We start from the raw sequence: 69,833 nt of genomic DNA, 5'->3' as shown, positions 1-69,833 counted from the left end.
GATGTTTCCAGGATGATCCTTCGCAGAGCCATTACTTGGATGAGGGGAGCTCCACAAATCCACTCTTGGCCTCATCTCAGCTCCGCAGCTCCCAGTCCATCCCTCTCCGAAATTACAGTGTGGATTTGACCAGAATGAACTTCGGCTCGCCGGGCTCCTCTCAGTCCAAGTCTCAGTCCAAGTCTCAATCCTACTCTCAGTCCCAGAGTTCACAGGGTCGACTGTCACAGGCATCGCAACCAAAGAAGAAGTCTCGAATGGGATTTTGAAATGTTTACTCAGTCTGGGAATGTATTGTTTGGGATTTTGGGATTACGCTTCCTGGATTTGCTACACTGGAATGAAATGAAAAAACTTGGACACTGGATCTAAGCTAATCAAGGAGGATCACCTGTGTGACGTCTGGAGGAGTCACTGCAGACTGTTTGGTAGGACTGAATGGAATTTATTACCTCAGTTGTGTATGTGTGTGTCTGTGCGTGTGTGTGCGTGCACGCAACTGACTGAGCTCATGTTCCTGTTTTATTTATGACTTTTTGTGATAAAAGCTGAGGGTCAACATGCAGGATTATTAAAACTGTAGAGAGTAATGGTGATAATTAACTTGAGATCAGCAAGGGCTGGTCCCTGAATTATGCTAGGGTCTGTTATAACTATAAAGTCTAGATAAAGCTAAAGAGCCTTTAACGTATCAATAATTTCCATAAAAATGATTAAAAAGATACCAGAAGTTGGTTTACCCAAACGCATTTCAGAAGATGATACTGTGAAGGCTATATTACTGTACCAAACAGCTGTCATCCAACTTTCACATATAATACCAAAACCATTCCTGAAGGGCATAATGAACACGCCCACAAACAGCCGCCTCTCATCAACTGTCTGTGTGGTTAAATGTACATTATTTAAAAAGCTTCTTGTCTATGACGTATATCTTTTCTTATATGTTTCTGTTTCACTCATTTTGCCAAATTTATGTTTCTGAGACTTTTCTACATCTAAGCAGAATTTAACTTATTTTCTCAATAAAACCACAACTAACATGAACAAAAATCTCAACTTCTCCTTTAAAGGGAAACAAGGGCAGAAACTTAAAAGACCAACCACACCTGCCACGTTCGTGGGGTTTTTATTTCTAAGTTCAGCTGTGGGTTTAAATTCAGCAGGTTGTGGCGTTCAATGGAAACGCTGCTAATGTTTAGATGCGCTGCACTACTTATCAATCATTCTTGATTATTTGTCAGATGATTCATCTCCTTCCATGAAGGACGACCCAGTGTATCTTCTATGAAAGGAGGTAGTAAAGGAAGCACGGAGGCACCTTTCTTTTATTTAGAGAGAGCTTCTGTTGTGGCTGTCGGGCAGAAACTTCCAGGTCTTGTTAGTCAGTTGGGAAATTTTCTAAGAAAACTGTCTTTTGGTGGCGAAAGACTGTTGAAGAGTTTGTGCCTTGTATACAGTCTCAAAAAGCAGTTTGTCCAGCTCAGAGTTGTTTTGATGAACATTTGGTTGTAAATTGGGTGGCCAAGTTAAAAGCTGGAGAAAGGTGTCGTTTGTTTGTTTGGGTTTTTCTTTTTTTTGGGGGGGGGGGGTCTAGCTTTACTGGAGTCAATGCACCCAAGTTGCACATGTGGCTCTTAAATGTGTTTTAAATTCTTGGATATGCACGAGTGCTGTGCCTGTAGAGAAATGAGCTGCACTCCGGTTCAGGTTTGATGGAGTTGTTTTTGCTTGCAGACATGATTTAAAGGGGAAAAAAAGAAACAGACGAGATGTTTAAAAATAATATTTTTATAAGATTATTCTTTTCTTCTTTTTTTTTCTTTTCTTTTTTAAGTACAGGTGACAAAAAAAAAAGAATAAATAACTTAATATCTACAAAAAATTAAACTTTTTTTTTGTACAGCATTTACACTTTTACATATTTTTGTATGAACATTTTTGACATTTTTCAACTTTTTTTTGACACTTGGTCACTATTATTTAGTTTCATACAACAATCTCTGAACAGTTTCAAACACCACAGACGACATTCCTTTTGTTTTTAAGCTACATCCTAACATTGGCAACTTCAAATTTAAATCAGAGTCATACTTTCAAACACATCCATAAACACACGATCGTTAAATGTTTTTCCAACCTCCACTTCCATTTAACACTTGAAATTACATTTAAAAATAATAATAATAATAAAACTGTGCAAATTAAACTGAAACAGGAGACCGGAGCAGCTGCAGTCAGAAAGTTTCCAGTTTGATCTGGAGAACACGCCACTGATACATCTTTAGGTTGCTCTCATTTACTTTAAAGTCCTGATTTATCACATGAGATTCGACTAAAAGAAAAATTGCAACCACTGCTGCTTTCGGCCTCTGTATGCCAGAGAAACGCCTCCTACTCCTTAAAACAGTCTTGGATTAATAACAGTCAAAAGACATACTCAAAAACAAACGCCACGTTTTGGCAAATTACTCTTCCAGCCTGATCTGACATTTTAGCAACCATCATGTGTCTGCTAGCTCAGCACCTTGAAGACCAGGCTGCCCAGAGTTTATCTGCAAAACATCACTTATATCCTTACAAAAAGAAAAAGAAAAAAAAAACTTGCATCCTGGAATGTGACATCTCAACATGCACCGATACATCTACAAACTAAGTCTATCAAATCTACCTGGAGGATGTCTAACCGCTCAGCTGCCAGTTGTGCTATTCTCCACCAGCACCAGAGCTTATTGAACAATAAATTAAAAAACGGCAGGAGAACACGGGGTGGCGGGGGGTGGAAACGGCGAGGCACGGGCGGCAGAGGCTTCAGGCATAGAGGTATTGGCGTTGATTTTGGCGACGGAGGTGAGGAGGGAAGAAGGAACCTTCGGCATCGCTGCCCAGAGAACTGCTGAGAGACTCTTCACCCGAGCTCATCATATCCTCACACGAGTCCTCGCTGTAGACACACAGAGGGAGGTATGAGGTCAGTACAGTCATATGTAGAGGCTTTGGCAAGTTCATACGACCATGGTAGTAACTTCCTGAGTCACATTAATAGTGGTAGCATCTGACATGTAACACTGTTAGTATCTTGCTAAGCTCTCCTGCTTTGGCGTGTTTTTGAGGTGAATTTGGACTGTTAGTATCTCGTCAATTTCAAGGTGAACAATTAGTAGTGCGTGTGGAGTGGTTGTACCTTGCACAGGTATGTTTGGAATGAGAGTATCTTAATTGGGGTTGTTTTGAAGTCTTTGTGTCTGGTTTGGGTGTATTTTTGTATCAGCAGTAGTCTCTGTGGGCTCTTAATGAGTAAATCTGTTTCATCATTCTCATCACCCTCTAAAAATAGAAAATTAATCTGATGCATTGGGGTATTTTCACCGAAAAGCTAAATCATAACATTTTTCAAAATTATTTTAAATCAATTAATCAACCACCATTCATTCTTAATTTAATTGGAGTTTCTTGGCAGTAGAACCAACTGAAGCCAGTTGGAAGCTGCACTAAACCAAACAAACAAACAAAAAAAAGCATTAAGTGATAGAAACTGATCTCTTCTAAATCTATTTGGTCATTTCTGATCTTGCTGAGAGGCACTGGGATGGAGATGGGCTGAGCAATGAAAGCAAAACAAACCAAGTCAGCTGTTTCAAACTTCCGCATATCACTTAAGACTATCAGCTGATCTCATGTTGTCTGACTCAGCTGACTGAACTGTTAAGGTGTGTAAAGATGTTTGTTGATCGGGAGCTTTGTGTACTCAGCTTGTGCTTAAATACCCGCCCACTGGAACCATGTCTGTTCCTCTTTTCGCTTTCAACACACTGACGTAGAAATAAAAAGGAGCTGTCCTTGATACATAAAGGCGAGGCCACTCTGGCTTCATGTGACGTCATGGAAACAGTTGTGTCAGTGGGATGTGACTGGCTGGGAGATATGAGAGGCCCTGACAAGCTCAGACAGTTTCAACACAGGAGAAACTTCAGTGTTGCCGCTTGTTGCCACAGGAAAGTGTTTACTGCAAATAAAATAAAAGAAACGCAGAGCTCTCTCCACTGATTTAAACTTCATTTCATAGATTTTTCTGACTTTATCAGCACCAGAAACAGTAAGTGTCCTCCTTCACTGCTGTTACACTTGCTCTAGATTACCTGACAGAAACTTTTCAGGGCGTTTCTCTGTGCTGCGTCACTGCAAAGGCTGAAATATTTGGGGTATGTGATGACACAAAGGGTGTGTTTGGTTCCTTTTTCATTTAGCCTCTGTTTTTGTAGTTGTTGATGGTGGTAGGAGTGTTTGAAAGAAGTGATCAAATCAGAGTGAAACTGAAGCCAGTACAGTCAGTCTGATTGGTTTCTATAGCTTGAAACAAGTCACTAAGACCAAGAAATTCAGGATCGGTTGTGTTTTTGGAGGTGTGACGGCAGTGTTGCTTGGGTGTATTTGGGGTCCTCACCTCTCGCTCTCATCCCAGCAGCCCTCTGGGATGGTGGGCAGTTCGGGGACACTACGGTAGCTGTGCAGGCTCTGGGCGGTCCGCCGTGACACGATCCACTGCAGCTTCCTGTGGTCGGGTTTGCTGCACTCGGGGGACGCGTAGTCTGACAGGCACTGGGCCACGCATTTGCTCCACAGCACCAGGTCAGCATCAGCAATCTGAAAACAAATAGGGGAGCAGATCAGTCTAACTGTCTGCGCTTCGCACTGACAAGACGACGGTGTGTTTAAAACTATCCGGTTACTTAACAATTAAACAGAAACCTAGTGGTGTTGGTGATTTGCAAGTGTGAGAAAGACGAAAGGGCTAAAGATCAATGACATCAGCTCCTTTTTAACATGGAGCCATCACAACATGCCAGGTTACATAACTACAGACATCAACATAAAGAAAATATTCTGGACCAGAGCTGGGCTAAGAATAAACACTCTCACGATACACGGCTGCTGCTATTCATAACTCGAGTGCTCACTTCTTCTATTTAAAAACTGGAGTCTCATCTTGAAGCTGCAAGTCCGCAGGCTGTAAGGATAGTTAATAAAGTTGTTCACATTTGCCAAGTAAAAGTCTGCACATGTATTAAAAATGCCTCCTGTGTGCGGCTGATCCAGGAAAATGCCCACACTAATTCTCTTTTAATGGAGTCATGAGACATCTGCTAATTTAAACTTCTCATTTCCTCTGAAATCCACCTGCTCTGTGTTGTTGACTTTGGTGTAGAAAATCTATTTCTCAGTTTTTTTTCCATGTTTTGTACACCTTCCCCTCCCCGGATGAGTTGTTGTGTAATGAAGTCATGCACTGTTTGGCAACAGCCTACCTTGAGGTGTCTCTGGATGTGAGAGGCTATTTCCAACATGTCCTCGGACTGAACGGCTTCAATCTCCTGCCTCAGCAGTGCCAACGCAAGGATGGACGGCTGGAAGGAAAAGAAAAGAAAACAGTTAAACAGGATCAGTGTTGTGTCAAGAATAAAATGCATTTGTCAGTTTTTAACCAGGACAGACATGGAATTGTTACCTTTGCTTTGGAGAAGGAGATCCGGCACAGACAGGCTTTGAGCTGAGCCTCCAGCTTCTCCAGGCTGAGCGTAGTCTTCCTGTTAGGACAAACACAAACATGCAATCAGGTTCGGGTCTTTAACAATTCTCGAACACACGCAATCATCAGTTTTGTCCACATTGCTATTATTATTAATAGCAATAAACTGAGAATCGAAAAGGTGGCTCAACATTATCTTTGTCAGTCACAAGTGGTCAGCCAATTAGTGTTCAGTTTCACAACCAGATGGCAGTGGTAAACACACTTAGCAGGACTGGGCAACTTAAAACGCTGATGTCAAATATGAGGACAGTTAAATTCTGTGCAACTCTTCAATTAACTTAATTTGCTCTAAACAAAACAAACTGGTGTAAACTCTGATGTGGCATTTTGACCCAAGCTGAGCTGGTTAAAAACAACACGGCAGGGTTACATAAGAGCAAAGTTTTGTTGCCAACAGCAGAAAACAGGTGTTATCAGTGCACTTCAGTCAGACACTGCCTGCTGCCCCACATATCAAGACTTTTTGCCAATCGAATGTCGTCCAGACTTTTGAACCCAATCCGGAATCATCAAGCTTCCAAACATCAACTGTAACGGATCATCTATTTGCAGACACAAATCTGAATACGTAACCTCGTGTTCGTAAGGGCCTCACCTATCGGTGCAGTGCGATAGCGCGATCTGGTGGTACAGGTGCAGAAAGGTTAAGGCGGTTATGGCTTTGGACTTGAAGTTGAGCTTCTCGGTGATGATCTTCTCCATCCGTGCGAGGTCGGACACAGTGAACCGGCATTGTCCGATGCGGATGAGCTCGTCGGTGGGCGTCAGGTTGCACTCCTCCTCTGTCACTTTGGCTGCTATATGGAGGCAGCTGAGGCTGATGCAGGACAGGTGCTTGGGCTGGATCTGATGGGAGGAGAGACAACAATTAAGTAAAGAAACCTCTGAAGCTAAAGTGTGCAGTGTCTGCTCCTAGCAGGTGTGAACGTCTCATACCTTCATCATGGCGAGGAATCTATCCAGCAGGTTAACAGCCAGGACGAACGTCTGCGTGCTGTAACCGAAGAAGCTGGTCAGACTCCACAGATCCTCTACTTTGGCATCTCTGCACTTGGCTGAGATCCGACTGTCACCCTGGAGAATAAAGACACACTGTTGATTAATTTCACAGTTATTAAGAAGCCTGTTAGCGATGCTTAGATCTACAGGTGCCCACCGGCGCTGTGGATTCAATGGCGCTGAGTCCTGTTACTTTGGGGAGGTAATGCACTTCCTGCTCACAATTCACCCTCAGCTCCTTCATCAGCTTGAAGGCATCCATGTCTCAGCTGGCACTGCAGGAAGTGATCTTTCTTTTTTAAAAACACAGTACCGACACTGCAAGGAAAGAAAAGTCACAAAGTTTAGTTTTTATGCTGTAACCTAAGAAAAGGCCGACTTACAGCCTTTGCTGTGAGCTTGTGCTCCTCGGCAGCTACAAGACTGTCATAGTTCAAATAGTTGCAAATCGTAACTGAAACTAAAAGCATTTTTGTAATACACATACATAACAGGATTTCTGCAAACTCTCCGTCACAATGAAGAGCAGAGCAGAAGTTTGGAGTTTCCCCTGAGGTGAGTTTGTTATGACATTTTACATGTTATGAAATTCACTTCTAACCAGAATTTTCTGATTTCTTCCTAAATCTGCTTTTCTCCATTTTGTTTGTTTAAAAAATAAAAAGTGACTTTTAATCACACTTATGTCTCTAACTATTGAATGATACAAATCTAGATTATATTTTTAAATCCTGTTTGCATCCTGGCAGCTGCCTGATTTACCTGCTGCCTTATCTGGCAGGTTATTCAAAGTCACCAGATGCACAAACTTCTTTCCACAAGGACGTTTGGACTCAGCTCAAACAAGCAAAATCAACAGAGCCTCTGGGCAGTTTAACATTCTACAGCATTCTACTCATGCAACAATTAGCTCTTTTCTGTACCTGTAGCTCACGACTTCTTCATGATTCGTTTTTTTGCACATTCGTTTGCATTTTAGTTTTGTTCCATAGTTAACATTTTACTTAACTTTTCATTATATTTTCGAGATTTTTGCCATTTAGCAGGGGGTTTATTTACTGCATTCAAACATCTGTAGGTTACCCACCCAAAGAGGGTTTGGCCTTTCCTGACAAAAAAAAAAGGTCTCTGTGATCATAAGAAAATATTTTGAACCTTTTTGCTGCGTGAATAGACTTGTCGTGAGTATGGCAACAAACTCACTGCCTCAACTATAGAGGGAGGAGAGCTGCTAATGAACACATCCCCACCAAGAAAACCATGTTAAGCTACTAAATTCTATTTAATTTCTATTTGAGGAATTATGTGGCACATTGTTTTACTTATTATCCTCTATTAATCTTTTGTTTTATCGTATTATTTGCTCCGTTTTATCAACTTTTTGGGAAAAATAAAATCCAGTTTTACTGTATTTCACACAGAGCAGAAACAAACGCTTTCTAGTCTGTTTTATTGTAGACGCCTGAGTATATCATGAGAATAATGTGAATGAAGAGGACACATTTGAGGTGAAGTCTTTGGAATCGTGTCAGATAATCTGTATCCAGGTTGAGGATCTAAGTTAATCACTCGGTCGTTGCTAAACTGCTACACTGTTACCGTGTTGTCACATGACTTCACATTTTCGGGTACATTGTTGCTAAACTGTTACGTGACTGCCGTGCACTCTCAGTCTGGGGGTCAGAGCCCAGGGCCCGGCCCACTTCCCTCAGCTGGGCTTCGGTGTCAGATTTCCGCTTGTCTACGTCTTCTCGATCCCCTGACCGAAAAACAAGTACCCCTTTTTCCTGTTATGGCTGTAAATTAACGACCTAAAATACAAATTAAGTTGCCCCACACGTCTAAAAACACTGTTTTTGTCTTTTGGTTTTGTTTTTTGAATTTTTGTAGTTGATGTGGACGGTTAGCCTCCGCTAGCTAATGGTTTAAATCCTCTGTAGTCGGAGCGGGGGGAGGGGCTTCTGTTTAAAAATGATGAAATATCTTAACTATTTTACTACGGAAACACGATTACCCACACAGATATTTAATAATTGAGAACTAGAGCAGAGAGTTGACTTAATAAACCGATTATATGTCATTGCAGTGGTTTGTAAAAGTGAGTTTAACCGAGCTTAGAAAAAAGGAAAACGGGTCCAGATGACACCAGCTACAACAGCGAAGAGAAGCCTCTATGCTGTACGTGCAAACTGAAGCAAATATATCAATTTTAAGGAAAAACACACATTAAATGCTTTTAATCTAATGTCAGAACTATAAAATTCACCTATTTGCTATTTTTAAGCGCTTCTGGACGAGTTCCTGTCAACAGTAATGAAAAACCTTCAAAAACAAAAAACGACACTTTACTCGCTCAAGTGAACGCTCTAAGTAAAATAAATGCAACTGTAATGTATTTTAATGGTTTACTCTACCTGTTTCTGTGAGTTAGATCCACATATTTGTCCTCCTGTGGCTTATTTTTCTTCTGCTCTTCTTTCGTCTTTCTCTTTTTCTGTCCTTTGTTGATGTTGAGTGAGCTCACGCCTACTTCTCGACGTCACCGGGCCACAACCAATCAGACCCATCGCTTTACGAACAGCTGTCCCCTTTTTAGGGTGTTAAAGGCACAAATTGCAGCTCGATTCTGGTGTTTTTGTACCACCGTATTAGCATTTTCACCATATTTACACTGGAGATAGATAACCCAGCTTCAATCCACAGATACAGCTCGGAGAAACGGAAACACAGCGTTTGGATCGCGAGAAACAAGCCCACCTTGAGTAACATTACCGTGAGCCAATCAGCAAACCGAAGTTTGCTGCGTTCAAATAGTCCGCCCAAAATGTAATGTTTTGATTGGATCGTGCCTACACAGAGACCTGACGCAATCATAGCATTACGTAGTGCCTTTTTTGGACAGTTTTTTTTATTCATTGTCTGTGTCAGATGTGAAACAATATGTCTGTAAATGGTTAAACCTCAATTCCACCTTAAACAAGCATACCAGTATTTTTATATACTCTAAGATCTTTCAGATGTAATGAAGATGTTTATATTAAATAACAATTCAACACAAAAGTGATTAAATTCAAAGATACTGTGGCAAGCCCAATAACGTTTATAAAAACAAGCGGAATGGGAGATTCTACACCTGGGTTCATGTAACGTCACAATGAACCAGAATGAGAATATCTTCTGATGTATTGTCAGGAGTTATTTGGTAAGTTATTTTAAGACCCCAGTCTAAATTAATGGGTATATAGCTAAAAGTCCAATTTAACATGAAAACATCATGTATAGAGTCAGATCTGATAACACTAAAGTAAGGCTTTATAAGCTTTAAGTCTCCCATATGTTTTTAGCTATGGTTTTATTGAATTATAAGTTATAATTCAATAACAACTGCGAAGGTTATAAATTATAACCTTCGCAATGAAACACAGTAGTACTTCAAGAATAAAAATATCAAATATGAAAGTTCATGATTTTACTTTTATGCAACCTTGGTGGCGAAACCAACCAGGGTTTGCTTGAAAGGTGTGACTGCTGAATCCATTGATATGCAAATATCAGTGGGTACTATATAAGGGATATCTAAATATGCACTAACTTACATACATTTCCATTAGATAATGCGTAAATGAACGTTTAAATGTCTATTTTAGACCACTTTTTAGGAGCTTTTCTTTCCTCTTGCCCGAGAGAAGACAGCTTAAGCAAAGAAAGAAAAATATATTTGTTAAAAACCCTCAGAAGCCAAAAAAAGTAGTTTGTTTCCAGTTTCCTGCTGGAAAGTTGCATTAAAATTTCATTTATGATAAGATTGTTAGTCAGACCACTAATGATATCAGTACTTCTGTCTGGCTGTCTGTGTCAATGATAAAGTGCATGGTCATCTTGAAAGGCAGAAGTCAACCCTTACGTCAGCATTTACTTTGGAGCTGCTTTTGAGGAACCACCACTTCCCACACGCTGGTAGGAAACACACCATAAATCCCTGCCATACATCAGACTCAGAGTCACAGAAAAGTCCACGATGAACTTCGCATTCAGCACACTGATCAGTACGGTTTGGTTACCCTGGCCCACAGAAGATTACCAGAGAAAGACCCAGCCTTTTTCTTTTGTTTTTAACCACATAATGGATTCTTTCCTGGGACAAATGCTTGTAAACTCCCACAGAAACATCCAGAAAGAAGCTTTGTGTTGATTCTGTTCTCTTAAACACAATCTGTGACGAGCTAAGATTTGACACAACTCTGTTTTTACTTAACTGTTATCCTTTCTAGCCCTTTCAGTCGGGTTTCGGTCCTTTCACAAACAATATTGTAATTGGTGCTGGTGGTTGCTCTGCTTTTTTTCTGCTGGACTTGAAAGCTGCTTTTCATACTGTAGGAGTCAAAGGTTTGCCTCTTAACTAATTTCAGTTTTACATCTAGAGTTATACAAGGGTCTGTCTTGGGGCCTGTTCTTTTTTCTTTGTACATGCTCTCTCTACCTCCAGTTATTTGTCAACATAACCTCTCGAGTCATTGCCATGCAGATCATTTACAGTTGCATTTAGCTGTGAATCTTAGAAATCACTGTTTTGTAAGAAAGTGCATATTCGATATATATTTTAAAAAACAAGAAAACAACGTTTTTTGCAGGTGATATTGTTTGTCCCTTGACTATTTACTGAGGGGTTAACAGATAAAGTGGACTCTTTAACTACTTTTGTTACAACACATACTAAAATCTTTTTGTTAAATTTAATTTTATTATTATTTATTTAATAGAAAAGAGTTATGTTTACTTTTGTTCCTTTAATGCACTGTACACTAGAGTTAATCAATCATCTATTGCTAGTCTATTAATAGTGCAAAATGCTGCAGCCTGATTACTACTTGGACAAAAAAGAGAGATGACATTTCTCCAGTGTCAGCAGCCTTGCACTGGCTCCCTATGCAGTATAAAGTGGTGCTGTTTGTGTTTTTAAACAGGGTTGCATCTACATATGTAGAAGCTATGCTGAATCCATCTCACAGGTGATCTTAGATGGTCTTGAGTACACTAGGTTCACTGTAAACTGTTAAACAAACTCCCCCTGAAGGTACATCTATCATTAGTATGACCGTGACCCTCTGTTGAAGGTTTGTTTTGCATTCCCGTTCGGCGTGGAGGTGGGCGGAGACTTTGTGTTTCGCTCTTCCCCCCCGAGTCCCCTCCTCGGAAGTAGACGTATCAGTCTATATTCCGTTCTTTTATTTTTATATATTTTATATACAACAACCCCCTTTTATCCCGAATCACGATGGACGACTAAAGTGAAGTGCGGGTACCCGTTTTCACCCTTTTCTCTCGTCCTTGAACCGAGTGGACCGGATGAAACCCAACTGCGGTCTTCTCCGCTTCGCAGGGGAGGTAAGGCTCCAGGCTCCGGCTACTTGCTGGATCTGACTCAGCCATTTAAATGTCTCTGCTGTGTTGTTAACGCAGTCTGGAGACTCTTTTACGCACCGCAGCTGTTTTTGTTTCACAACAGTGGAGAGTAGCGAGCAACATTTTCAACTATGTTTGTGTTTTTATACAAGAGCGAATATATAAGTAATAGCATGTTACGTCAGCTAGCGAACAGCTAGCCACGTCAGATTAGCTCAGCTCCAGAAGATAGCCAGATCCTTGATTATATCATAAGGAAATGGTCGGTAATACACCTGCTCCTGAAGCCTAGGTGCTTCCCGAAGTGAAAGGGACTTCCCGGTTGGATATTCACGGTAGTTTCCCGATAAAATGAGAAATTGTTTGATTTCAGTTTGTCATAGATTAGACGGTGACTGATGTGATTACGGTTAGCTAGGTTCAAAGCTAACGTTTCAGATCGATAAGGTCAAAGTTTAAGCATCTCCAGGAGCTTCAGTACCCCCCAAAAACACCCACGGCCCTGAATTTGATCCACAGCCTTATAGGAAATGTAGGGTAAGAACGTTTATATTTTCGGACGGTTAAACAATGCATTTAGATAAAAATTGTTCTCCATTTTTGAGAGATTAAAATGGTAAATTTACAGGAACTTGGTATGTTTTCTGAGGGTAAAAAATGTTCATAGATTAAAGCAGTAAATTTGCAGGAAAAAACGGATATAAAATTAATAAAATGACAAAAACAATTACGTGTAGTTTGAAATTATATTAGTAATAGTACAGGTGGAAAACGGAACCTTTTTAGAGATTGAATGCTAAAGTTATAGATTTGTTTTTTAACCCAGAGATTAAAGTGAGCCATAATAAAGAGATTGTGTATATTTTCAGAGATTAAAATGGTACATTTACAGAAAACAATAATCTTGATAAATTGCAGAAAAAATTAAAATCTTTAGAAATTACAGTGGCAAAAGCACAGGAACAATAATGCATTTTAGAGATTCCCGTGGTAAATTTACAGTATATTTTCTGAGATTAGTCAAATAACAGGGGGGAAATGTCTAATTTCTTTAGAGTTTAAAGTGATAAAATTACACATACAAAATTAAAGCATTTGAAAAAAAAATTAATTATATGGATGTAACCAACAATTAAGTCGCCCATGGGCATGTGACATCAGCTGTTTTGAGGTCCATATTTGAAAAGCTCAAAATGACAAGAGCAATGGTGTAATTTGCAAATAATTTTTTTTTTGTTTTTAATTTATTGTTATGACCATTAATAATTAATAATCTCTTTCTGAATCCATTAAAAATGATGTACACATATAAAAGGGACATTTAGGACAGCTGCAGGGAACAAGATACATTTAGTAAGAAATGGGTGACGTAAGACAGAAGTGGAATATAATCATCAGCTCCTCAGGGTTCAATTTATTCAATTTTGAAGAAGCCAGAAGCCTAGACGGCGGACTCATGACTGTGTTTGCCACCTTCAGTAAATGTTGTCACTTCTTTGTTTTTAATCCCTCACTGAAAAATAAAGACGTATGCTTTGGAAAATCACATTTTGTGGTCCTTAAAAATTATATCTTAAAGGTGGTTTTGTGAGTATAAAAGCACCGGTGCAGTCCCTCTTGGTGGCAATGTTCTGATATCCTGCCCCTCCAATTGTACAGGTAGCTGTATCCAGTGGGGAGGTAGGCTCAGCCCAGGGAGGACACAATGAAGTTCACCCAACCCTGGGGACGCCAGAGGCTGTCTTTTCTTTTGGAAAAGGCCGCCTCTAGGGAAGCCAAGATGTGGAAGGTCTACGTGCCAAAGAAGCCTTCATCACAGGTGAGATGCTTCCTCAAGTCACCCTTGTTTATTTAACTGATGTATTCACATAGCTAACTATTATGATTTGACATGGAAAAACCAGTACGGGAATTGCACTACAGCAAATTTATATTTAATAGCATGTTTTCCATTAGAGCTGGTGCTGTTGGTAGTTAAAGCAGAATAATGAGGGTTATTGTTGGCTCGTCTATCCGATGGTTTTTAGCTTGGGATTCGTGAACTATTTTCAGTTTATACATCAGAAAATTCAATAAACTACATTTTTCTCACATAGTTATGAGAGGTATTTGTAGACAGTGAAGCTGAGATAATAAACATTGGAAATACTGGAAAAATTGGTTGTTTGCATCATTGCTTGGCTGGGATTCTCGGTTCTTGGCTTGCCTTTCCCAGCTTCTCCCATTCTGTGCAACAAATATATTGTTAGCACCATGCATCAAGAGAAGACCGTGAGTGAGTGGGGCTCACAGATATAGAGAGTGGAACAGTATCCACAAATCTGTGCACACGAAGGCAAACGTGTATAGCTACATCTCAGCTGTTTAAAACGAAAAAATGTGTTTCTTCTTTAAAAGACAGATTACTTCGAAATAGTGTGAAGCGCAAGCTTTGGTCCACTGGAATGTGTTTTTTTTACATACGCTGACAACATTGTTTTAATCTTCAGTCAGTTTTAATATGAACAACCACCACTGGAACGGAGATATATGGCAAAAATAATCAAAGTAAATATTCAACTGCCTCCAAGAACTGTGTTTGTAATCTGTTGCCTTTTTATCTCACTAACCCACCTGATTAGCACATTTTCCTTATTCTGGGACCTCCTCATTCACAAATGCAGTGTGAAATGACACAACTTTCCCACATGCAGCAGGAGAACTGTAAGTGAGGCGTGCAGATAGAGAGGGAGAAGCTTAAGGATGCAGGTAAATGACAAAGAGAAACTAGTATATGTATTTGTAAATCCATCCATCCTAAAGGAAACAAAGAGGTGAATGTTTTACAGGCTGCCTAAAAGGTTCTTTAGTGAGCTTTACTGCCACTAGGCCTCAGCCCTCACTGGCCATCTTATGTAATCTTTCGCACAGGCTTGGGTTTCCATCTACACACTGAAATATAGAGCCAAGAATTTAAGACGAGGCTACTGAAAAGAGCTGGCACCAGTTCAATTTATAGAGGCGCAGGCCAAGGGGTCGGCACTGAAAGGTCTTTAAATATCAGCACTGAAATATTGGACAAATAATACCGGACAGGTTTAATGTGTTAGGCGACTCAAAGTTCACATTTTCAGAGACAACACAGGTCCAACAAAACTGACTTGATTTCTGTTGATTATGTAATGATTGTCATTCTTTTTATGGCTCTCGAATGGTGCCATATCAGCATGTTGATAATGGAGTTGCAGAGAGTAGTCTGCTCCCAGACATTATCATAGACAGACACTGTGTAATCACAAAGCAGCAGGGCAGAAGAAACATGGCGTTGAGTCACTGAACAGTCACTCGGCCCAGCTGGTCTCGCCCCGTTTACTGGGAACGTCTCGACATGTCGTTATTTGACGTCACAGAGGTGTTGTTTCATCACACCCTCAGGTGGTCTCGCCCAGTGTATGTGCATGTTCTCACATGATGTCACTTACCTAGGATATTGCACAGTTCTGTTTATCAGATGGTCAAAAATAAGAAAATGTTTAGAAAATGGAGATTTATTTTAGTCAAGAATAACCCTCCTACATGCCTTTATAACATGAGCTGTACCTAGTTTAGTTCAATTTAGATATATTCTGTTTTTTTTGTATTTCCTCTCTACTTTAAGCCCAATCTAAGTTTAGCATTAGTGTCAGCTTAGTCTTATTTAGCTAAATATTAGGCATATGTCTCTAGCAACTAGTTCAGGTATGTTCTTCAAAAACACGTTATCTAGTTAGTGAAATAGGATTGGTTATTCAAACAAGCAGCATGAACCTTGTGCTGGGTTGACAGGTTCAGGTGACCTTTTTCCTCTCTCGGGTCATGACCTGGGTCAATAATCCCCGTGTGGTGCTGTGGTGGATTTTGATTCCTTACTAACATATTTTTCAGTTCAGTTCAGTCCTGTCACGTGTCTCGGTTGTTGTGTTTTCCAGCTGGTGGAGGTTTTTGTTGTTGTTGAAGGTGGAGGTGTTCTCTCAGGTATCACCCTGTTTGGTAAATACAGAAGGTTTTGTCTTTTTTGTCTGCTGAGTGCTGATACCATTGTCCAAATACACCCAGAGAGCAATGCAGCGGTAGTCATGATAACATACATAACATCACCTGCATTAGGTGACTCAGGTGTTTTTATGGTCCCATGGTTACGTGCGCTGGAGCAGGCACACGTCATGGCCAGAAGTATTCAGATTAGAGCTAAAGTACCTATTTATTTATCTAGCATATTGAAAAACAGTAGCTGAGTTGAGATGATTTAACAGTCCATGTATACGAGAATACAAAGACTAGGTTATATGAGAGAAGCACAGAACACAATAAACATGAAACATCCTTTTTATCGTTTAGTTTGTAGCAAAGAAAAGGATAAAATAGAACTTTTCTACTGAAAGTTTGCAGTTCAGATTCACCTACTGCTGCATCAACAAGGAGTTCAAGGGAGCTAACAGGAACCATCAGAAGCTATCTGGAGATAGCAAGATGTTTTGGGAGCTAAATCCTGGGAGCTAGGGTTAGACAACAACTAACTGGGGCTATATTTAGAGAAACATCTGGCTGAGTCTTATTTTAAATGCGGAAGAAGGTCAAGAATTAGTGTGTCAACCACTGTCTCTGTGTGGAAAAGCTAGAAACATGTGTTGAAAGGTCATTTTATACTGCAGGGATTTTAGTTTGGAAGGGTAAAAGGGAGAAAGTCACCTCTAGAGCTACCCCTCCCAATTTGGGTTGGGAGGGGTAGCTCTCCCCTGTCTGCATCAGGCATCCAGAAGGCGAAATAAATGCAGATGAAGAAGTGGGGCTCAAACAGACATTTATCATGTGAAAAGTGAAAGTTGAATAGAAAAAAATTCTGACTGAGAGCGGCCGTGACTTCCGGTTGACAAAAACCTTCATTTTGACATCTGCCAAGCTCATTTGTAGTACTGAGCTGATAACACAGAGGCCAATAAACTCCAGCAAATGATGAACAGATAGTTATGATGTTTATCAGTGCCTTTAGCCCAGTTTGCAGGTGTGGAGCCCAGTGTTAGAGGTCAAGGAGGCAGTCGGTCTAATCAGGGTGTAAAAACAAGAGGGGTGCTCAAACACTACAGTCACAGCGAGCAAAAGTCACTAAGCAAAAAGTCAATGAAACATCTGGGACTAAATCTGGGACTCTCCACCGTTTGACCCTGGAAGTGAAGAAGCTTCTTGGATGAGAGGTGAAATGTCTTCAAGCAACTTAAAGAAGTCCAGACGCTTTTCTTTCCAAGCTCCTTAGACTACGATGACCTGGATGACTGAGAACCTTCACAGATGCCTTTTGGAGATCTTTAGTCATTTCGGATAAAAGTAAATCCAGACTTGATGGTGAATTTCTGGGCTAACAGTCTTGTGTTGTGTAGCTTTTTGGCATTTGTAATTTTTTGTAAAAAGCATTTTTAGATTGGAAAATTTGATGAGTTTCTTAACTTGACTGGCACACCCTGCAGGAAGTTACAGGAAGCCTTGACCATCCCTCTGATAATAATGATAAGGGATGGCTGGCCAAAGTTACCCTGAAGACACTGCAGAGACTATGTAGCCAGTGAATTGTTAGAGAGAGATGAAAGAAGTTAATTTAATCTGGTGTCTGGGTTACTTCCCTTAGCCTCTGACTGAGCTTGTCTTCTGTGTCCAGCCAGTACAAACAAGCTGGAAGTAGGCCAGTTGTTTTTAGTTTGGACAGTCAAGAGCTGAGAGGCCAGATGGTGTCACGTTGCAGATTAATTGGCCGGTGCATTCAGCTGTGCTTTGACCTTTGGCCTCTCCTGCAAGTCCAGTGTTGGAAACTGTAAGCCACTTACTTACAGAAGCTATGTGACGAATCAGAAATGTTTACGTTTTGTTATAGGATTTCATTTAAACACGGAAACATCAAAATAAAAATAAAATATCTTAAATTCTGGTTCATTCTGAAAATTGACCATTTAATGGCCAGTCCAGTACATTCACCAGCGGGTTTAAAGTGGACCTATTGTGCTCTGTCCTTTATTTTCATATACATATAGATCAGGGGTGCCCAATCCCGGTCGTCGAGAGCTACCGTCCTGCAGCTTTTAGATGCATCCTTGTTCCCACACACCCAAATCAAATGAATGGCTTGTTATCAGGCCTTTGCCAAACACGATGGCATGCTGAAGAGGTAATCAAACCATTTGATTCAGCTGTGTTGGAGTAGGGATGCATCTAAAAGCTGCAGGATAGTAGCTCTCGAGGACTGGGATTGGGCAGCCCTGATATAGATTATAGTTCCAGAAGTGAACATCAGTATATCTATAAGTGATCCCTGTGAGACAAAACCTCAGGCTTCAGATTGCTGTGAACGCTTGGTTTGAAAGTTTTTTCTACTCTTGGCTTTCTGTGATATCATAGAGGCTCAGAAGCCCCTCCCACTTGCTGTTTTTGATGACGAGGGTAGCCAGTTAAAATGGTTCGTTTTAGATAGAAGATGAACTAAAGTACTCTAGCGGTAAGCGAGACTAAAGTTATTTTGAACTACTCCACTTTAGTAGAGTACAGGAATATATAAAAATGTCCCCTTTAGGTTAGTGTCAGTTTTAGCACATAACTGACTATTACATGTAGTTACAGTGTCTGGTAATTTGGAGCTAATGGCAGCTTTGAAATGTAATTACCACCTTTGTCAAACCATTTTCACACACAAATGAACTTTTGGCTCATGCCTGATGCATAGATGCCTGACTGTAATGAGTCCTGCTGATGTTTGGGTGTTAACAGGGTCATTGTTTTTGTAGAAACTTGCTGCTGTTGAGGTTTTTAGTGCCGTTTGATGGTTTAAGCACTGTAGCAATCTCAAAACCTTTAGTAAAACTAAATCTTTGTGCGATAGGAGTAAAAAGCTCTGAACTATAAACTAAAATTATATTGTGCTTTGTAATCTGTGTTTTGTCACCAAAGAGGAAAGGTTAGATCAAATGTGTCCAATTCTCTTTTATGAACCAATGTAACTTTTAGTCCATCAGAGTGATTAAACTTTCAGGTGTCAAAATGCCTGTTTAGGGGTTAAGACTCTGTTTTAGAGTTTTTAAATGGTCAGAATTTGTGTTAGGGTTCGGCCCTGTAGAGTGATAGTTAAAAGGTTTGGTAATACATATTAATAATTGTCCACACACAGAAAGCCAAGGGGACAAGCTGGTAACACTGAATATGAAACAACATTGAGGCAGCTGATGCTCAGCAACACAAGAGGATGAACAGTTGACAAGTGTAGCAAAGAATAGATGGATGGGTGGGAAAAAAAAAATCTCTACTTGTTAATGATAGTATAGGGCAGGGGTAGGGAACTCCAGGCCTTGAGGGCCAATGTCCTGCAGGTTTTAGATGCTACCCTGGGCCAACACACCTGAATCAAATGATTAGTCCATTACCAGGCCTCTGGAGAACTACAAGACATGTTGAGGAGGTAACTTAGCCATTTAAATCCGCTGTGTTGGACCTGCAGGACACCAGCTTTCGAGGCCTGGAGTTGCCCACCTCTGGTATAGGGTGACCAATCGTCCTCTTTTTTTTTTTTTTGCACTTGATGACTTGTAAAAGCCTATATGACATTTTTTTTTATTTCCCCATTCATTAACCACACAGAGAAGGCATCGTTTAAATATGTAAAAGTTTTTTTAAGCAAACACTATTATTAAAGTTCTTCATGACTGCGCCAAGTGTCCTCTTTTTTGGAAATCAAAATATGGTCACCGTATGATAGTAGGATTTGGCTAAAAAAAAAATCCATCTTTTGAAACATTATTTCTCTTTTATCTTCATTTAAAGCAGTTTTTCACCTGGTTTTATATGTCAGACCTGCAGTTGTCACATTGTCTACTCGTTTATAATAAGGATGCGCTTTGTTTTTCCCAAAAGTCGTTACATTTCTTTGTTACAGCAACAAAAACTTTAATAGCTTAAATAAAGTCAAGGAGCTCCATAAAATGAAATATGACAACACGGAATTGCAGGAAAGACTAAATTAAACCACTGTAGCCAAATATAATACAATAAAGGGGCTGAAAAAGCAGCAAATTAGTCCAGTAAATTCATTGTACTGCAGAATAATAAAACAATGAGATGGCTTGTTAAAGCACAGCAAAGGTCGAATAAGTGGCTCAGTAGACATATATATTGTACAGTTTATTATTGTGCACATGGGTTTTGCAGTGTGTCGTCATGCTTTAACAGATTTTGTTGCAGGGTTATTTTCATTCTGCAGTAATTATATCATAAATGCCGTTAAATGGTTGAATGTTGAACCATTCAGCCAACTAACAAATTAAAAATCCAGTGGAGTTTCCAAACAGAAAGCCTGTGCACGGCATATAAACCCATTTTATCTTAGTGTTACAAACTTGTGAGAAGGGTGCGTCAGCTGGTGAATTCTTTCAGTTCTCAGATGCTTTACAGAAGGAATTCTTGGAATGTTTTTGAGGCAGATCTGCTGGCAAGTCTAATCCGCCTGCCAAGCTGATTTAGGATCCTGTTTGGCCCTTTAGTGGAAGTGTGTCAGTCGCAGAAGCCTCAAGTTTGTCCTGAAATACCTGAAATCAGATTCCAGTTTGCTGTCTAACCCCATTTTGCCCTGTCGAGGAACTCTTTGAGGAAAAAAAGGCTCTGCAAGATTTCCAGTTTCTTTGTTTGTTTTTTCCAACTTTGTTCCACAAATAGTTCAGTGTTGGGTATAACGCTGGGCTTAAACCTCAGTGTTTCTGCAGGACTGCGTTGTAGAAATGGTAATGGAAGATGACTACTAATAGTTATTATTAAATGCAACACATTTAAGTAGCTTTCAAAACATAAAATAAACAAGTTTTAAAAAATTCTAAATAATATGAAAATATATAAATAAAAATTGCACAGTGTCATACTTTGTTGTAGGGAATAATGAATGACATCGAACCCTTGAGTCAGTCTTAATGTTTTGGTTTTTTTGTTGTCTGCAGGATACAGACATCTCCCCGGCCCAGCGGGACGAGGCGGTGCGCTGGCTGACGGAGGTCCATGGCAGGCTGCAGCTGTACCCAGAGACGCTGGTGTTAGCTGTCAGCATCCTGGATCGCTTTCTCGCTCCCATCAAGGTATGTAGAAAACAACAGGTGTGCTGTAAATCCTGCTGTTAGCATGTGAGGGTTTGCAGAGAGCAACCTAAACCTCCAATCAGAAAATCTGAGTGTAGGGAATCTTTTAAAAAGTAAATGTAATAGAACTCATAATAAACAGACAGTAAGTGAATGAAAAATGTGTGTTTAAGGGAGGGTTTAAGATTTCAGAGCCATTCACTTCACTTACATTGTTTACTTCACTTCGTGCCATCACCATGGCAACTTATGCTACAAAGCAGGCTATGTTTGCCTAACTAACTAATCATTCCTGCAAGAACACTTGATGGTTTTAGAGCCTGTCTAAGACTGGGCTTGTCAAAGGTCTGATGGCTAGCTGCCAGTTTAGGGAGCTCGCAGACAGTTGACGACTACAAAAGGAAAAAATTTAACCATCAAACAAAATCATTTCCAAACCATTGATTTAGCATTAATTTGCCTTCAGAGTAAAAGTAATGTCTTGCTGTTGCCAGAACTCTGCAAGCACAGTAGTCTGCAAATGACCAAAGCAATTGCCATTGTGTTTTTGGTGCACCTAACAACAGCCTCCAGCAACCACTCATCAGTCAATTGGGGAATACACATTTCTGGGAAACAAACGAAAAGTGTAAAGTCATTTTTAAGGCTCGTGTTGATGGTGTTTTCCTGTAAGCATATATCAAATGACAGACATTTCTTTTTCGTCATTGTTGTTTAGTTTCATTTGTTCTAAAGAAATCTTCACTACAATCAAACGTTTGTCAGTCTTAGACCTTTATCAGGATACTGAAACTCAGATATGACATACAGCAGATAAACATCGGACTCTGCCACCAATGAAGGTCATCTTATTAACAACAGAGTGAATGTAGGCCTTGATGTTCAGACTGCCACTATTATAAAACGCATAACATTTATTAAAGTCCTTTTTATTCCTCAGCGACCTCACGTAGCCCAAAATCATGAATGAGAGTGATAACATCTCTGTAATTCTGGTTTCCTCCAGATACTCCAGAATATGAAAATACTATGAATATCCTATGATCCTAGTGTTACGCAGTTTTCTCTCTGAACTTGAAATCATTAGACTAGATTAAATGTATCATGTTAGATAAAATCTATATTCCCTAATTTGCATTAAGGTGCAATCTTTTTATTGTAAACACAGCATTTATTTGGCTGTTTGTCTACTCTGATGGACTAGAAAATGTCTGATTTTTATGTGTGGGAGCTGAAATCTGCTGCTCAAGTGTAAGACCACACAAAGGAAGCAGACTGTAAAGGGAACAGAGGTCTTCTGACAAGACCTCAGCTTGTTAAGAGGGGCAATGTCAGAACGTTCTTGATTTTTCTTTAAATTTCCTGCCTCATAGCTGACGGTGTGTGTTCATACAGGAACAGGAAGCGTGAGCTCCAATTGTCCCGTCAGCATCCCTCCACACAGACAGGAAGTTTCTCACTGAGGTTTATCAGGAGCTGCTTTCTGTTTATTTGTGGTCGCAAACACTACCTAACACTGTACCTGAGTGTGCTTGTGGCTATTTTCATGAGTAGCTTTAGACCTTGGAATCGTGGACATTTTGGCCTGTCCTCACTTGAAGATACATTTGGATACTTTGGAACTGGAATGACTCAGATACAGTAAGCAGAGGGCCATAGATTGAACAACTGGATAGAAACATGGCTTCTGTTAGCCAGAGGAGTATTAGCTCTACTCTGTGCCTGGCTCAGCCCATCTCTGGGAGCTCAGCCCCCCCCTCCCCTCATTCTGTCTCTACTCACAGCTGATGACCACAGGTGAGGGCGGGAGTGTGCTTCGACTGGCAAATTAACAGATTTGCTTTCACCACAATCAACTGGTATAATGCTCATATTACTGCAGGCACTGCACCAGTGCACCTGTCCTTTCTCACTTCAGTCCCTTCCAACTGGTAAGCAAAAACTGGAAGTGGAGGGGCAGGATCATTCGGGTTCCTGCCCGAATGATCCCAGGAACCATGATGTCAGGGGCAGTTTGCCCCTGATAGGGTCTCCCAAGGAAAATCAGTCCTGAGTGAGGGACCAGATTAAGAGCAATACAGAAATCGCCTCTGACGAAACAGGGCTGGCAGCTCATCAATCAGTCAGAGGATTGGTAGTTTCCCTGACTCTTCTAGTCCAGAGTTATTCTTGTTATTTTTGGTGGTGGCAACAGTAGAATGACTTTAAAGATGAGTGAAAACTCTGTAAGACGGGACTGACCTTGCAAACAAGGTAAAGTAAAAAACAAATTCAGGTAACAAAATGTTGATGAATCACAGATTTGTGTGCAAAACACTCATACATATGGTTAAGCACACATTCATGAATGAGGCCCTTAAGTCTCCCGGGTGGTTTGGGAACACTCTGATATTCTCCTGGAAGAACCAGAATAGTAGCTAAAAGTGAACCCGGAGAGTAGATGGTGAAAGGTTTTTCAGATTGATTAAACATATAATCCTTAAATTATACGTAACTGATTAATCATGTTAACGGTTGTCAGGCCCGTCCAAAGTACCTGCGCTGCATTGCCATCGCCTGCTTCTTCCTGGCTGCCAAGACCTGTGAGGAGGATGAGGTGAATACACACACACTAGATTGTAGGCAGTGCATCAGGACAGTTAGAGCTGACTCCGTGTGTGTGTTTGCCAGTGTGTGCCATCACTGAAGGAGCTCGCCGCCTCCAGCGGGTGCGGCTGTTCTCCCTCAGAGATCCTGAGGATGGAGAGGATCATCTTGGACAAACTGAACTGGGACCTGCACACCGCCACAGCGCTGGACTTTCTGCACATTGTACGTCTAATCACACACAAGCACAAATGCTTACACATTATTACTTTTTAAAGTGATTAAAGTCAGCTAGTGACACCTGGAGGCAAAAAGAAATTCTTGCGGTTTTCTTTCTGTTTTTATTTTAATGCACTTAAATCCAGTTTTTAGAAGTGCTTTTTTGTGCTGTTGTTGCTTCCAATTCAAATCAGTCTGCAGTTAATTTCACAGATTCTCTTTTCTTCATTCAGATCAATTAATTTTTCCTCTCCTTCCTCTCCAGTTCCACGCGATGGTGCTGTCGTGTCGCTCCGGGTTCTTGGATTTCATGTTGGGACTTAACCGCTCTCAGCACCTCGCCCTGCTCACTCAGCAACTCTACCACTGTCTGGCTGACCACACACTCATGCAGGTACACACACACTCAGTATTTCTTACTTTACAGATTGAAGATATTATGCCTTCAGCACGGAGCCTTTCATACCACTTTTCATTTAAATATTAAGATAACACAATAAATAATAAAATTATGATATTTATGTATATATGCAGTGTTATGACCTCAATGTCAGGGCCTGTCTTGGCTAAGAGTGAGTCTTTGAAGGGTTAATAATCAATAAATATAACCGCTTATAGTCGCGCCACAGTGGAAAGCCCCTACTACTATTTTGCTAACAGGCTAGTGTCACAGGTTTTCCCTGCTGGCTTGCTCACTGGCCAGGTTGCTGGTGTGTAGATCTGATCTTGTCCTGCTGCAATGGATGCTCTTTTCTGCTCTGAATATTTGCTGTGAGCTCTAGGGTCACTCTGACTAGAACCTACAGAGCAAGAACCAGGTCACAAACTTGCCACACTTACCAAAAATAATCTTTATCATAGGAAACAGAGCATACCACAGTCATTTATCAAAAGTGTGTTTATAAAACACATTTGCTGTTACAAGCTGTGACTCCAGACCAATTTAATGGCACCAAACCTTTAACAAACCTTTAACATTTCCACTTTGACTCACTTCTCTTTTTATTTAATGTGTCATTTTGTAAGCTTAACTTGAGCTTGGTTTTTGAGCACGTTTGTCCCTCATGTGTTTCCATAGCTCAGAGGATCCATGCTGGCCTTGGCCCTCTTCACCCTGGAGCTGGAGAACTGCTGTCCTGACTGGTTGGCTCTCACTATCGAGCTGCTGAGGAAGGCGCAGGTATCAGTCTGTCAGTCTTTGGAGCTCTGTCATAGTTCAGTTTATCTCTGAAGACTTCAGGCGTTCGTGTGACCTCTTTAGAACAACTTCTTTATGGGATTGGGATTTGACTGTAGCTTTCCAATGTCATTATAAGTCTACACTGATGGGCAGCCATGTTTAATATACAAGATGTGTCAGAGAGCAGCGAGGGGAAGTAAAAGCTGTTAGGCTTGTTCCTCTATTTGCTGTTCAGTAGTTCAGTAAAAAAAAACAACAAGCACACACACACATTGTGCAATATTTCTCTGGTGTGGCATGATAAAAAACCTGGAATCTGATTGGTTTTTGTCATCCTAAGTAAAAACGACCAATAACTATAGGCAAAGAAAGACATTTGAGGCTTTAGCCAAGCACCAGCTGCAGTTGTAAAACCATTTACCTCATTTAAGAAAGTAGAACTTTAAACTGCTGAACAAAAAGGAAACTGTGGTCCTCAAGTTTTATTAAGTTCATTGAGTTCCTTTCCAAGTTCCTGTTAGCATTAAAAAAAAACAACAAAAAACCCCCCCAACAAATTATGTTGTTGGTTTTTTTTTCTTTCTGTTTTTGCTTGTTTGTTTTGTTTTTTTCTTAAATTAGTTTTGTCATTTATTTTTCAATGACTCACTCTGGATGACAGGAAGACAAACAGGCTGACAGGGAGGAAAAAAAGAGCAAACAAATACCAGCAGAGGGCGCTACACCTGCAGCATGACTGCAGCAGAAAGGGAAGAAGTACTATGAGGAAAAACGAGAGGAACTAATGCAACAGTTTCTATACTGAGCATCATGACTTTCAGGAGGAGAGCTCTGTTGTCAGACAAAGGGCACCCGCGGTCACCTCACTCATATTAAACACAGATTTGTGGAGAGCCTTCTCTTTGTTTTTACCTCATTCTTTACTTTATGGCTCATCAGGGTAGAACTGTAGGGAAATGGGAAATTTATGGTTTTCAGGGTTTTTATTGTTTTTATCGTTAACTCGGTTTTCCTGGGTCTTTTCCCGTGTGTTATGAATAAATCTTCTTTTTTTGGTAGTGGTACTGGTTTTATTTTGTTGTATTTATCCGCGACACCTTAAAGGCGGGTCCGTGAAAATATTGTCGGACATAAACCGGTCCATGGCTCAAAAAAGGTTGAGGATGGATGGAGAGGATCTCCATCAAATGACTTGTTTTACAGTAATTTGTCAAAAATACAAAAAAATGTGACTAGGTGTAAGAAACAGAAAAACAGCTCTGTCCCGTAAATACAGAAAAGGATATTTTACTGTATATATTAAATTCAGGGCAGCACGGTGGTTAGTACTGTTGCCGCACAGCAAGAAGGTCCTGAGTTCAATTCCACCATCAGGCCGGGGTCTTTCTGTGTGGAGTTTGCATGTTCTCCCCGTGTTTGCGTGGGTTCTCTCCGGGTACTCCGGCTTCCTCCCACTGTCCAAAGACATGCAGCTTGTGGGGATAGGTTAATTGATTAATCCAAATTGCCACTAGGTGTGAATGGTTGTCTGTCTCTGTGTGTTGGCCCTGCGACAGACTGGCGACCTGTCCAGGGTGTACCCTGCCTCTTGCCCTATGACAACTGGGATAGGCTCCAGCGCCCCCCGCAACCCTGAAAAGGATAAGCGGAAGCGAATGAATGAAAAATGAATGGAAAAAAAATGGATATTAAATTCACTGTTCTGAAACCAGGAACTTTAAAGGTGGAATATTTTTATGTGTTTTCTATATTGGCGTATAACATGCTTATTGAAGTAGGATGAAGGGATTTTAACTGGAATACGTAAATAAATTTTACTTCTTACTTTTGATGAGAAAAGTGGCAGAGCGTAAGTGGTGTCCACACCGGAAGTGATCCCCAGTGGCGTCAAGCACCGTCATTTGAAAAGATTCCTGGAGGTGTGCAGTGGGCGAGCCTTAAGTTTTCTGAATGTCCAGGCGAACAATTGAAGTGACTACCAATGAGAGCGCTGGATTTTGCTTTTTGATGTGTGGCAGTAAATATATTAGAGGGTTACCCAGGCAACAGGAGCCTGGTATGTCTGCTATAAATGGTAAAATGGTAAATGGTCTGTATTTGTATAGCACTTTACTTGGTCCTAAGGACCCCAAAGTGCTTTACACTATACACAATCATCCACACATTCACACACTGGTGATTGCAAGCTACATTATAGCCACAGCCACGCTGGGCGCACTGACAGAGGCGAGGCTGCCGGACACTGGCGCCACCGGGCCCTCTGACCACCACCAGTAGGCAACAGGTGAAGTGTCTTGCCCAAGGACACAACGACCGAGACTGTCGGAGCCGGGGCTCGAACCGGCAACCTTCCGATTACAAGACGAACGCCCAACTCTTCAGCCACGATCGCTGCTGTCAACTGACCATCAGCGACAAAGCACAGGTCACATGACAGCCATTCAGAAGCGGTGAACAAAGCAGCTGCGTCCTCATAATCTGTGTGTGTACAGATAAAGATAAATTATCACGTCTTTTTTTTTTTTTTCATAACAAGACACTTTTAGTTTCGTTTCATGTCTGTAGTATTTCGTCCACATAAAGCAGCGATGCGTCACTTTGGCCACAAAGAAATTGGCAACCACTGCAGTTTAAGCCAAAGCATAAAGTCATTTTTGACCAAACCTAAACGGGGAACAGATTAAAGATGACGACACGTATGTCTCGAACAATGGCAGCCTGTCCACGTATGGACTTTTTCACCTTTTAAAATGAGAAAATGTTGATTTTGTGTAGCAGGAGGATGAAAAATTGTGAACACAAACATGAACGATTCCACTAGAAGTTAAGACTATTTTACAAGCTGCGGTGATCAAACTGAATTTTACTAGTTAAAGGCGAGCACACATGCTTCTGTCCATCACATCAGCTCAGGGCTGCAGAGCTTGTGTAAAGATAAGTCTCTCTCTCTGTTCCTTAGATCGACAGCTCTGAGCTGATTCGCAGCCGTGAGCTGGTGGCTCGTAGTCTTTCCACACTGAGAGCTCCCCTGCCTCCGAACACCGTGTACATCTACCAGCCCCCGCAGCCTACACCACCCTGCTGCACACTGGGTATGTTTGACTTCTACATCAGAGCTGCTTATCAGATTTTGCTGGAGGACAGTGTCTGAAATCTTTCTTGAAGCACATTGTGCTACTGAGCCAGTCACCAACTCGGACCTGTGAAAGTGTTTTGCCACTGAGGAGAAAAAAAAAGTAGTTTTCTTAGTAAGCCACATTTTATATTCATAAAGCAAGTGTTAGCATCAGAGGGCGTGAGCTGTATTTGTGATGTCCTCCTTTGTAGGGACCATCACCTCCACCACAGAGTCTTCCAGGGACCATGTCACCTCTGCCCACCCACAGTCTACTGCTGGTGGTGGGGAAGAGGAGGAGAGCCAGCAGCCCTTGAGTGTCGTCATCTCCTCCTCCTCCTCCTCCTCCTCCTCTTCTGCAGACAGCAGCATCCCAGCCCTGCTTTCTCCCCCCAAACACCTCCGCCATCTTAATCACCTGCAGAAGGTCACACTGCGCTGCAAGGCCTCGACCAAACGCAAGGTGACTCTATTTTCTTCTCACATTTGATATTAGGCTGGACCTGTTGTTATTTCCTCTGTTTCCTGTCATATATGCACTGTTACACTTTTTTTCTCCTCTTGATGATGTCAGACAGAAGGGAAGCCTCAAGAAGCCTCACTCTGGTCCTCATAGGCACAGAAGCTCCACCCACCTGATGTTCAAATATTCTAATTGCTAGGGTGAATTACTCAGACAAGTTAGTTCGAAGGGGATGAAATGCAGTTAAATGAGGCTGCTTCAAACAGAGGCTGAACTGGGCGGCTCAGCTAGGAACAAAAGAGGCTTATTCTGAACTCCGAATCATGCAAAGCTACCCTAGAATAAAAATATGGAGCTGAAAATAAGCAGAATATGGGAATCAGTAGCTGTAGCAATAAATATCTCTCTCCCTGTCCAGGTGGAGGAGATGGAGGTGGATGATTTTTACGATGGCATTAAACGTCTCTACAACGAAGACGTCACCACCACCAATACCACCGCCGTCCAGGAAGGGGCAAAAACGCCAATAGCCGGAGGAGGAGGAGGAGTTTTGCCAGCTCGACAGGAAGGCAGCTCCTCCCCCTGCCCGCCTCTGCAGCCAGCCAGCGCCTCCTAGAGACCAAACAGGAAGCTGTCTGCCAAAATCGCCTTGACGCCAACATCATCTTCCTGTTTTCAGGAAACTGTCGTGGAAGAGAAAAATAAATCTTTCAGACTAAAAAAAATGTAAGCCTGAGAGATTCCAAGTAAAAAGTAGCAGCTCCGAAGGGAAAGTTGCCAGTCAGAGTTGCTGCTAAAAAGAAGATGATGTTAGTGGTTAAGACTGTTTTGGTTGCGGTGAAATGACCCCCGTCCCGCTCTCCCTCCCCCTCCCAACTCGGTGTGATGCCAAGCTGTTCGGGTGGCCTGCAGTCAGCTCCCATCATCCCCTGCAGCGGGGACAACAGAGCCCCAAAAAAATATTTAAACGTTCAAAAACTAAAAAACCTGCCGCTGCTACTCTGTTCTTATTAATTCTATTTGTTGAACACAAAACATGAGAATCTAAAAAATTATAAGTAGAAAATACTGAAAAAAAACCCTAGACTTGACTTCCTGCGTCTGTTTGTCACCTTATATTTGTCTTTATTTTCATATATTTATACTTTTATCCCGTCCCTTCTCACTCTGCCTATTTATAACATATTCATAGAGAGTCTGAATCAACCGTATGAAGGTTTGTGTAGATTATCTGTAGTTTTCACCCTGTTGGGGGGGAATTATTTTTTTTTCAGTAAAATCTGATTGTTAAAAAGATGCTAATATAAACATTTATTTTCCTTTCAAGCTTGTTGTGACACTCAACTGAATGAACGCGTGTTTCGGCCACCAAACGTTCGTTTACTGTTTGTTTGGGGCCCGAAAAGCAGCTATTTGTGGATTGTGTGCTTTGAAAAAGTAAAAACAATCTGGGTGTGATGCATGAGAGTTAATAAAAAAAAAGAAAACAACTCTGACTTAACTTATCCTGGCTAACATGTTGTTATCCAGCTACATTGATCCCAAACCTGAGTTGTTTTTTGGCTAAGCGGCTGCTTAAAATTAATAGACAGATATGTGTTTTAAGCTGTTTTTTCTTTGGAGTTGAGTGACTATCTTTGCTTTGATGTTCAAAGCTAAAACACACTTTTTTTTTTGTTAAATCCCTTCATGTTCAGTATATTTTCCTTCATGAAAAAAAGCTCTGTTGTTCCTGCTGTAGGAGTTGCCGGTGGCCATGCCAGGTCCCTGAACGCACCACGGCACCAGTAAATAAAGAATATGAAACTGAGCATGTGCTGTGTCTTCCATTTGTTACAGATTACTTTCACACAAACTGCAACAAAGGACAGTGTTATACCCAGAGCTGTCGGAGATCTTTGGCTTTGCTATAGAAGCAGTAAGGCGAGCTCCTGATGTCGTTTCAACACTAAAAATCAAAGTATAAGATATATTTGAAAGGTAACCTCTACCATCGTCATCTTGTTTCTGAACATTTTGGGTTGTTTTTTTTAGCCACATTCAAAAGCAAAGCCCAGGTGGGTCGCACTGACATGGTAAACATTAAAACGGGACAAGGGTCCATTTTTCTTTAGTATATGGTGACCTATGGAATAATCAGAGAAGGTAGCGTTGGTGTAATAAATCACAAGCTCTGAGTCTGCTTCAGGGAAGCTTTTGCTAGGAGACCTTTGATCCAACTATCTGTCCATTAGTACACTTGATATAGCTAGGGGAGGTTTCAGGATTTAAGATGAGCTGGTGGGGTGAACAGAGATGGGAAAGTAAAATAAAGTGCAGAAAACTGAGGTGCTTTAAAAGATGAAGACAGGTTTTCTTTGTGTTAGCTGGCTTGATGGAACCTAAAACCCCACCATGGTTATCAACCTTCTTTGTTAACTCTGACTTTTTGTGATCTTTCTTACCGTCTCTCACACTCACATAAAAGGAGAGCATCTCATCGATCATTTGACTCTTCTGGACAACAGATGAAGTGAGTGCCATCTGCTTCAGCCAGAGATGTTCTCAAAGAAACCAGGAATGAAGATCTATTAACAGATGATATATCCACAAATAGACTGAATAATGTTCTATATTCAATTTTCCACAGCTGGAACTGTAGCAAACATGGCAGCAGACTGACTCAAGAATAAAAAACGTGCTTTCTGCACAACCAACTAAAGCGTGTAGTATCAGCAGGACCTAGCTCATCAGGTTGCAAAGATAAAACCTGTGACATAAACTACAAAGGCGGTTTGAAAACAACATTCAGAACACGTGCAACAAGATATTAGGAACAAAAAGACCCAGAGGACTGTGTTCTTGATCCCTTAAAACTATTTCAGCTGATTATCCCAGAATAAAAGGGTTCAGCATATTTAAGAGATTTCCCCTCCTCACTCCCCCCGCCCAGCTTATATTCTGTCCCAGAATCAGAACTTTGTAAAATGCTGTGAGAGCAAAGGCTGCACGGATTAGTTTTTACACATGTATGCACACAGATAAAAGGGAAGCAGCTCAAACAAAGAGATCTCCCACACGTAAACCTGCAGCTTTGAAACAAGTCCAAACTAAAACGAGGGTCCTCCCCAGGTTTTCTTTTGTTTCTCGTGTGCTCTGTGCCTCTGGTGTCATTACAGGCCATTAACCTTTGTTCCCTGTATTGTCTCAAGCTCTCGGTTAGTCTCTGAGTTCTTGTAACTTCATCACATCAAAGGGCAGAATAGCGTCATGGTAGACGCACTGTTTCAGTCTCTCTGGCATTGGTGGACTTATTCTCCCTTTGTTTGGTTTCTGTTTTTTCCACCATCTTCCTCTTCCTGGACCTGGCTGCTGATGAGGGAGTGGAGAAAGCTGAAAATGATTACTTAAGTCACTGCTGCTAAAGGTGGTTCTACAAGCTGTTGAATAATGGGGTGTGCTTCAGTTTTCCACAGGTTAGGTTTACTGTAAGGATTTGGCACTTCATTGAGGGTTAAACTTTGGGCTGAAAAGCTTGGTAATGCATTAATGTCAAAGAAGAAACATGCCTGTGAGTTTATTTTCTCAAAATAAAAGTACCACTGATCCAAATGACGTCAATCTTAGCACCAAACTTACTCAAGTCCCCACCAACACACTTGCTGAGTTTAAATTTGGATAAACAGGAATGACGTAGGGAAGGACAAATGGAGCATGATTTCACAAATTTATAGTAAATAACTTTGGCAATAACATATCCCAGCTGGGTGTATTATGAGACACTGAAATGGAGTTGAATAATGCTACAGGTCAGACCGGTTATATAGGAAGGGACTTTCTGCTGCTGAGCTTGTTCAGACAAAAACCACACATACACTTACATACACACTTCTTTCTACTGAAATACCCACATTACATAATCTAAAAGTCATTTTTTAAATCCTCTTTGAGGATTTAAAAAAAAAAATTGCTACAAGCTACAAGAACAGCAGCACCCTGAACCCTGACTAATATTAATTTCCTTTAAGTCCACATAATGTGACTGTTAAGCAGGTTTCAAGTCCCCATTACAGTCATACCCACCCAAACACAACAAAAACACAACAAATCAGGATCGAACATGCCCACAAGCATGAAGAACAGTCTTGAAACACAGAAACAGAAACCCTCACACCAATGTTTCACAAACACACTCCAGCATGCGATCTGACTTGCAGAATTTATATTTAATTGCAACATTTCAGACTAGACCTCCATCAGGCCTTTCAAATATAGATACAAAAAACATATATCCAACTGTGAAACATATTTAATATTCAGTGGTGTTAAAAATATAATGTGCATCTGTCAAAGTAAACAACAGACAAATTTACAAACAAAACAGTCAAATGTAATGTACCCTGGTGGTTGTGAAAGGATAATACTTGTGCTTTTACATGTTTTACACCGCCTCAACTTCAAATTCCTCCTCAGCATTTTACAAATTCTCCATCAGTTTTTTTTTTTTTAATTTCTTGAATAGTTTCTTGAGTTCCTCTGGAAGGTCTGCCATTTCAAAAGGGTGTAGCACAAAGTGTTTATGAGAGAAATTGTGATACTTGGTGGTGGTGCACATATAGCAAAATGTCAAAGATGTCCAGTACAAATTTTACACGTTTACTTGATAATTGTAAACTTTTTTTCCACATTTAACATTCACTCATTCATACAATCTGTTTTTTTTTTTTTTTTGTAACGTTACATATTCACGATAGAAATTGGGTAAAATAATAATCAGTCCCACTTTGACAACTGATACACTGAAAAGAAACAAAGTGGTGACATTGATTATAATTTGTCACAGTAATTAATATTAAAAAAAAAAAAAATCATTTTGTCCCCTATCCACCAGCTACAACTTCAGTTCAACTGTGACAAAAGTATAAACAAATGCAGAAAAGTGTAAATTTAGATAAAAGTACAACTTCTCAAAGCTTTTCAGGGACTGTACGAGAGAAAGTTAGCTAATGTTAACTGTTATTGACTACTTCAGGCTAATGAATATATGAGCAAGTATTAGCCATCTGAAGCTAATGGTCGCATCAAACCCTGGGGTCAGCCAAAATTAGCTCAACTAGTAGTAGTAGTCAGCTCAAGCGAATAGTTATATCAGGCTAGCAGCTGAAGTTAGCTGACAACAGCTACTATTAGCCACCTCAAGTTAATGTCATGCTAGACTAGTATCCAAAATTAACAGACATTGAATAGCAATAACAATTTCAAGCTAATGGTCATTACTAGGCTAGTAATCAAAACGACCTGATAATAGCTAATTTTAACCTTTTCAACCAAATATAACACTAAGCTAACAGCCAAAGTTAGCTGACATTAAATAGCCTTAGCCACCTCAAGCCAGTGGTCATGTTAGATTAGCATTAGCAAGTGACATTAGTAATTTAAATTGACTACCAGTAGCTATGTCAAGCCAATGGTCACCAGTCAAAATTGGCAACCACTGAAAACCAAACTGCAGATGTTGACAACAACATAACATGAAAACAACAGTCAAATTAAAAAGGTGGAAAAAAATAATGCAAATGTTAATTAAATGTGTAGATTATTGGCACTCAGAAAATACAGACAAAGTTGTAAGCTAAAGGAAGAATTTGACATTTTGGTATATGTGCTTATTTTTGTTAAACATTATTATGGGTTCATATCAACAACACAAATGCATACTCCCTAGGAGGCAGTTAATTTGTGCCAATGTAATTCACAAGTTGTAATTCTTGATTTGTCTACAATATCTTTATGAAGTCAAACTAAACACTGGTTAAAAGAAAGAGGGGGGGGGATCACTGAACAAACTGATGGGTGGTGTGTAAACAGCAGGAGGAATGTAAAACAGACATTAACAAAGCAGCGGTGTGTACTCCAAACTCTAAATAAGTATCAGTAAATGAATCACGGCTGAAACTGGAACTGTCTCTCCTGTTAGCCTGCAGCTTGTAAACGTACACCTTGTATGTTCTCCTGTCACAACTGCAAGATAATAAAGTCATGCTGAAAACCAGTCAAGCGCTCGCAGATCAGATCCCCGCTTAAACCATCGCATTCTTTAGATCATATTTCAGCTTCTTTGTGATACAATCTCTTGTTAGGCATTCAAAGTCTGCCATGGAAACTCATGATTCTCTTTATTGCAGTTGTTTGGCCTGAGCTCTAGGTTTTGGCCTTCAAAAAAACTAATCTCTCTTTTGTTATAATAAGAAGTGGTGAAATATTATACGGCATATTTATCCAGTTGGAGAGGCTTCCAACAATCAACAGCAGAAAAGGACCTACAAATGAGGCTTTAAAAGCAAAGCTCACAGCTGCTGTTGAAAGAGCTGATTTATCTGTTTATAGGGTTTTATAGTTCAGAAAGGTCTTCACAGAGGAGAGAGGAGGCAGTCAAGTCCTACATACCCTGAAAATGTGCAGTTCTATATATCCACTGTGAAGAAATCCTGTTTATCCTGTTGCATATTTTCAGTTTCACTGAAAGAAAGGGCGATTATTGGTATGCCACTGCTCTTTATGTAAAACAAGATCATTCTTAAAAACGCGTGTTTAGGAACTACCAGCATTACCACCAGAGGGTGTGTTGAGTTTTTTTCTCCAAAAGAGGTTTAACCGCTCCCCAGGCAGGTATTGAGGTTTTTTTCACATGATGTCATGCAGTCATTGTCATGTCATTGTGTCTATTTAATACTTGTTTCTGTGTTAAATAGCTCGATAAGGTGGTAACAGTGACTGCTACTGTGAACACTGTAAAGTTATATTTATGCAGTGGCCTAATCAGCATGGCTTGTTCTTTTAATAGTTTCTGGCAGTTTTTGCTGGTTTCAGGAAAGGAAATATTTTTCACTACTGTATGAGAATCACTGCTGGTGCCCAAGCATATGACAAAGGAACAAGTGTGACAAACAGTTAGCTGCTTCTTAATCTCTGTCTTGGTAGTTTTTAAGACCCGCGGACCAGCTAGCTGTTCTGACTATTCCATGTTGCAAGACTCTTGAAACAAGCTTAACCCTGAAGTTTAAGCTGAGGAGTTCACCTGATTTGCTTGAAATCGTATTAACGGTTTGTGTTTAAGCAACGCAGCGAGTGAGGTTGCCCGTTTCACCTTCGTTCTACTCGCAATTGTCAGCGGGCTCTCTCTTGAAGCTGAGGAGGCATGGTGACGCAGGTGGCGGCTTTGCTTCTGCTGCTGCTCCCAGCTGGTGTTTGCCATCTCAACACCTTTCTTTCCTGACATAACGTCCTGCATCGGCGCTGCGAGCAAGTGGAACATTTCCAGTGGCGCGTCGAGGCTCAGGTACTGCCAAGGTCTCTTACCTGCCATGTCTCTCTGCTTCACATTAGCTTGGAACTTCTTGATTAGCAACCGAATGATGTTTTTGTGACCGTGCATGACAGCGATGTGGAGAGGCGTGTGACCGCTGTTAGACCTGGCGTTTACGTCGAAGGTAAGAGAGTGCTTTTCAATTCCATACCTGAAACCGAAAATGGATGATGGATGAGTGCCATTTATCATCTATAAATAATAAACACATTAAAGATTTTATAACGCTGCTGTCAACACAAGAGAGTCATGAGTGGGTCACTGGTCTACCTTCCACTATTAAACCTGAGCAGACAAAACTAGCACTAATCCGCACAAGTACTTCAGACGTTCCTAATTATAGGTCACAAGTTTGCTGTGTACCCTAGAGTGTTGAGGACTCGGTGGTCGCCGTGTTTGGCAATCCAGTGCAGTACAGTGAAGCCTGAGATGAAGTCTTTTTTGTTGAGGAGGGACGGTTCCTCTCTGAAGAGGGTGTAGATTTCCGGCCAGTTGCCCGCCGCCGCCTTAACCAGCCAGGTATGTTCCCTCGGCTCCAAAGGAACCAGCGACTGATGACAGGAGCACATAATTTTAATTAATGAAGCCTCATCGTGTATTATATGATATGTGTGGGGCAAAAGGAGAGTATAGGTTTAATAACCTATGCTGAAAGCATGTAACCTATGAACAGGTGAACAGTAATTAATACTTGTGATTATGTTAATCACAGTTGTTAGTTTTAATAAGTCTTACATGTCGACCGTGGTTGTCACGGTGGTTGGAGGAGGGCGAGGCTTCTGTAGATAGATTCATCTTTTCTCCTTTTGGCTCGTCCAGACTGGCGAGGCTGTGGCTTCGAGGCGGCGTGGAACAGGATGATAATGAGGAGCACGACAGATTGTGACGGAGGCTGAGCGAGGAAGAAATCCGGTGGAGGCGGCTCCTCCGAGCCTCCTCGGTTCCTCTTCCTTCCCTTGCCTCCCCCTGAAGAATCTGGTCCAGGTCGGCTCCCATGCTGAGGGACATCCTTTGTTTGGTGCTCATCCGGTTGGTGGCACCAGGGCGTTGCCGCAGGTAAGGTGAAGAGACCGAGTCATCGCTTGACACGGCGTCTTCACGATCACAGAGATCACCTTTTAGACAGAGGGAAGCGTTCAGTGTGGTATAAATCATCGATTCCCACCCAGCGATAAAGGACAGGCGATGGTTATGGTGCAGGTGGGAAAGTAAAGGCAAGTTTGAAAAGATGTTACTTAAAATTTTGTTCCAATTAACCAATTTGAACATGAAAGACAGGGCTGATAAAGGACAGAAACTGCTGTTTTAAATGCTTAGAAGTGAATAGTGAACTTAAACTTCGGGTCAGACCTGTGGAAAGATAAAACGGCGCCACTCGGCCCGGAGAGGATTGGTTCTCGTTGAGCTGGTCAGTGGAGCGACGCAGCGGTGACGAACAAGCTGAGGGCTCCTGCTCGTCATAGAGCTGACCGGTGGAGCGATGCCAAGGCACTATTTTAGTGTCAGCACGACTCATCGTGGAGTCCGACATACCCTCTTTGGTTAGTTTGACAGTTCCCTGGATTCTGGGCACGCCTACAGGCACACCTGTTTTCACGGAAATGGTACAGAGACAAGTCAACAGCTGGATTACCACTTTTGCTTAATGCACCTCGGGCAGAGGTGCATACACAGGAAACCCAAAATAAGGACGCCAGCTTATTTAAGTACATACTGTTCATTATGTGTCAGGCATGAGTTGGACTCTATTACTGAGATGAACTTTGACGTAGCTAAAATGTATGGAGGACCAAAACTGACAAAAATCTGTCATTCATAAATATAATAAATGTAATCATTTTCTTATCAATTTGCGAAAATATACTATTAAAAGCCCCATAAGTGTGTCTCAGGCTATAATCACTTATTTTATGTTTTAAGTTTTAAATAAATAAAAGACTGTTGGATTAAATAAATAAAGCTTTAAAAAAAATTAAGTATCACTTCTGACTATTAAGCTGATCATTTTTTTAAATTTCTTTTTAAATTTACTCTTCTCCTACCAATTGAACAGTATGGAGGACCACAACTGTCAGAATCTTAAATAGCCTAAATGAATGACTAGCTCAGGAATCTTCACTTAATTAAAAAAAATAAAACATCCTCTTGTGATTATGGTAAATGATACAGATCAAATATGATTTGTATAGTAACATTTTGTAACAAATAGAAGGACAATCTATCATTTTCACTTGTTTGTGTTAATATACTCTTCGGCCACTTTGTCAGGCACACTTGTTTAACTGCTTGTTAATACAAACATCTAATCAGTCAATCAAGTACAGCATGTAACATGTTTAAGCATGTAGAAACGGTAAAGTCGAGCTGTTGTAGATGAAACTGAGGATCAGAATGAGAAACAAAGGTGACTTAAGCGACTTTGAACGAGGCCGGTCTGAGTATTTCAATAACTGCTGATCTAGTGGGAGTAAATATCCAGTGAGCGGCGGTTCTCTGGGTGAAAATGCCTCGTTGATACCAGAGGTGAGAGGAGAATGACCAGAGTGTTTCAAGCTGATAGGAAGGCAACAGTAAGTCAGATAACAGCATGTTACAACCCAAGTATGCAGTATGCAGACACATCAAACCTTGAAGCAGTGGCAGAACCCGAGTCATTCCCATCAGCTAAGAAAAAAAGAAACTTCACACAGGCACACTAAAATAGGATGAAATTAGAGGGGGATATCTTCCTGGCACAGTTAGGGCTCCTTAGTACCAACTGATTTTCATTTAAACCCTATGCCCTACCTGAGCATTGCTTGCCCTTCCCTTTATCACCACAATGTTCTTATCTTCTGATGGATACTTCCAGCAGGATAATGGACCGTGTCACAAAGCTCATTTTCTAATATATAACTGTACTCAAATTGCCTCACTCATCACCAGACCAATCCAACAGAGAACCTTTGGGATGCGGTGAAATCGGAAATTCACATCATGGATGTGCAACTGACAGTTCTGCAGCAACTGTGTGATGTCATCATGCCAGTGTGAACTGAAATCTCTGAGGAAAGTTTGCAGCACCTTTTTCGATCTCAGCCATTAAAAATTCAAGCAGCTCTGAAGGGTCTGGCCCAGGTGTACCTAATAAAGTGGCCGTGAGTAATTTTACAATAATAATTTCTAAAATGTAACAAACAAAAGCAAATGTATTAGGTAATGAAATAAATTAAACATCAATAAATGAATAAATAAACAGATCTAGATGCTTGTTTACATACATATAAGTTTTTCATGTGTCACATAAGAGCTTGACTTTTTCATCCAGTGAAAAGTGAAATTTCATAATGTGATTAAATGCACCAAAATTAATATTAAAAATAAATAGAGGCAATAATCTATAAACTGTGACATAAGTTGATATTTCTTTATTTTATTTTGTATTGAACTTTCAGCTATATTGATTTTTAAATTGATTTAGTAGTCATTTATTTTGACATATTCATTTACTTTCATTTACTTTCTGCATTAGTTTCCACATTTCTGCCTGTGTATGACAGTGAGGAGGTTCTCCTGAGAACATTTATCGCTGACAAAGTCAGGGGGAGTCATTGAGACAGGGGAAAGAGTGATTTTGATGGGGGACCATTTTCAGTGGTGGATTAATACTGACAAGCTTCTAACCAGCTAACATTAACAAAAAGACCTGCTAGCGTACCTGCTCTGATCTGCAGATCCGAGGAGCTGCTGGTCCATCCCAATTCTCTGCTGGAGTTAGACGGCGGCCACTTGGTGCTGTGGAAGCCGCCAGCAGACGAGGGCGAGTAGATGCTGCTGTGGCTGGACGACATCAACGGTCCGTGGCTCTGATTGGTCTCTGGTTTGGGTTCCCTTGAGAGTGGTGAGTATTGGTGGCCCTGCTGGATGTTGTGGTGGAGTGCAGTCTCCAAAGGCAGGCTGCGTCTGGTGGTCTCACCCAGTTCCAACCTAGGGCCTGCAGTTTCCTCCCTCAAACCTAGATAGTGAGGGCTGAGCTTTTCCCCTTCAGCGCCCTGGATGTAAATCTGTGGGACAGATGAAGGTGCAGGCGTGTCTATGATGCATGGCGATGAGGAAGACATGGCCCTCACTGTGTCACCGAGCGGCACATTCAGTGGCCACGCTCCTCCTCCTGAACCTCGCCTCATGGGAACCTCCTCTACGTCATCTTCATCATAACTCACAGCAGCTTTATAGCTCTGTCTGTGCTTCAAACGCCTTTGGGTGAGCTGTGGAGGCACAGGAGGCTCCTGATGAAGACCACCTTCTGGAGGCTGGGGCCCCCTTCTGAGGGCCTCAGTACCCTGAATGTAACTCCTCTGGACTGAGGAAGGAGCAGGCGTAACCCTCCCCGGGGCACTGAGTGGAACGCTAGGGGGCCGCGCTCCTGCTGCTGAACCCTTCGTCACTATGACCTCCTCTTCATCATCTTGGCTCACAGCAGTTTTGTAGCTTGGCCTGTTTCTTGCTCGTCGGGGGGCACGCTGAGGGTGAACATCCCCCTCTGGCTGCTTCCTCCCTGTGAGGACCTCAGGGCCCGGGCTGGTTTCTCTATGAGGAGATGCAGGTGTGACATCAGGAAGTGGACCAAAACCCACTCTCAGCTCTCCCCCTTTAGATGCCTGATCTGGGGCAGGAGGTGTAGGCAGACTGGGTGTCTTTAGCTGTGGTTTCTGTGGGATGTGACTCACCGTCTGTGCTGACACTGGTCGCACAGAGTGGTCAGGTGCGCTGTGTGCCTGCTGCTGTCTCAGGTCAAAGTTGCTGTTATTCGGAATGACCCTAGTTGGACTCCGAGGGGTGAGCATTTGCCCCTCAGTACCCTGACTGTAACTCTTCTGGCCTGAAGAAGGAGCAGGCGTGACCCTCCCCGGGGCATTGAGCAGAGCGCTCGGGGGCCGCGTTCCTCCTGCTGAAATCTGCGTCACTGTGATCTCCTCCTCTTTCTCCTCTTCATCATCTTGGCTCACAGCAGTTTTGTAGCTTGGCCTGTTTCCCGCCCGCCGGGGGGCACGCTGAGCATGAACACCCGCTTCTGGCTGCCTCTGCCCTGTGAGGACCTCTGACCCTGGGCTGGTTGCTCTGTGAGGAGGTGCAGGTGTGACACCAGGAGGTGGACCAAAACCCACTCTCCGCTGCCCCTGCCCCACTTTAGAAGCCTGATCTAGAGCAGGAGGCGTGGGCAGACTGGGTGTCTTCAGCTGTGGTGTCTGTGGGCTGTGACTCACTACCTGTGCTGTCACTGGTTGTATAGACTGGTGTACCTGCTGCTGCCTCAGGTTTAAATTCTCCTGCACGCTGTTGTTGGTCAGGACGAGGCCAGCCACAGGTAGGATTGTTTTCGTTGCAGTTTCTCCCGACGGGGCGGGTGCAGTCGCTTCTTTCTGCTGCGGTTTCTGTCGCGGCTTGTTAGGAGCGGCAGTTTCGGCGTTCTTCCCGACCGGGACGCACGGAGGGTCGGAGGAGCCCACTTCAGCCCCCTTACCTGGGACATATCCTCTGAACTGCTTCCTGAGGATCACATGAGACACTCCGTCCAGCTGTTTGACGGTGGCCACGGAGTTGACGAACTTCTTGAAGAGCTCTCGGTTTCGGTCCTGGTCCGCATGATCCCGAATGAAGTTTTTGAAGTGCAGAACCAGGTCGGAGTTTTTCACTGTGCCTCCGCGGCTCTGGAGGAACACCAGCACCGCGTCCTGAGTGAACTCCGAGGCCATTGCGCTCCGATTAGTGCCTTATGCAGCTCCTCTCTTTCTCTCCCGCCCTGTTAGTCCCAAAGGTCAGGAGCTGTTTCTGTCAGACCAGAATAAACTCCGCCCACCCCAGGTATTTAACCGCATTCTCACCTGTTGCATCCCCGCAGGTAACCCGGATGTGTGTTGAGGATCTAAATGAAGTGAAGATGTGAGCTCCTATTTCAGGAACCAAATGTGCAGTAAAGCCGTGATAATAATCAAGTGTTTATAGCACTGCAGACAGGGAAGCGCTAAAACTTCAGCAGGTTTCTGTAAAAGGTCCGAGAGCTCGCCTGCTGCTGTTTTACATCATTTAAATATCCCGATTCTTTCTAAATTTATTTCCACTGCAGTGATGATATTCATCTATATGTGTGCGCGTGTGTGCAGGTCAACAGGATGAGAAGAAAGAGTCTGATAGTATTTACAAAAAACATTTATTTAGCAAAAAAAAGCTGTTACTTTTTATTTATTGTTCTTAAGTCTTTCAGAAAACAAACATTGAATTTCATTCAACAATAAACCAGAATCTTTTCGAGATATTCTTTAGTGCCTCTGAAAATAAACAGTAATCAACAGTACAACTGGGGTTATAGAGGAGGGCATACGGCAGTGTGTGTGTGTGTTGTACTGCTTGGAGAATATTTAAAAGGTGCTCTCAAAACTAAACACGTAGGCGTGGAATAAAAGTCAAAAACCCTCCACTGATCAGAAGCAAATAAATATCATATACTGCAGAAATGAAACCATTCGGAGTCTGTATGAAGGGACGGGAAGCCAAATGGTGCCTGTTATACAGCAAGGTGAGAAAAGTTTATAAACCTGATCCTGCAATGAGTCACAGAGGACCTATGGAAGCCCAGATATGACAAAAATGTATCAAACAAAGAAAAAATGTAAGGATTAAAAATAAAAAGGTCACCATTGTTTCCTTTTGTACTTTACTCACCTGACAACACATTTTCTGTGTTTAAAAAAAAATTACCTAAATTTATTTAAGTAAGAAGTTAGTGGGGTCAACTGAAACAGAATTAAAGGGACACACCACCAATTTTAAGTCAGTCTTATCACCATAATGTTTAAATCTGAACATCTCTGTTCACGTACGTGTGTAAACACAGCTTGAGAAATAATCTCAGTGAGTAACCAAACTCATATTTCAAATTTTTCCAGGGACGCCTGGCTTCAAAGGCCAAAAAAGTTCAGGTCCTACATCCTGACAGTTTTAGATTAACAATTAAAAAAAAAACAGCCACCAGTTGAATTTGTGTCAAAACGTCAGCACAGGGATGTTGGATTCGACACAGAGTAAGGCTACGGGTATTTTCAGTATCAGGCAGAGAGGGAGAAAGAGCTGAGGTTAAATGACATACTACGATGCCTCCTCCACCTAAATGAGGTGTTTTATGTTATGTCCAACTGCGAGGAGGCCTGGTTCAGACCCGGGATGCACTGGAGAGATTAGATGTCTTGGCTAATAGAAGAGCTGGAGGAGGGGGCCAGGGAGAGGAGAGCTCAGACTGCTACTCCCACAGCCTGCACTCAGATAAGTGGCAGAAAACGAATGAATGGATTGATAAGAGAAGAAACTGATGCACAGGCAAATCTGGCATCTAAAGGTTTTACAGTGTGGGTCTTTCTTTTCTCTGAGAGAGCTGGACTGAAAGGAGTTTAAAAATATGTTTCTCAGTTTTCTATGAAACTGAAAGTCGTTCTGAAAGAAGGATAATTAAAATAAAATGTCATGTTACATAGTGGGAAACATATTGTTAATTTAAAGGTTTCCTGGAACTGAAAATGTTTCTATAAATGATCCGAAAGTTAGAACATTACAACCTCTCAACTGTAAAGGTTTGCTTCTTCTCAGCATCACAAAGTTAAATATCTTTGGGTTATTTTTCCGATTATTCTTTTTTAAGTTGATATCTGTTGGAAATCAGTGGATTTTAAGGTGACTACTGTAGCTGGCAACATTTCTGACATAAAAACCCCCTCCAAAGTCCAAAATTGAACCAAGATGAAATCTGGAAGAAATCTCAGCCTGTGAAAGTCTTTGGAATCGGAACTTTTCCTCATGAAGCGTCAGACTTGATGAGAGGCATATGACAGTGTTTATGGGTCAGTGTGATTTCTGCTGCAAACAGCAGTGGGACTGCTACAAAGTGCTACAAGCTGCAGATGTGCAGACAGCAGTGGCAGTAGTTGTGTTACAGTTTAACATGACAGTGACGATTACAGCTCGTCTTCAGGATTTTTTTGCTTTCTGTCCAGTGAAACAGTGAAACGAGATCGTAGTCCCTCTGATTTTGGTGTTCATTAAGGTTAAGGTGATGTGAGAGTGAGGCAGGCTCTGTGGAAAGATGGAGAAGATGATGATCTTTTAAAGATGGTGGTGCTTTCTCTTTGGGAGATAACTGCTCACGTGCACCAGCTATCAGATAGAAAGACCTCATGGAGGAAGGTCTGAATGTTTGAGGCTCCTGAAAGTATCACCAGTCAGTTAAAGGACAATTCCAGTGTAGTAATATTTAATTTACCTCCATATGATTTATTCTTGGGCTCTACTAGAGTAGCTTTGCATAATTCACAGTTTAAAATAATCTTTATTTGTCTTATACTGGGGCAACTCTGCCTGTAACAAGTGGATTTAGCTCTTTCTCTTGCAACAACTGCAGGTGGTGGAGTTTAAGTCCATCTAAACAAAGGATAACACCCTTTACAGAGAAGCAGCTGAATGAAATCAGAATAGAAAAGCAAGGAGATTGTCCACTAGTAACTATACCATGGATGGTATATTAACTATACTAACCCTAACCTGAGTACACATAGTCTACAGGGTTTTTCATTGCTCTATTTTGTGCATTCTCCTCCTGCCCTGACCTGGAAATCAGTCTAACAGAACCATCTTGAAGAATGTCCCAGTTTCTAAAAAACATCTGGAGGTCAGAGCAGAGTGAGGATACACAAGTGTTTTATGCCTGAAAGCTCCACACTGAAGCATTCATTCATAAATCCAGCGTGTTATTTTCCTGTTCTTTCTATGCGTTTCTGCTTCAGTGTTCTTTATGTAATTGGCTATGACCCGTTTTCTGTAGCCACCGTGGTGTCACATGTTTTGAAGCTTTGATTTTTTTTGTGACTGAGCCCATAAACTCATCAGGAAAATGTTTACACAGGTCTCAGCAGTTTTAAGGCACTTGTGTGTTGACATTACTTTTTAAACCTGGAAGCTACGTCTGTCTTTTGTGTGTCTTTGTGTGTCTCGTTGTGGTTTTACTTCCACTTTTGAGATTGCCTGCCCTGCACTCATGAGTTTCACCTGTGTGTGACTGTTCCCACCTGTGCCTCAGGACTATATACATTTGAGTGTGTATAAATAGTCCTGTTTGTCTCTTCATCTACCTCTCATTACTTGCACTTCCAGCACTCCTTTTTTGTGGATTTTTTTTGATAAGAAAATGAAGGCTTGCTGTGTAAAATACATCAGTAGGAACTATATGCCACATTTCATGTGTAACAGAGAATGCTTTAAAGCAGCAGTGCCTCATTTTGTTCTTCCCCTTTCTTTGTGTCTCTTCCTCACTTTCTCTTTTCGGTTCTCTGGTGGAAGGAACTAAAATGCAAGAAGAAGAGGTGAGGAAGTACAAACTGAGAAATGGGTAAGAAGGATATGTGTGGGAAACACTGGGTATCCCGTCTTTATGACACATACAGATCCCAGAGTAGAAAAACCTATGTGAAAGTGAAACTTTGGCCATGTTTAATCCATCACTGAAGCAGGATATATATAACAAAAAAAAAAGCAGAAGAGGTCTAAGTGTTTAAAAAAATGGAGAAAATCATCCACCATGCTGGAATTGTCCTTTGAAGGATTTGATGATAAACTTTCCTGGTAATCCTCTGACCTTAAAATCACTCAACCAGCAGAGTGTGGTTAGAAATATTGTCTAGTTGCTGGCATTGAGGTGAACAGAGGCCTAATGTGCAGTCAGGCGTGAACAGAAAGAGGCACATTAAAGGCTTTTCTTCATGTGTGAAGTCTGCATAGTCAATTCAAAATGGGCGGAGCCTGTTTTGGGGCATCCTTCGTGTAAAGCTCCTTCAGTTTTTATGGTGCTACCTGTCCTTCGTGTTCATGATGTCACAGTGATGTCACAGTGGTAGATCTGACCACGTGGCTAGGGCTTATAATTGCAGCGGGTGGAAGCAGTGGTGGAAACAAAGAAGAGCAGGGCACGGGGCTTGCTGCGGGCCAGCCGTTGGCCTCTGCCAGCTCTGCTGGTAGGCTCTCGGCCAATCGCGTCAGCTGCTCCTCTCCCCGTCGTATGAGGTCGTCCAGGTGTCGCTGGCGGATCAGAAGGGAGGGCTTGGTGCTGACGAAGCGCCGGTAGTCTTGGAGTTGGGGTTCGCTGAGGTAACTGGACAGGATGGCGTGGACCACGCGCTGCCGCCGGTCCAGGTTCTCCTTCAGCTCTCGAGCGTCTTCGGTTTGGCGAAGGAGGAGAGAGCGCTTGTGATTAAGGGAGTCCTGAGGAAGAGGAAAACAAACACGTATATCAAACACATACATCTATATATCTTCTTTGTTTATATATTTCAAAATCACATGCCAATAATGCTCGTCCTCGCTCTCCTTGCATTTTTTCCTGTTTATTTGTTGCCTCTCCACAAGGAAGGGAGTTCTTTCTCCCTACAGTCCCGAAGTGCTTGCTCACAGTGGATCTCCTGATTATTGGGGTTTTCTTTCCAGTGTTGCAGTCTTTATCTTATCTTTACCAAATGCTTTGAGAGGACTTTTGTTATACAAAGAAATAGTCTCTAATAACTGCTGTGTTTGTGTTACCTGGGGAAATGAACTTAATGCAATAAGACATTGCGACTTAATTCTTTAAATCACTACCATGTAGTTTATAACAGTGGCACTGGGTAAACAAGTGGATAGTACTTCAGCTCCCCCTTGTGGCTACAGATGGGAAAACTTCTTTCTTTTACAAAGTGTTCTTAAACGTGTGACTGCAAAAAAAAAAAAAAAAAAGCTCATTAAAGTATTCATAAACAACCGATAAGATGTATAAAATCAACTGTTTGATCTTCTTAAAAAAACAACCACTGAACACAACTGACTGCTTTCATAACACATTTACCAGAATTGGTCTGAGTTTGAGGCCAGGGCAGCAGATAACCACGAGGTAAAAGTTAATATTTCATCTTTGAGTTGACTCAAAAGTTTAGACCTATTATGTCGTCGGGTGAGAGCAGATAAAGATACAGCAAACATTAACAGAGTCAAACATCGATTGTCTTCACTGATTCAAGCTCATTTTTTTTCCTGTGTGCTCCTTTGTTCAGAAAAAGGGGTTGAAATAAACTCTCATATATCAAAATATTTGGGACTGAAATCTTTGTTGGGACTATTTTTAATATCTGAGATGATACAGACACGGCTTAAGTCATACAGCAGAACTGCACACTATTGAGATCAGGGTTATTAAACACAATTATTCACAGACCTTCCAAAAAAATGAAGAAACTTTTTTTTTTATATAATTTGGACCATCTTCCTTTGACTCTATTGAATTTGAAAGCATGCAGGTAAAGGGAAACAAATAATAAGGAAAACAGCAGGGAGGCAGATAGTGTGGTGCAAAAGTTAAAGTCCCTTTCCCTGTCAGTTTTGGTCCTATAGAGGACCAAAACTGACAATATCAGGATTCTGATAAATATTTATATGTATTTAAAATAGTCAAAAATGTAAATAAATATAGAAATTAATTCATAAAATCTGGCAGAAATTTACCATCTTGTTTCAGTTTAGCTTTGTGTTACTTTCCCCATTTGCTTACTTAATTTTCTGTTTTATTTTAGTCATTTCACCTCTTCTGGAATTTATCCATATTTATTTCCCCAAATCTAATTATCTATTATTCTTTTCACACATGCCTACATATGCTTCTAATAAAACACATAACTCAGTCTGAGATGGTTTGACCCCCAAGAACCTTGATCTGGATATCAGGCACTTAGTATAAAGACACTTCAGACACTGAAGTGTCAATGTGCCAAAGACATTAAGGGTATATGGAGGAAAACTGTCACCGTATGAAGGGCAAAACTAAACCTAAAATGAATTTAATTTAGTTACTGTCCCATTTGTTTTACTGCCTGAATCACAGAACTGCAGGTGTGATGCAGGCAGGTGGACTCTGCATGTCTCACCCTCTCTTCAGCCGCTTCTTCTGGCGACAGCCCGTCTCTCTGCAGAGCGAGCAGAGATCTGTCAATCCTCGACAGCCGGCTGCACAGAGACAGCAGCAAGTTCACGATCCTCTCCAGATCACCTGCAAACAACAAACAGGTCAAAGACATTTTTCTTACCTTTTAGAAAGAACCTATTTCCTTGTCTGCAGCTCATATTACCTGCGGTGTTCCACAAGGCTCGATTTTAGGTCCTATTATATTTTTTTTATATTTGTTTATTTATTCTCCAAGGTCATTAAGCCTCTTTCCACTAAAGATAGAAATACTTACGTCTGAAACTTGGGGTCCCTTAAAGCCTATCTGCTGTGGATGTGTAATGAAAATGACATATTTCTGCTTTTTGTCACAGCGTCACTCTGATGTCATACCGATGAACACGCTGTACTTGTCCTTCTCGTTGGTTTTGAGGTGGTCCTGCACCATTGTGTCGATGCTATCCCCCAGCGCCTTGTGATGCTTCTGCTCCTCACACAGCGCCTCTTTCTCCCGCTTCAGAGCCACCACGCTGCTCCTAAGAGCTTCACACAGCTCCACCTGGTGGACAGCAGGAGAAATGTGAAAACAGTTGGCAGTTTTACCTTCTGCTGCTGGGATTTTAGGCAAATATTTAAAAATAAGACTCATTTACAGATTTATTGATTTGTGCGCCTACATTATATCTTAACACTGTTAATTATTCACATTTTAACGAGAAATTATTATTTTTATTTTTTATTTTACCTTCCTGGTGTTGAGATCCTTCTCTTCTTCATCCAGATTGGGCTCCTTCTTGTGATCTGCCGCCGTGCTCTGAGCAGGATCGCAGATGCCAGCCTGGGTCCTACAAAGATGACAATACTATTTAAAAACAGATATTTTTGATGTGACAGCCCTGTATTTTATCCATTTTAAAGCATTTGAAAGAACAGAAACACTTTTTCAAGTTCGATTTAAAAACCAGGCTGATGAAGTGGAGGCTCACATTAAAGAAAAAGCTATTTTACTGACCAGATACAGTCTGTTATGCCAGCAACACAGTACCACTAGGTGTCAGTGTTGCTGCAGGAATAAGCCTGAAGGGCTGATTAGATGGAAAATGTAAAAAAGTTGTTTTATTCCTACTTGTGGCCTTTCCATTAAAACAATATAATCAGATAAAATATGAAGAGCTCTTTTGGATCAGAGAGATGCAAGAGTTTATAAAACAGGCAAAAGAAGCCCCACCTTCATCAGCTCTGGCAGTTCATCCTCTGGGTGAACTCATTAGTAATAATAATCCAGTATTAAGACACATTTTAGGTACATTTTTTGCACTGTGTCAAAGTGTATTTTCATATTGCAGATTTCTGAACTTTCTAAATGTAAATAGCGATGAACACACTCTTTGTTTCACAGAGTTTAAAAAGTCACATGCATTAGGTTCATTTTTCTACCTGTATGACCATCCTGGTTATTAAATAACATTAAAAGGCACATGCAGTTCCTCAGTTTGGTAAAACTGCACCAATATGGAAATGCCAGATTCCAGACAGCAGGAATGAAGAAGTTCCTTTTCCTCTGATGAAATCAGGCTAGGGAGGGGCAGCCCTGCCCCAAGTGGTTGGGGGTAAGTGGGTGACTATCGATTTGTAAGTCATAGCACACCACTATACAACTCATTTTGAGTTTTTTTGGGCGTCCTTTCAAGTCCACTAAAAGTAAAAAAAAAAAACAGCTGCTTGGTTTTCTTAGTTGTGAAATCCCTTTTAAACCTTGCACTTAACTCACTGTCCTTTTTAAAATTATATATTTTTAGCCCCTATACATACCATCCCATTCAGGTAATGATGTTTAAGAAATTCTCATGTAGGTTGACAACGCTGTCCAAACTGTGCTGCTGTTAATCAGGTTTGTCTGGTCTCACCTGTCTGACTTTGACACTCAGTCAGCAAAGGAAGCTGATTTTGAACCCGCAGGTTACCTCATCCACTCGAGCAGGGTTAAAGACCTCGAGAAATCAAAATTAATTCGATGCCGGGTTCACTCATGACCCCTAAGAGTACTTCACAAGGAGTGTGGCAGCAGAGAAAATCAAAGAGGTTCAAAAGCACAACCTCTACAATGACGGCTGTTTGTCTTCTCATTCTTTCTGTGAACAACGCGTTTGCCAGCGAACTAAAACACACTCGAGATGTCACTGACATCACAGGCTGTGACTTGCAGGGACAGCTGAGGCTCCCAATGTTCCTCCTTTGCTTTGACAGCAGCAGATAAGAGGAAGGAGGCTGTCAGCATACACAGCAAGGGTGATAAATGCTGGTTTACAGGAAGTCCATTACCCCCAAAAATGTTCGTGTCGTGCTTCAGTCCCATAAAAGTCACTCTGTGCAATTTTGCTCTTGAGGCTAAATAAACAGAGTCATTGTGGAGGCCTTTAGTTTTGCCTTACATAAAGCACTTTAAACAGCATCACCAGACTGTTTAGTGCACTCCAGTCTTGTAATTATCCAACTATTTGGAACCAACTATCTTTGATTGTAAGCCTTTGTTTGTTCTGTGTAAGTGGATGTATCAGAGTGGGAATGATTCTGAGTGAATCTGCCGACACAATAAACAAACTAGAAAGGTTACACCAGCGCGCTGTACTATGAAGCAAGTTCTACATACCCATTTTCATAATTGGCTTAACATACACCGATATTGGGCTAAGTGGTCACATGAAGTTGGTTATCAACTTTATATGCCAACCCAGTCTTTCTTAATCTAGCTAGGAGCCCATTCACGTGAATAGATGATTTGACAGCATGTGACCAATCAAAGACATGGTTATTAAAGACATTATAAAAACTCAAAGCACTTAGAGTGTGCTGTCATTATGCAGATGTGCACAGATCCTGAAGTAGAAAGCCTGAGTAAATAAAATAAATAAAGAGAACAAGCAACATTGTGAGATCCATTATGAATCAGATTTTTAGGTTTTGTCAAACCAGCCAATGCAACAAAAGCTTACATATGTGGGATCCTCTCAATATTCAGAAATAAGAAATCCATTGTTGGTTTATGATAAAACTCAGTTGAATGACCTCAAGGACGAGTCTTGAGTCATGTTAGCTGAGAAGTGTGACCTTTGTATCAAAGAGGGAGGCAGCTGTTGTGTCTGGAAAGTGCCTTAAACCTGCATTCTTTTAGAGGACCAGCAGGGGGCAGCTACTCTGCCTGTCAGATTATATAGACATCTCTTAGAAATTGAGCCTCCTTCTCCTTTGATCTATGACCTCAGTAAACACTTTCCTGATGAGTTTATGGCCTTGATAGGTAGTTTCAAGTCTAATTTAATAGAGTTTGGTTTTCTTTTTGTACACTTGGGTCCAATTTAGAGTCAAATAGATGATAAAGCAGGCTTTGCTTTAGGGCGCGACCGCCCTCAACCCTGATTCTGTACAAACTCACTCCCCAGAAGAACAAATTAGAAAATGCAGCCAGAAATAAAAGGGTTTGCTTACCTGTCATCCTCTTGGCTGCTGCCTCTGTGGGTCCATTGTGATTTTCCAATCAGTTTGCTGTTTGGAAAGATCTCCTCCAATAGCTCTATAGTGGATTTACCTCCCCACGTGTCCAAGAGGGGCGCTAGAGAGGGGTCCTGCAACACCTGGAAAAAAGAAAAGAATAAAAACTAAGCACAAAAAGAAAGGTAGTCAAAATTAAACAATTTCTTGTAGTTCAAAATCAGTCATAGCATTGCACTGGAAAAGAGGGGAAAGGAGTTGCAGTTGAAGACCATAAACAGTGCAGTGAACTCCAGACCCAGGAATAAATACTGGCTGTACCTTTTTACACTGAAGAGAAACATTTTCTGACAAAGACAAATTTAGATGCATTGTTGAATTTTTGCACTTGTATTTCTTATATAAAAAATCTCAGAGATTAAAAGTGTAGTTAAATTTCTTTACACTGACAAAAAGGGGAGTTAAACTGCTCTGGCCCACTTAAGATCAAAGTGCACTCTATGTGGGCCATAATGTGAAATGAGTTGGACATCCCCGCTCTAACCCTTTAGAGAAAAGTGAAGAGGACTTGTGTGTGTGTTGGTTAGAAAGATTATTTTCTTTGTCTTGTGATTGCCATTGTAGAACAATTTAAAAACAGAGTCATATTCCGCTTGCCTAGGGTTAGGTTTGAGGTTGTCACTGATGCTATTAAGTTATGCAACTTTTTACATTTGTAAAACCCTTTTTTATCAGGTAAAGCTACCACATCACAAGCCTGCCAAAACTATTCCATGTCATTTGGGAGGCTAGGTTGGTATCTTTGAAGAAAAGTCAAACAGTTCCTAGTAAATGTCCAATTGTATATTTACTTGAAATCTCATCCCTATTAAAAAATGGGAACTCTTGAAGTAGATTTCCCCTGTTCTCTGTCTGCTAAGCCCCAAATATTTGATGATTCCTCCACACACAAAGTCCCGAGACTCTCCAGCAAGATACAAATTGACTTCAGACACTCACCAACTGCTGAGCCAGAGCCTCCACTCTCAGCTCTTCAGATGTCTTTTCCCTTTTGGGCAGCGGCTGGTACTCAAGGCTTAGGTTGTCCTCTGTGGTGGCAGATGTGGTGGTTGGAGTGATGGTGGAGGGTTGCATTGAAGGAAGTTGACTGGGCACAGAAGAAGAGCTGACTGGTAAAAACTGGGGGGAAGACTTTCTTGTGGAAATGGTGGAGAACTCCGAAGTGGAACTAAAGTTGGAGAAATGGGAAAATTAACGGAAGAAGAAAATAATTTTTAAAAATCAAAACAACAGTAATGACATTTCAAATAAAACACACAGATATTGTAAAACAAACCTTCCCACTGTCTCCTCCTTAGTCTCCAGCTCCAGCTCCACAGGAGGAGGTGGAGGAGGGAAATCCTCAGTGATGTTTGTCTCCCTGACTGGAGGAGAAAAAGGTGGAGAAGGAGGTGGTGCAGGATTTTGGAGGAAGACCTCATCATAGTCCTCCAGTGGTGTGCCTGTGGAAGTTTTGGGAGGTTGCTGTTGGCTGACGGAGCCAAAGAGGCTGGTCTCTGAGATTCGCAGTGAGGACAGGTGGACAGTCGGATGGGAGAACGGCAGAGGAGAGGATGTGCTGCTTCCGCTACCCTTCCTTTTAGGTGAGGTTGGTGTCACTGGGGAAACTGGTTTTACATTTTCTTCAGAAAGTCCGCCTCTTATCTCTAAACTGGAGGCTCTGCCTCTGTAAGTGTGCTTTGCGGTGTCCTGTAACAGGGTGGCGTCACTCAAACTGTGTCTACTCTGTTTTTCACATTCAACACCAGAAATGTTACTTTCTTCACCACTGCCTACGCTCACTTGCTGGATGCCAGGGAAAGTGATGCCATCCAGATTGGCCTGGCTCAACCTCTCGCTTGATTGCCACTCATCGCTGCCTCTTTCCTGAGTCCTGGGTGTTGACAACGGGTAGGGCAGGCCAACAGAGGCTGCCAAGGTGGAGGTGCTTTGGGCACGCTGGCGCTCGCTGTTCCTCTGCCGTTCCTTACGAATGACCGGTGTTTGGGAGAAGCCTGGGATTTAAAAACAAGGAGGCTAGTGAGTTAAATTCAGTGAATCCTGGAGTGTGTCATAATTGAATAATAATTAAAAAGGCTGCAAATTTCACACTTTTTAATGTTTGTTTTTTTTTAAATTTCACTCACCTGTAGAGGGTCCTATGGGCTGGGAGGTGTTCATGCTGTTCTGGGATGGAGAGATGAAGCCTTCTGGTACATGGACGTTTGCAGGTCTTAAAGGAAGACATGAAGAAAAGAATAAAGAAAGCGAGGAAAACAGTGGTACTGAAAATATATCTACAACTAAGCACATTTTGTTGGTTTAAAATTTGGACAGCAATGGGATTATTATCTGACAATAAGTGGCTCCTGGTTAGCGTTCAGCTCTAGTAGGTCAACTGACCGTCATCGATTCCGTTCATTATAGAAAGAATTTCTAGGTATAGCCCGGAGCTTCCGGTTCAGTGGCCTCAGGATAATATATTTGCTTTTCGTGTATATATTGGAACCTGCGGATGTTGAGCACGGATACAGAAGGCAGAAATGAGTTTCATCTGAAGGGTGTTTCGGACCACTGTTAGATAGGAAGAGAAGCGCAGTCATTTGGGAGGGATTCCAACTAAAGATGCTTCTACTTCACATCAAAAGGAATTGGTGATGTGGTTCAGCATCTCACTACAATGCTTTCTTGACTCCTCCTACATGGGATGGAGGACCCTACAGAAGAGCGAGGCAAACGTGAGAGACTATGTTTCTTGCCTGGGTGGGGAATGCCTTGGTGTTGAACTGGAGGAGGTGGGTCAGGAGAGGGAGGTCTAAGTAACTCTGACTTCTGCCTCTGCGACCCAGACACAGGTAAGTGGTAGAAAAGCATTGCACGGATGGGTGTCTCATGATTTAATTATTATTTTATCATTTTATGTCATTCCTATTCCCCAGAGAGTAAACCATAGATTATTATGAAAACTGGATGCCAAACTCACTGATGTTGGATTCACAGAATTTGCATTAGTGGGTTTTTTAATTTGACAAAACGTCTTGCAGACATAAAGTAATCGACTTTAATTAAAGTTCCAGGTCGACTGAAGACCATTAGAGAAAATTCTTCTCGGTCTGCAGTGGTTTATAGCTGCAACATTGTTTCTGGCAGCTGGTCAGAGTATTGACTTGTGTGTGTTTCATGTTTTCTTAAAGCATGTATGTGGGTATGTGATCAGGATGCCTCTTGGGCGTCTTCAATTGGAGGATTTCCAGGCACTTTTAACTGGTAGGAGAGTCCTGGCTTAGACTGAGAACATGCTGGAGAGACTATAGATCACACTGGCCTAAAAACGCCTCGAGTTGACCTGAAATAACTCGCTTAGCTGGCTGGAACTGTGACCCCAGATAAGCACAAGACAAATGGATGGAAACTAGTACTGCTGCTTTAGGAGATGTTACTGGCTGTCAATCCATAAAGTAATATAAAATATATGCAAAGTGTTGTTTTCAGGTTTAAATAAAGTGCTATTGACCTTTAGTTGTTCCTAACATCCAGTGTCCTAACTGTGATCTAAACTACTTTTGATCTTATCAGCTGTTTGTGCTCAGTTATCTGGATTTCTGCCCTCATGTTCCTGGTTATATCCAGACACCAGACTGATCTGTGTAAACACACACTCAGAATTCCTCAGATTGACTTTTCACCTTCACATTTTAAGGGCAAACATATTTAAATGTCTGTAACTAATAAATCCCTGCAGACAAGAGTTGGTATTCTGTTTATTTTTCCCTCTCAGTGCCAGGGAGTTTTTCCTGCTTCTTAAAAACTCCTCATTCCTCCCTTATTTAACTCCTTCTTCTCTTTCTTACTCCACCCTGAACTCTGAGAAGGCCAATCTTCTGCCTCATTTTGTAACTTTATACCCTTTCTTCCCTCCTCTCAACTTTAAATACTATACCTCCTCTTGCCTGTTCTCATTTCATACAACAGATACTCCCTTCTTTTTCTCTAAAAGCTTTTCAGAAAGCTGCCTGGAGTTTCATTTCTAAAGAACAGAAGAAGTAAAGCTGTAAAACCTTCTTACACCCTCCTTCCTCTTTTTTTTTTTTTTTTTTACTTTTACTGGTTCTCAGTTGCTCCTCTTCTTTCCTTCTTACCACCACCTTCCGTATTCATCCTTTTCAACTCTTGCATGCCATCTGTTCCTCCTTTCACCCATATCTCCTTTCACCTTCTCCTTTAGCTCTGTGTCTCCTTTAGCTGTTGCCCCTGTGCCTCCATCACCCCCAATCCCTTATATCCTTTATATCCAGTCCTCCTTTCCTTCTTTCTCCTCCTAAATGTGTCCTTCTCTCCGTGATGCCAACAGCTGGGCACAAGATGATTTTAAAATAGCAAAGAGCCTAAAGCAAGCACAGTCTGTGAGTCCACAGCCTTTTATGGAAGAGAGCTAAAATACCGCATTCAGCAATGAACCTGAATTCCCACGATCCCTCAGTCCTTAGTCACATTTTAAACCTTATCTACTAAACTGAACGAATCGCCAGAGAAAAGGCTCTGCAGAGAGACGTTCAGGATCTTAACTTTTGTTGATTATGCATCGATGAAGACTGATTAAACTTTCAGACACTTCAAATAGCAAAATTCTTGTCTTAGCAGAATTCTTTTTACTCATTTACAAGCAAAGTTAGGTTATTATGCTTTTGTTTTACTGATTGTCTGACCCACTTGAGCTCACACTATGAGGACCAAGAAATCACTTGCACGGTGCTGTACTTAATAAAGTTATAAAGTTATGGATCCTTGATGGTCATATGACAGGAAGATAGTAATGAAGGACCAGAAGAACCCACCAGGTGAAACCCAGACATGGTGGTCATAGAAACGCGGCGTACCTGTCGGCAGCCAGAGCACAGCGTTCATGTTCCGAGATGAAGACGCCAAACATCCGGACATCGTCTGGAAGGAAGTCCTGAAACACAAAGAGAGAAAGTGGAATAATAAATTTCTTGTAGTTTCATACATATTAATGTATGTATGTTTAGCCAAATCAAAGCTTATAACCTCTAAAAACCCTTGGCACATTAAGGTCAAGTACAAGAAGTCAGTTTTACTTCTTGATATCCAAGGAGTCACTGGCACCTTAATGTCAAAATAACCTTTTATATATTATAGATTTTTCCACTTTTAGGGTCACCCAAATGGAAATATTTGAAAACAGAGAATGCAAAAGCAAAAAAGCAAGAATGAAATTTTCTAGTTTCTATGTGGGTAAAACCTAACCTTAAAGCAGGCCCCTGGTGACCTGGTGGAACTTAAGACATTAAAATTCCAGAAGATGCTTTCTGCAATTTCTTTCTATGATTATCCAGGTTTAGATGCAGATGGAGATGATAAATTAAAGGGTTCTGCCTTGATCTGGTTGCTGAATAATAATAATAATAATAATAATAATAATAATAATAATAATAATAATAACAATAATAACAATAATAATGATAATAATGTGAGAGATACACATATTGACGGGGTCGGGTTATGTTAAAAAGTATAAATGGTTATACTTGGTTCATTGGTTCAAAGGTACCCCACACTTCTTTGTTTGCTTGTTTGTTCTGGTGTATTTTTCATTTGAACTGTTATTCTGCCAGAGTACTCATATTTACAAGATGGCATTGAACGCCCCATTGGTGTGTCAGAAAAACTCTTTTGTACGTATGTTCCTTGAAGGGATTTTGGAGTCGTTCTTTTTCCACCGCAGCAAAGGGCTAGGAGTTGGAGGGGAGCTGCTGTATGTTTTTGTTATGATCTGATTGTGAAATAAAGCACATGCAGTGAGAAAGCAACTCCAGGAGTCATCCCTGCCTAAAAGCTGCAACAATAATAATAATAATAATAATAATAAACTTGTGGCATGGTCTGCGGTGCCACTGCAGGAGAGGTGGAGGCACCCGAGCGGCATCTGCAATCACGCATCACTGGCAGAAAGAGTCCTGTCAGGTGTTGTTGTTGGTGATGTGTGTTCGGCTGGTGGCTGGAAGCTGCTGTGAACAGCAAACGTGTGTGTAGTAATAAAGAATTCTGAAAAGCATGGAAATGTCATCGAGTCTGCCATGGTTTAGTTACAAAACTGATTACTGCAGTCGCAGTAACCAGGTGTAATGTGTAATCACTTTATTTACTTTAATGAAATCATTCTGTTCTTATAAATCACAGTGTGTGTACAGTAGAATTATCCTTATCTGAATCAAGGGGTTTCTCTCATGTTTAACGCCTTTCTTTGAGCTCTTGGGCTTTATAAATCAAGACTAGCAAGAAACACTAAATACTCCTGTTCCTGTGTCTCTGAGCTGTTTGAAAAACCCAGACAGCGCCATCAGCGATCACAAGTCTGACCACAGACCTTATCACACATTAAGACCACATGCACTGATGTCTCTCCAGCAAGCCGACTTTGACCTGTAAACTCTCCTTTGGCATGTTTCGGCAACGATCCGGGAACATAAAGTTCTTAAATTTAACCCTTTAACATCCACCACTTAAAGGCAGGATTTAGGGTTAGGTTGCATTTTAGCCTCTAGCTTCAGTAATTAGAAGATGTTACATTTCAAATCCAGCCTTTGGCTGTCATTAAAAGATTTCTGGAAAAAAAGAGGTAAATTTAACTCAAACCCTCAACTTGGACTGAGCTGTAATGATGTTTATGTGACACGGGCAGGTCTGATTACTGAAGGAGATAAAGGATGAATTTATCCGTTACAGCATTCCTTTAAGATGCATGTAAGCACGTGTGTGTGTGTTTGTGTTTCTTATCATCTGCATCAGACAGCGCCCAGTCACCATCCCGGCTCACTGGCACCTCACAGGAAACCCTGAGGATTTGGGCTATTTCCTGTGTGACTCTGGTGCAAATGTGATCAAATAAGTGGAAATACAAACAGGTCCATGAATGCCTCTTTAGGCCAAAGTGGAGGAAGGGAACGAAGTGACAGACTCATGAAGGTTTATCAGACACCAAAACACTGCAGTGTTTTATTATCGCGGCGTGAATTATCTTATCTTTCACTGTGACAATCTAAAAGTAAGCTGCAGAAATGCTCAGTTTACATTACAAAGTAATGCATTCCTGTTTCATTGGCTTCTGCAGCACCGGGCTGGGTCACATGACGCTGAAGTCTCTGTTGGCAAAGGCTGAGCTGCTTGTTTTCCCAAACCCTTTTTTATATTTGGATTATAGCGTGCTCTCTGAGTCGCTGGAACACAAAAACCTCTCTAGGACAGACGCTGATTATAGCTATATTATTTGTATCATCTGCAAACATTGACTTAAACAATTCTAAGTAAAAATGGCTTTGTTTCTCTGTTTCCTAATAGTTATGTAACCAAAATTAACAGACAGTTTCACTCCTGTTTGGGAAATATTATATTAATATTATTATATTTCTATTTTGACATATTGGATTAATATAATGTTTGATATATGGACCTTCAACATTTCACTTACAGTTTAATTATCCTTCCACTACATTTTCAAATCACTATCTCACAATGGGTTAAGTTGGCAGCTGCTGCCTTTTGAATCTTGAAGTTTGAAAATAAAACTTTGTTTTATTGTGATGTCACAGCTGGTGGCTGCATGCAGGGCGCTTGATGTGCATCTTCTGATCTTTTTAACCTGATCTTTTTCCCATCTTGATCGACAGAGTGATGGGAAAAAGCTGGAAAAGGTGAGATGCTGTGTTATTTGTTATTTCTAAAGTCCCAATGTTATTAGCATATAACTGCAAGATCCTTCCTATTACAGAAATGACAATCAATCTCTAAAATGATAATTTTTTTAGATATACTTATTACTGTAATTTTATTTATTATATGTTCATTATAGTTAATTAAGGACCACCATATAAATAAACAGGGAAGGCATAAAGAAAGGAAAGGAAGACCTCCCATACAGAACCGAGCAGGAAGCAGATACGACAGATAGCTCATGAAGAGGAGGAGGTAGGGTGGAGGTGGCTTGTAGATGCGCTGCAGCTTCCTATGTGAGATTTGGCAAATGGATGAGTAGAAGGCTATCTGAACTAGAAGCTGGTGTGCTGGCACGAGATTGGCTGCTTTTTCCTTGTCTGCCTGAAAGAATGATTTCTTGCCTCTACATTCACGACAATAACCGCTGTGAGCACCGCAGCGGAGCAGAGCGTTACCTCATTTAGTCTCTCCATGATGGGGGATGAACGAGAGCGAAAGTGCTGAGGGGGGGCTCGCGTGTCCTCGGATCGCTCCAGGAGATTCTCAGCTGAGGCTGACTTCCCTGTTTTGTGAACTGACCCAGCCTTCTGCAGAGCAACATTGAGCTGCTTAGACAGTCCCCGGTTGACTTGAGGCTCTGCAACTTGCTGTTCACGGCCCAGGCTCGGCTCTCTGATGGATGACTGGCTGTGTCTCCTGAGCTCTGCTTCAGGAACAAGATCCTGGTAGATCTGATCAAGAGTGGAGCCAGAAGGAGTGCTAAGAGAAGAAAGCAGGAGAAGATTTAACCTTTTATAAAATCGGGAGCCACCAAAGTCACCAAAGTGTCCTAAACAATGCTACTAAGAGAATTAGATTCAGCTGGGGCCTGTTCTTGCATACCTTGATGGTGGGTGAGCTGGTGGCCTCGGTGTGGTGACCCTGCCTGGGTAGAAGAAGTTAGACTGGTGGCTCCGCAGGTCAGGAAGAAGAGTTGAGTTGGGGTGCTTCTCCCCCTGAGGAGAAGCTGGACATTGGTCTTGGAGGGAGAGCAGGCTGGAAGCGGAGGAGAGGCTGAGGGAGTCTGAGTAACAGGAGGAGGCTGAAGACAAAGGAAAGGAAGAAAAGTGATTTGCCTTATACCTCTCACTTAAACCTTTCATTTATCCATGTATCAAACCTCACTGCTCCACCTTTCTGCCTGGATACTTTACCAGGCACCTGCACCCACCTGCATGGTTAACATTTTCAGGCTGAAAATAAGCACTGCGAGGCCTCGAGATGCTCCTCTGTCCTCCCTCATCTTTCCTCACGCCTCTCTTCCTCTCTATGTACTTAGCGAGAGCTTCTTGCTGCACTTGTCGCAGGTCGGGCCTTGATATGGCATTCTGAGAAGCTCCACTCCCAACAGAACCTGCAGCAGGTTCAAACACCTTCCGACGGTCTGCCACACTGGTTTCTGGAAGAGAAAGAAAAAAATGGATTTCAGCATTTCCAGCAAAGTAACTAAACTGGAATCATTTGAATAATTTGTTTACCACACAAAGGCAAAAGGAGTTTGCTTTTAAAAATTGGAAATCTTACCTCCTCCACGCCGGAATAAGGACATGGTCTCTGGGTCAGAAATCCCAACCTCATTCATGTTCTCTGGTTCTGAGTATGAGCGCTTCTTCTGGTCTGCCGTCAAACGCTTGCGGCCACAAATCCGCCGTGAAGGAGGCTGTCCAACGGGTGGGACGCTGGGGAGGGGTGGTGGGCTAGAGCCTCGAACATCGGGAGTAACCAAGTGCCTCTCCTTGGGTGTGTGAGCGGAAGTGACCAGAGGTTGTGACTGTGGCGTGATGACAATGCCTCGTGGCTTTGGCATGGTCGTGGGGCCTTTTTTCTCCAGTGAGTGGTATTTGGGAGGGACGGGTGGAGGCTGCTGGCTGCCAGAGGAGGAGACAGAAGGAGGAGCTGGAGCAGGCTGGGCACTGCCCGATGAGGTGAGGTCCCTCCGTCTGAAGGAGGTGGATCGTAGGACCTTAGACTGGGCGTCTTTCAAGGAGTCCCTGTAAGATCTGTTTGGAGAGACATTTCTTGGATCAGGATCATCACACTGAGCTGTTGGATGTTGGATGTGCCATTGTGATGACTTGTTAAAGGACCTGTTTGTGGATGTGTCCTGCATTGGGGCCATGATCTCTTGGATTTCCTGTCTCCAGGGCAAATCCTTGCTGCTGTCCTCCTCCTTGGATCCATCTAAATGGAAGCTGCTGCGACTCCTCTGCAGGGCTGAAACTGGATCTGTTGGAGTTCTGAACATCACACAGAAATTTAACCAACACTTTTTAGACCAGTAGTTAGTTATATACACTCATCTGTATTTTCAGAATCACTCTACCTGTGTTTCATATGCTCACTGCTGCCTCCTCTGTAGCTCGGAGTCCTTTGGACTTTGATGCCCTTGGTGCTTCTCTCCAGCATGTTTCTGAGGTCCTCTGTTCCACAAGGAGCGCTGCGGCCTTTGTCTGTGATCTGATTCTGAATAAGGAAGCATAAAGTATTGAAAGAAGCTAAGCATAAGGAAGCCTTTTCACTTCTGAGATCATCAGAAGAAATATTTTAATCTTGTTTGCAGTTACCCGTAGATGGGCCTTGTTGTGTGAGGTGCTGTGACTGCGCTGCTTTCCGTTGCGTTGTTGACGTTCGAAGCGACTGACTTTCTCCAAAACAGAGAGGCTGCGAGCGGGCCCTTGGGGGGCATTGCTTTCAGGGCTGCCGCACCGCTGTACCTCGGCAAGGGCGAGCTCCAGGCGGGTCAGTGGGTGCTCTTTGTCTTTGTCCTGCTCTCTGTGGTCCCAGTTCTGATAGTGCAGAGCGGATGAATCGCTGAGGTGCTGGGGAGAATGGTGTGAGGCAGAAGAGGGTGGAGCCTGAGGCTGGGCCTGACCAGGTGAGTGGTTGGGTGGAACCTGTCCAAGGGTGAGCCTGGAAGATGCTATGGGCTCTGAATGAATGCTGGACTGGTCTACTGATCTGAAAAGAGATCAAAAGACATCACAGACGTGAAGCGGCCATTGATTTGAAATCAGAGTCTGATCTCTTGAACAATCATGAACTTTCGAAGACCCCACCCACTCTAACTGTACCTGTTTTGGTCTCCCAAGGACTGGACAGCTGCGTAGGGGTTGCTCCTCTCCTGTGATGATGCGCGCCTGACTTCAGGGGCTGAGTAATTTTGGGGAATATGGAAATCCTGTTTCTGCTCTTGGATGCTCTGATGATTCTGGGCTCTTTGGACCACTGTCTCACTCTCTGTTCCCCCTCCAATAGTTTTGATGCGTGGGTTGTAGGGTCCAAAGCTGGACTCTTCCTGTTGATGCCTATCAAAAGCATGAGACTGAATTACCACCAAAAGCATTTTAATGCTGGTTCTATCCAAAAACCGCAGTTCTTCTGAGCACTGAATCTGGCTCCAAAAGACTCACAAAAAGGTCCAAATTAGATGGTCATAGCCTGGTACAAAGATCAGCTAATTTCCCCCTTCATTCCTGTACAGAAGGGCCACCTGTTTGGATTTCAGTAAGGTTTAAAGTTAGGGGCGTGGGTGCTGTAGAGTTCACCTCCACTACTGCATCCACTGAGCTGGATCATGACGGATGCAGTTTGATAACCAAGCTGAACATTAAGGCCCCCGCCTCGAGCTAAATATGGTTACTTCTGACTTAATGCAATAAATGCTAATGTTGCTTCAAAACTACCAGAAAGAAATGCATGATGTCTATGACTTTGGCAAAACATGACTGTTGTGGATGTATTGGGAAAAACAAAAAGATTAAAAGAGGGGGTTATTTCTCTGAGAAGCAAGAACAGTTTTGCTAACATGTTTTAGATGTTAGCTAAATAGAAAGAAAAAGAAACACAGAAGCCTAAACAAACCATCACCTGTCTGTTGGGTAAGAGCTGTGGGGGTAGGATGAAGTGTTAGTTTGGTATCCATTTTCTGTGGCTGACATCCTTCCATCTCTCTGCCCCTCTGTTGCTCCTTCATGTTGCGTTTGCCGGTTGCTCTCCTTGGCCAAGGCTGGGTAGACTCCACAGAGGCCTGGGCTGGGGGAGTTGGGCATCTGTGCATAGTGTGGCTCAGGCTGGGGAACAGGGTAAATGCTGGTAGGAAGGATAAACCGGCTGGCCTGTGGCGTGGGGCCTGCAGATCCAGAGGAAGGCCCGGTAGGGGAAGGGGGTTGAGGAAAGCCTCCACCCTGACGGGGCCTTGTGGTGGGGCTGCTCTCTGGACTCTTCTCCATCACCGTGTGGAGCTGACCCTCAGCACCATACGAGCCTTTAGCTGAATCAAAAGTCAGAGTTAGTCAGTTTTCTCATCTATACAGTATAAAGCTACTAAAAAGTCATGTCATATATCATTGTCTTCGTTTGAACCTGTTTCTACATGTTTAATTCACGGAGCACGTAAATGCAGTCATTACCTAAGGCAACGTTACCACTGGAGTGATGCCAGGAGCCTTTCTGCAGAGAACTAAGAGAGATTGAAAAACTTTTGATTAGATAAAATAGTTTAAGTGACTTACCAATTTACACAAGTAGAAAATATTTCACAACTAAAGTACACTACTGCATCGGATATGGCTGCTTTACAAACACATGGCGCCATTCTGCACACTGTCTGTATTATACAGTATTACATAATAACACTCTGCATTATATTGACTCATACTGCAGCTTATAGTGCAGCACCAATCTATTGTGTTGTACCAGGATGTGCTATATAAAAAGCAGATGGTTCTTGGGTACAGCATGTTGAATTGTAGTTGTATATTTTACTATGTTGTACTGAATATCATAAAGCATGGTATCATATTGCATTGTATCACTCCATGTCAGTTATTTTAGATTATTCTAGATTTAGATAAATTATATCACATTGCATTACACATTATTGTATCATAACAAAGCACACCATATTACCATTACGTAGCATATATCACATTGTAATCACAATGTATGAACACAGTACTGTAGTGTGGCAAGTTGGATTTTATAATGTTGTGTCATAACATAACATATCATATTGTGACACATGTTTAGTTCATCTTTTCCCACTGCAAACTGAAAGTTATTGTAAAGCATTGTAAAATCAAAATAATTAAATTCTTACTTGGCAAAGCTTCAAAGAAAAACACTTCTCAATAACTTGGTGCCCCAAGTTCAAAGGAAAAAAAAAGTGAAAGTGAAATGGACTTATTCTATCCAGTAAGCCACATGGCTTGATACAATATTGTATTAAATAGAAATATTGTGCAATATAGTAAATTATTATACTGAAATAAAAGATGATGACACTGGATTTCTCTGAGAAGTCAGAAATTAATCAAGCACACCACTAAGCCACTAAAACTATTTTTTCTGTTCAGGAATGCAAGTAAGTAACTGTAATTTGACATTTTAATCAAAAAATTTGATTTTTTTTTTTATTTGCTAAAGCAATACATTTGAACATGCATTATTAAGAACAATAACTGTATTTTAACATTAAAAACAACATTTTCATTAAAGAGCCTTCTCATGCTGCTGGATTAACCATTAAAATGACCAATATGGTTAATTTAGGGTTGCTGTGTCATAAACCATACATTGGGTGTCGCTCAAATAAATTTGTGAAGCACTGAATGAGAATCAATGTTCACTCTAACTGGAACCTGGTTACCGTAGTGATCTGGCGTGCTCCAGACTGGACCAGGAATTTGGTCTCTCGTGGCTCCTGATAACGGCATAGCTATCACTGCGCCTTGGTGGAGCAGGCGCCCCCTTCAGGTTCTCATAGGAGCTGCGGTTGGCTGCCGGGGCCCATATTGGTCCTACACTGTGTCTGTTTGATGCCGGTGCACCACCGCTGCTGCTGCTGCTGCCACGGTAACAGACCCCGCTAACTGAACCTGAAACCAAGAGTACCATGGACAAACAATGACGTTACTGAATCAAAGTTACCATACCTGAAAACATGAAAAACATTCCAGTAACAGAAACTTTACCTTCCAGATCTCGACCTATCCCTGACCTGGCTCCGCCCCCGCTTCTGGAGTCACTGTTACGTAAGAACACGGCAGAGTTGGAGCTCAGCTCGCGCTCCTGAAAGATGCCCTGCTGGGTGTCGTAAACTGACGGGGCGTAACGCATGTCAGCCTGGTGCGTCTCGCCACTTCCCCCTGCTCTCTGAGGGACAGTGTCCAGTGAACTGGAGCGCTCTGTGCTGATTGAGGGGGTGGAGGCGTGGTATTCTTGGATGCTGGAGCTAGTGGAGAAAGAGTAATAGGCAGAGTCTCTCTTGCTGTGCAAGTGTTCAATGCTGTTGGACGACCTGGAACACAACAAGTAGTTCAAGACTGTGACACTAGTCCCGATCTCACTGATTAAGGTTTAGTTCAAAGGATAAGCATACAGAGATTTAACGTAATATCCATCAGGTTGTCAGTAACATGTTTAGAGTTAGGGAATATTTCTGGAACTTTTTTTCCCCCCATTTAATATACCCAGACAGAGCTTTTAACCCAACTGCACACCAAATCCCTGTAACTTGATTTGAAAGGCATTATCTTCTACTTTCTGGAACTAGGCTGGTTTACCAAGTGGCTTAAATGTAACCTAAGTTTAATTGGTTCAAAGACAACCTCTTTAAAACCACCAGGCCATCAGTGACTGAACCAGGGACAGGTCCAGGTTTAGGGTTAAGTTCTATTTGGGCAACATGCTAAGCAGATAAAATTTGAAGACCTAGCTATTCAGTTTCAAAAGACCTCTAAGGCTACGTTCACACTGCAGGTGAAAGTGCATCAATCCAACTTTTTTGACGATATGCGACCCATATCCGATCATGGTATGACAGTGTGAACAGCACAAATCCGATATTTTCAAATCCGATCTGGGTCACTTTCGTATGTGGTGCTGAATCTGATACATATCCGATGTTTTAGAAAGCGACTGCTGTTTGAATGGTCAGGTCGCATTAAATCCGTCTTTTACGTCACTGACACAAGACAGACGCCAATTATCAGACATCGTGAACACTTCCTGGGTATCCAGTGTAGATGTCAGTGAAACTGTTTGGAAGACAATGTTGGAGAAATGTGAACATTTTATTTGTACTGTATAATCTGCAGATTCTGACAGAAATCTGCAACCATCCTTTGATGCACCGCTCCTCTCTAAAACAGCAATACGGATAATTATTAGGCCATATGTAAATAACAAAATAACTTTACAACTTAAAGCAAAATTGGGAAACGTAAAGTCCGAAGTCTTTATATTAAGGGACATCAGTCAAACAATACTGTTTGGTCTGGGTCTAAACAGAGCACGTGTGTGACGTCTTCTTTTACGTATGCGGGCCACTTTGAGGGTTCACACTAGAGCGCATTTGCTGTCACATTTTATTTGTAGTGTGAACAAGCAGACAAAAAAAAAAAAAATCGGATTTGATCAAAAAATCCGAATTGAGCATTAAGACCTGCAGTGTGAACGTAGCGTAATTTACTTTGGCATTAGTTTCACATTTGGATGTTTCAAATAAGTAAAAATATATAAAAAGGGCTGGATGCCTCTCTTTGTGCCTTCAATGTAACGTCAGTTTTACATTTTGAAGGTAAAACTGACAAATGATTTATATACAAATTAGTATTGGAGTTGCTGTTAGACTGACTTTTCAGCTTATACCTAACAATTGCTGAGGAGTGTTTGGTTTATGCACCTGGCTGAGGACAGCTGGTGGCAGGAGGAGTAGGCCGGGTGGGGTCCACTGAGTCTGTGGTGGGCCAGTGAGTGCTGGTGCTGAGCTCCAGAGTGAAGCTGGGAGGACTGGGGATGGTCCAGACTATCCATGCTGCCCCTGGAGCTGTACTGGTCCGGACTCTTCCTCAGGTAGCCAGAGTCGAATCCGCCGGACAGATCATTGGTCGAGACACTGAGAGACAACAACTCTTACATTTAGTGCTTCATTTCAGTAAAATCTAATTAGAACCAATCACAAAGGACAGCTGAGGCTGGGGAGATGTTGCTAGTTTGTAGCTATTTTGTCAAAATTTCCCTTAGTGGGACAATGACGATGACTTTGAACCATGAAGGGCATTTTAGACATCCCAGCCTCAACATCTGGACACCGCATTACATCTCAATTTCTTTTTTATGCACAAGAGTCACCACTCCAGTGGTCAATAACATGCTTCCATCTCCTTATGAGACACTTTCACACAATCCAACAAATGGGCTTGCTGCCTCTGATTCAGCACTGTTTGTAGTGAAGCCAAGCTTCTCTTTGAAGAGATGTTTGATTTCCAAGTGTCTTTTTAGCTTTCTTGGTGTCATGTTTGCCTTAAACAACTGTGGAAAGATGACTCACTCGGGCTCACGCTTTCATGACATGGTCTCCTGACAGTTTTGTCTTTCCTAACCACCAGTGCAGCTGTGGATCAACTGGATCAGCTGCGCTGGTGGTTAGCTGTGGCTTGATGTGCCACAGTTGTATGATTCGCACCATCTGCCTACTGCAGAATTAGACTTTTTCTTAAAGGACTTTCTGGGAGAAATCATATAGTAAGGAGAGATATACTGTATAGTGCTGTAGTAATATACTGATGCATGTAACTACTACTAATGAGATAAAGAGTGAGTTTAAAGGAAATTATCCCAACAAGAACAAATGTTTTCTCACAGAATGCATGAATCTCTTCAAGTATAAGAGACTGTCCCCCCTCACAGTGGCGTGGATCATCATTTATTTTTTTAGAAACATATAGAAAGAGAAGATGGTGTTGATAACGTTGGAAATCTCATTGAATGGCTCTTGGTAACGATACATTTCTGTGATGGTTGGATTGTTGTTGAAGGTGAGATGAAAGCTTTTTTTCTCTCCTCCCCCATATCATCCATTCTAGAGCTTTAGTTACTGCTTATATTATAGATAAAGTTACCCAGTTGTACATACGTGATTAAATCAACTCCAAATGCTACATTAGAGTGACATAAACATTAATAAATCAATAACTGTGATCTATGTTAATGATTCTGTGTAATGAGCACTTTTGCTTTAAGTATATTTTGAAGCAGAAAGGTTTGTTTCACCACTTGGCAAAATACTTGAAAAAACTTTCCAGTAACATAAACTCTACCCTGCAGATCTTGCAAACTTTCCAAAAGTGGCACTGCAAAACATTCACTGTATGAGTGCACCCAGCTGCACAAGCCTGAAAACGCTGGCCTGTGTTTTCTACACCAGTTTTCTACCCTGAATGTATTTAGGATCAAATATTCTGATTTCCCGTGCTCCCCTTACTTTGTTTGTGCCACCCCACATAAAAAAAAGCATCCTGAAGAAGCCCCTGTTGCACAGCACAAATGTTCGGTCTTATGCTCGAGTGGAGAGCTGACACACTGCTCAGACTGGCATTGTAGCATCTCTTTGAAAGTGACTCAGGCTCTTAGAGAAAAAAAGGGCCAGAACGCCGACATGATGAGGTGTGCGTTCTTTACAACCAGCAGTTGTAAAGCTGGTGATCCGCAGCCGAATGCACCGCTACCTCACTCTGAATGACTGACTGGAATGTAAATGCGCATTGACGTCACAGTTTGACCCACCAAGTCCTTCAACCGAACACAATGCGATTACGACTGTGGAAAAAGAGGACAGCGTCTGCTTGTGTTCACAGACTTCTGTGAGTCTAACTTCACTTTCAGCATCCATCTCTTCGTCAGCTGGATGTCTCATTCTCTGTGTTTTAATCCCACCTCTACTCAGGGGATTAAGGAATGCAAAAAATATTATGCTACATCAGGACAACCAAGTGTGTGAGTGTATGTGGGTTTGTGTTTGTGTGGGTGGATGAGTAGGGGTTTCCATGGGACCTAAAAGAGGGGGGAGGTGGGCTTAAGGAACGCCAATGCTCCGTTCTCCCTCACAGCCGCATCAGAGGCTTTTATTTTCCCTCTCACTGGTGTTTCAAAGAATCAGTGATGTAACTTCCTTTGACCAGCAGGTCCACTTCACATAAAACATGTAAAGTTAACTGGCCATGGTGCCTGTGACCTCCAGTGTCAACTGTGATAGGCTCCAGCCAAAGGGCAACCTCTGGGGGATGAAAAATTCAGCCAATGTGAAAGTGGCAGTGCTGGCTCCAAATGTGAGTCTCATGTTAAAATGTCCAAGTTCAGCCATGTCAGCTACTATCACCATTCTTCAGAAAGGACTAAAGTGGATCCAAGTATGCAGACAGATGGAGAAAGGTGGATGAAAAAGAAGGAACTTTATTACTCATAAACACCCTGCATGATGAGGCAGGCTGTTGCTAATACAGTAAATGATATAAAACAACAAAAATGCAAAAGAAGGGAAGTAGTAGTAGAGACCACCACTTGGTAAAGACTGAGGGGAAACATAATAATTAAATGCACAGCAGTGAAAGAAGGATAATAAGAAACAGGTGAACTCAGGATAGGAAAAAAACCCCCCCAAATAAAACAAACAAAGGAAGAAGTAAAAATACAGAAAGCCACGTGAGGCTCTAACTTTCAAAATAAAACAAGAACTGAAGGACAACGTTCTGTTTT

General features: G+C 41.7%; 5 protein-coding genes across 8 annotated transcripts in view; 2 read left to right on the top strand and 3 right to left on the bottom strand.

The window, feature by feature from the left end:
• taf1c (TATA-box binding protein associated factor, RNA polymerase I subunit C) overlaps positions 1-1,752 on the top strand; it is a 12,333-nt gene extending 10,581 nt beyond the window's left edge. The window contains exon 15 of one of the 2 annotated variants that reach the window (XM_005944385.3): positions 12-1,752. In XM_005944385.3, coding sequence (XP_005944447.1) covers positions 12-269 — 258 coding nt within the window. In that variant the 3' untranslated portion in view covers positions 270-1,752. The remainder of the gene's footprint in view (positions 1-11) is intronic. The other variant, XM_005944386.3, reaches the window with a different exon arrangement.
• A 103-nt stretch (positions 1,753-1,855) lies between these two features.
• Positions 1,856-9,322, bottom strand: ccng2 (cyclin G2). Its single transcript, XM_005944387.3, has 8 exons — positions 9,004-9,322; positions 6,747-6,907; positions 6,527-6,664; positions 6,186-6,436; positions 5,507-5,585; positions 5,307-5,405; positions 4,445-4,644; positions 1,856-2,944 (listed from the first exon to the last, which is right to left on the bottom strand). The coding sequence occupies exons 2-8, from the start codon at positions 6,849-6,851 to the stop codon at positions 2,812-2,814; spliced, it is 1,005 nt and encodes a 334-aa protein (XP_005944449.1). The 5' UTR covers positions 6,852-6,907; positions 9,004-9,322; the 3' UTR covers positions 1,856-2,811.
• A 2,427-nt stretch (positions 9,323-11,749) lies between these two features.
• ccni (cyclin I) lies at positions 11,750-30,478 on the top strand. Of its 2 annotated transcripts, none has more exons than XM_005944388.2 (10): positions 11,750-11,974; positions 13,652-13,811; positions 20,971-21,105; positions 23,627-23,701; positions 23,776-23,916; positions 24,176-24,304; positions 24,989-25,090; positions 28,050-28,182; positions 28,418-28,668; positions 29,087-30,478. In XM_005944388.2, the coding sequence occupies exons 2-10, from the start codon at positions 13,698-13,700 to the stop codon at positions 29,282-29,284; spliced, it is 1,278 nt and encodes a 425-aa protein (XP_005944450.1). In that variant the 5' UTR covers positions 11,750-11,974; positions 13,652-13,697; the 3' UTR covers positions 29,285-30,478. The 2 variants fall into 2 exon arrangements, with proteins under 2 accessions (XP_005944450.1, XP_005944451.1); XM_005944389.3 differs by lacking the exon at positions 11,750-11,974 and adding an exon at positions 12,003-12,529.
• On the bottom strand, positions 30,305-42,001 carry LOC102303938 (serine/arginine repetitive matrix protein 2). Its single transcript, XM_005944395.3, has 5 exons — positions 39,711-42,001; positions 37,364-37,600; positions 36,749-37,128; positions 36,377-36,564; positions 30,305-36,164 (listed from the first exon to the last, which is right to left on the bottom strand). The coding sequence occupies exons 1-5, from the start codon at positions 41,746-41,748 to the stop codon at positions 35,708-35,710; spliced, it is 3,300 nt and encodes a 1,099-aa protein (XP_005944457.1). The 5' UTR covers positions 41,749-42,001; the 3' UTR covers positions 30,305-35,707.
• A 994-nt stretch (positions 42,002-42,995) lies between these two features.
• shroom3 (shroom family member 3) overlaps positions 42,996-69,833 on the bottom strand; it is a 42,235-nt gene continuing 15,397 nt past the window's right edge. For both annotated transcript variants that reach the window (XM_005944391.3, XM_005944393.3), the window contains exons 3-24: positions 66,982-67,194; positions 65,270-65,595; positions 64,945-65,173; positions 63,707-63,756; positions 63,165-63,567; positions 62,369-62,602; positions 61,862-62,255; positions 61,621-61,760; positions 61,385-61,534; positions 60,822-61,297; positions 60,469-60,696; positions 60,141-60,339; positions 59,714-60,017; positions 56,405-56,481; positions 53,675-53,760; positions 52,825-53,542; positions 52,488-52,716; positions 51,486-51,631; positions 48,745-48,844; positions 48,393-48,558; positions 47,983-48,104; positions 42,996-46,294 (exon numbers count right to left, since the gene is read on the bottom strand). In XM_005944391.3, coding sequence (XP_005944453.2) covers positions 45,908-46,294; positions 47,983-48,104; positions 48,393-48,558; positions 48,745-48,844; positions 51,486-51,631; positions 52,488-52,716; positions 52,825-53,542; positions 53,675-53,760; positions 56,405-56,481; positions 59,714-60,017; positions 60,141-60,339; positions 60,469-60,696; positions 60,822-61,297; positions 61,385-61,534; positions 61,621-61,760; positions 61,862-62,255; positions 62,369-62,602; positions 63,165-63,567; positions 63,707-63,756; positions 64,945-65,173; positions 65,270-65,595; positions 66,982-67,194 — 5,377 coding nt within the window. In that variant the 3' untranslated portion in view covers positions 42,996-45,907. The remainder of the gene's footprint in view (positions 46,295-47,982; positions 48,105-48,392; positions 48,559-48,744; positions 48,845-51,485; positions 51,632-52,487; positions 52,717-52,824; positions 53,543-53,674; positions 53,761-56,404; positions 56,482-59,713; positions 60,018-60,140; positions 60,340-60,468; positions 60,697-60,821; positions 61,298-61,384; positions 61,535-61,620; positions 61,761-61,861; positions 62,256-62,368; positions 62,603-63,164; positions 63,568-63,706; positions 63,757-64,944; positions 65,174-65,269; positions 65,596-66,981; positions 67,195-69,833) is intronic.

This window comes from Haplochromis burtoni, unplaced genomic scaffold (genome assembly GCF_018398535.1).
Source record: "Haplochromis burtoni strain Fernald_Lab_line unplaced genomic scaffold, NCSU_Asbu1 Contig_382, whole genome shotgun sequence".
Taxonomy (NCBI): domain Eukaryota; kingdom Metazoa; phylum Chordata; class Actinopteri; order Cichliformes; family Cichlidae; genus Haplochromis; species Haplochromis burtoni.
The sequence above is the reverse complement of the archived record's forward strand: the minus strand, read 5'-3'. Positions and strand labels throughout refer to the sequence as shown.

Excerpts from the sequence above, each read along its gene's own strand:
- LOC102303938 (XM_005944395.3), bottom strand. The coding sequence starts at position 41,748 with ATGGCCTCGGAGTTCACTCAGGACGCGGTGCTGGTGTTCCTCCAGAGC. Across the intron at positions 36,565-36,748 it reads GTGACAACCACGGTCGACAT|TCGCTGGTTCCTTTGGAGCC; the intron begins GTAAGACTTATT and ends TCCTGTCATCAG. Across the intron at positions 36,165-36,376 it reads CGAGTCCTCAACACTCTAGG|GTATGGAATTGAAAAGCACT; the intron begins GTACACAGCAAA and ends TTTCGGTTTCAG.
- ccni (XM_005944388.2), top strand. The coding sequence starts at position 13,698 with ATGAAGTTCACCCAACCCTGGGGACGCCAGAGGCTGTCTTTTCTTTTG. Across the intron at positions 23,917-24,175 it reads CGCTGGACTTTCTGCACATT|TTCCACGCGATGGTGCTGTC; the intron begins GTACGTCTAATC and ends CTTCCTCTCCAG. Across the intron at positions 28,669-29,086 it reads AGGCCTCGACCAAACGCAAG|GTGGAGGAGATGGAGGTGGA; the intron begins GTGACTCTATTT and ends CTCCCTGTCCAG.
- ccng2 (XM_005944387.3), bottom strand. The coding sequence starts at position 6,851 with ATGGATGCCTTCAAGCTGATGAAGGAGCTGAGGGTGAATTGTGAGCAG. Across the intron at positions 5,406-5,506 it reads TCTCCTTCTCCAAAGCAAAG|CCGTCCATCCTTGCGTTGGC; the intron begins GTAACAATTCCA and ends TTTTCCTTCCAG. Across the intron at positions 2,945-4,444 it reads TGCTGGGATGAGAGCGAGAG|CGAGGACTCGTGTGAGGATA; the intron begins GTGAGGACCCCA and ends GTGTGTCTACAG.